The sequence below is a fragment of the Neoarius graeffei genome, chromosome 6, assembly GCF_027579695.1.
Source record: "Neoarius graeffei isolate fNeoGra1 chromosome 6, fNeoGra1.pri, whole genome shotgun sequence".
Lineage (NCBI taxonomy): Eukaryota > Metazoa > Chordata > Actinopteri > Siluriformes > Ariidae > Neoarius > Neoarius graeffei.
This window is the reverse complement of record NC_083574.1, coordinates 64,146,399-64,218,487: the sequence shown is the minus strand read 5'-3', so window position 1 is coordinate 64,218,487 and position 72,089 is coordinate 64,146,399. Positions and strand designations below refer to the sequence as shown.

General features: G+C 44.5%; 1 long non-coding RNA gene across 1 annotated transcript; it reads left to right on the top strand.

Annotated features, from left to right (window-relative positions):
• Positions 1 to 37,653: 37,653 nt before the first annotated feature.
• On the top strand, positions 37,654 to 38,045 carry LOC132887500 (uncharacterized). The gene is made up of 3 exons (XR_009654832.1): positions 37,654 to 37,687; positions 37,783 to 37,880; positions 38,020 to 38,045. It is a non-coding gene; the product is annotated as an uncharacterized LOC132887500 (long non-coding RNA).
• The last annotated feature ends 34,044 nt before the right edge of the window (positions 38,046 to 72,089 follow it).

Here is a 72,089-nt window from a genome sequence, read left to right as displayed (position 1 = left end):
CCACGGGGTTCTCCCCATTTGAATTATTATATGGGCATAAGCCGCGCGGCATCTTAGATGTACTGCGGGAAAATTGGGAGGAGGGACCTTCACAGAGCAAAAACGAAATTCAGTACGTTATGGATCTGCGCGCAAAACTCCACACGCTCACCCACCTAACTCAGGAGAATTTTCGGCAGGCCCAGGAACGGCAAGCCCGCCTGTACAACAAGGGCACGCGCCTTAGAGAGTTCACTCCGGGAGATAAGGTACTCGTCCTGTTGCCCACGTCGAGCTCCAAATTAATCGCCAAGTGGCAAGGACCCTTTGAGGTCACACGGCGAGTCGGGGACGTCGACTATGAGGTTAGGCAAACGGACAGGGAGGGGGCACTACAGATCTACCACCTCAATCTGCTGAAACTCTGGAACGAGGAGGTCCCCGTTGCATTGGTGTCGGTAGTTCCGGAGAAAGCGGAGCTGGGGCCGGAGGTCCCTAAAGGGTCATTGGCATCACGTACCTCTCCGGTCCCCTGTGGAGACCACCTCTCCCCGACCCAACTCACGGAGGTCGCCCAGTTGCAGGCCAAGTTTTCGGATGTGTTCTCGCCCCTGCCCGGTCGCACTAACCTCATAGAACACCACATAGAGATGCCCCCGGGGGTGGTAGTGTGTAGCCGTCCTTATAGATTACCCGAACACAAAAAAAAGGTGGTTCGGGAAGAACTTCAGGCCATGCTTGAAATGGGCATTGTCGAGGAGTCCCACAGTGACTGGAGCAGCCCGGTGGTCTTGGTTCCCAAGGCCGACGGGTCGGTCCGGTTCTGTGTGGACTATAGAAAAGTCAATGCGGTGTCTAAATTCGACGCGTACCCAATGCCTCGTATTGATGAGCTGCTCGATCGACTAGGCACGGCTCACTTTTACTCAACACTGGATTTGATGAAGGGATATTGGCAGATCCCCTTGACTCCATTATCCCATGAGAAAACGGCCTTTTCCACACCGTTCGGCTTACACCAGTTCGTCACACTTCCGTTTGGGCTGTTTGGGGCGCCCGCTACGTTTCAGCAGCTGATGGACCGGGTCCTCCGGCCGCACGCCACGTATGCGGCCGCGTACCTAGACGACATCATCATTTATAGTAATGACTGGCAGCGGCACCTGCAACACCTGAGGGCCGTCCTTAGGTCGCTGAGGCGGGCGGGACTCACTGCCAACCCGAAGAAGTGTGCGATTGGGCGGGTGGAAGTACGGTATCTGGGCTTCCACTTGGGCAACGGGCAGGTGCGTCCCCAAATTAATAAGACAGCAGCGATTGCGGCCTGCCCGAGGCCCAAGACCAAAAAGGGGGTGAGACAGTTCCTGGGGCTGGCTGGCTACTATCGTAGGTTTATACCTAATTATTCGGACGTCACCAGCCCGCTGACTGACCTCACTAAAAAGGGGGCGCCAGATCCGGTCCAGTGGATGGAGCAGTGCCAGCGGGCTTTCTCTGAGGTAAAGGCTGCACTGTGTGGGGGGCCACTCTTACACTCCCCTGACTTCTCTCTCCCTTTTTTGTTACAGACGGATGCGTCGGACAGAGGGCTGGGGGCCGTTTTGTCCCAGCAGGTGGAGGGGGAGGACCGCCCGGTCCTATACATCAGCCGCAAGCTGTCAGTGCGTGAGGGGCGCTACAGCACAATTGAGAAAGAGTGCCTGGCGATCAAGTGGGCGGTCCTCACCCTCCGTTACTACCTGCTGGGGTGCTCTTTCACCCTCTGTTCAGACCACGCGCCCCTCCAGTGGCTCCACCGCATGAAGGATGCCAACGCGCGGATCACCCGTTGGTATCTGGCACTCCAACCCTTCAACTTCAAGGTGGTCCACAGGCCGGGGGCGCAGATGGTCGTGGCGGACTTCCTCTCCCATCAAGGGGGGGGGAGTCGGCTGCGGGCCGGACGGGCGCCCGGCCTGAGTCGGGCGGTGGGGGTATGTGGCAGCGGGGGCGTGGTCAAGCACCGGTCTGTGACAGGAGGGTGGAGCCAGGGAAGGTGAGTGGCAGAATCGCTTCACCTGACAGTAATTAACCTGTGTTTTGTGTGTGTTTTCCCAGTAAACCGCTCCCTATTTAAGGAGGCTGAGAGAGAGCAGAGGGAGCGTGACCCGGGATTGGAGGCTGAGTGTGTGTTTGTGTGCATGCGTGCGAGCGTTAGACTGAAAAGTTGATTAATAAATACGCTGTCTCTACCTTCAAACGTTGTCCTGCCGTCCTCTGTGCTCCACCCACACATTGTCCACGCTACACAGAGTTATAGCAGTATTTCTCAAACTTCAGATGATTAAGTTTGTGATTAACTAACAGAAAAGGCTTTTTTTTCTGGCAGACCTTCAAAATAATCTGTTGACATGGAAGTGGCATTTGATGGTGGTTTTGGAAACTTGGAAACACCAAGATTTTTCTTTTCTATTGGAATTAGAGCCCTGCACTCCCGCGGGAGTCCCGCGGGACCCGCCGCAAAGCAGTGCAGCGTGGGACAAATTTTGAAAGCTCATTGCGGGTGCGGGCAGGACCGGAAGTGCACATATGTGCACGCAGGCAGGAGTGCACATATGCGGCACAGGCGGGAGCGGTGATAAGCTGCGGTCCCGCTAACTAAAAATGTGTTTGAAATAAAATTTATAAATTATTAATTTATGTTTATCATATATAATTTGTGCTGGATATTTTATTTGGCATTAATAAAAACACTTTAAGATGCCTAAATTTGCAGAGAGAGTCAGATTGCCAGATCGAGTGAGGAATGGCATCTTAAATTTACCATTGATCACTCTAATGACTCGCAGTTCACACCCAGTTAGCAAGAGAACCATGAGTGAAGTGATTTACTGCTTGCGTTAGTCTACAACTTTAATCAGAGAGACAGGTTACACAGTGACGGTAGGCTTGACTCAATGCTATCCCAGAAATCCTTTCTGTAATATGCAAATTTGGCTGTCCAATCAGAGGGGGCCAAATTTGCATATTACAGGAAGGATTTCTGGGATAGCATTGAGTCAAGCCTACCATCACTGTGTAACCTGTCTCTCTGATTAGAGTTGTAGACTAACTCAAGCAGTAAATCAATTCAGTTCTCTTACTAGCTCTGCTTTGCAATAAAAAAAAAACAACAACACACCATTGGTACAAAGCAAACCCATTCACTTTTTTATGCTGATCAGAGAATTACAATGGTTTCTCATGTGATAAAAATGTGCGATTCGTGATTAAATATTTTAATTGCTTGACAGCACTAATTATTATTATTAGAGACACTACATGCTGAATTCAGAAACAAGGTAAATAATAACAAATGTGAACGTGAGCTGTAGATATTTATGCTCAAATCCATTCAAAGTAGGGGGCAGGGCACCATCACGCTGTGTCAAGACAAGAACTTTCCTGAGAAATAACGCGAACGTCTGCATCATGCGGGATTTGCGGGCGGGAGCGGGACTGAAAATCATAATTTTTTTGTGGGCGCGGGTGGGAGCGGGACTGAAAATCATAATTCTTTGCGGGCCGGGCGGGAGCGGGACTGCACAATGCGGGCGCAGGCGGGACTGAAAAATCCGACCCGCGCAGACCTCTAATTGGAATTCTCCAACAGTGAGCCATGGAGATTATTATTATTAGCATCTCACCATATGTTGGGGCAAAATAAAATTAGGTCCATTTCCAGGCAAGTGTGTAAAAGTTTTGGTTAGTGTCCACTTTTTTTTATTATTGCTCAAACAGTAGAAATGTGCATTTTCAGGTGAGTATATTACCATTCCCTGACTTATGAAGGTCAACATATTTCTCCCTCATTTGCTTTGTGTGTTCTCTTATCTTTCTTTTGTTGATGGATGGGTAAGGGAATTTGGCCTCTGTGTCACCTCATATTTGTACCACAGTTTATCAGGAAGTCATGGATTACAGCTTGAAAGGTCCTACACACTCCAGACAACTAAAAAATATCACAGTGCAACCACTACACAGTGTTGTAGTGGTTATCACTGTCACCTTACAGCAAGAAAGTCCTGGGTTCGAGCCCAGTGGCCAATGATTGCCTTTCTGTGTGAAGTTTGCATGTTCTCCCTGTGTCTGTGTGGGTCCCCTCTGGGTGCTCTGGAAGAAGTTGTGTGAAAAAGAAAATAGCAGTACAAGATCAGTAATCTGATGAACCACTGCTCTTAGCAGTCGTGAGATTTCTGCATGCCAAATAATTTACTTGTAGATGTAGTTGTGTAATAGAAAAACAACAGACCCAACTGTCATGACATGCATGCTGCTTGTTCTGAGTAATTGACTCATTCATTGAAAGGGGTGTGTTCAAAATAATAGCAGTATGGAGTAGGGTTATGACTGTGAAAGTGTTTTCAAAATTTCTACTTTCCTGATGTTGCTTTTGGTGAACTTTTACTCATATATAACTTTTATATATATATATATATATATATATATATATATATATATATATATACACTCTGGGTGCGATTTGCTGGTGGGGATCATCCCCCCCCCTCTGGTTTTTATCTCTGCTGAAAAAAAATCCTCGGGGACAACCCCGTCAATAAAACAAACAAATCAAAAAAAAAGTTGACATGACAGGCATGTTGTGACACAGTTTTCTATGGTCTACATTGCACTCACTTTCAAAATGACCTGAAGTGGCAGCTTTGATGTTCACGAACGTCCCCAGCAAATAGATACATTGTAGATAATAACAATATCTTTGCGTTCTATACGGAAATTAGCATTGCATTTTTTGGGGGGGGCTTTTTCCAGCTTTATTGAATAGGACAGTGTAGAGACAGGAAATGAGCAGGAGAGAGACAGGGAGGGATCAGGAAATGACCTCAGGTCAGAATTGAACCCAGGTCCCCAGATTTACGGTATGGCGCCTTATCCACCAATCACATCCTTACTGATAAGCGCAAAAGAATGAATGTATCCACACTAAACAGCCTTCTTTTCCTCACTGTCAATGGGCCAGACGTGCGTTCCTTCCCTGCTGAGAAATTCGCAGAAATGTGGATTAAAGAAGGGCGAAACGCGGCGGATAGCGCACCGATGGGAAAGCAGAAAAGGCCACATGAACTGCGCCATCAGAGCAAACTGTTCATTTAGTCTTCATGTATTTTAGTGATTTTCGAGTCACTGTCCATTTAATCCGGAGGGAGAGAAACATCACAGCAACGTGACAAGCAATGCGAACTTTGTTGTGTGTTAGTATTCGTGTATTTAGTCAGAGAGATAGGAAGATGAATTTACTATCTCTGATTTAGTGTTCGTTTTCATTTGGTGTTATTCATTTGATATCATCGGATGTTATTGAGCTGTTAGCCTATTGTTACCTTAATTTTGTGACGTTTCATGATTAAAAAAAAACATCCCCCCTTCTGTTTTTTTGACAAATCGCACTCTGTATATACTTTGTTACAATTATAATTATTATTGCAATAATTGTTAAGCAATTTATTCTTATATAAAAGTACTTTACACATCTTTCAATGAATTTATTTTATAATCATGATTTATTTATTTAATATACATGTATTTATCAAAACTAAGGTGATGTTGGGTGCGGGAGGTTTTTGCATGACCCAATAAAAATAACTTCAAAAAGATAATATATGAGTAAAAGTTCACCAAATGCAACATCAGTAAAGTAGAAATTTTGAAAACACTTTCACAGTCATAACCCTAGTGTGGAGTTTATTGAGAGAATTAATTCATTCTGTGAGAAAACAAGTGTCATTAATTGTCCTTTATTCAGGAAGAAGGGAAACAAATGTTTCACACATTTGTTAATCGGCCATTCTGGATTCAAGCCCAGCAAGGGCCTTTCTATGTGGAGTTTGCATGTTTTCTCTGTGAGTTTTGTCCGGGTGCTCCGGTTTCTCCCAGAGACATGCAGGTTAGGTTAATTGGTGGCTCTAAATTGACCGTAGGTGTGATGTGTGAATGGTTGTTTGTCTCTGTGTCAGCCCTGTGATAACCTGGCTACCTGTCCAGGGTGTACCCCGCCTCTCATCCATAGTCAGCTGGGATAGGCTCCAGCTTGCCTGAGACACTGTAAAACAGGATAAGCGGCTACAGATAATGGATATATATATATATATATATATATATATATATATATATGAAAGATAGGCAGACCTAGGAAAGCCTTCACAGACGACCTGACATTGGTGACAGGAAAGATCATCATTGACCTGCTGCACTTGGCTGCTGATCGTAGTGCTTTCAGATTAGTGGTCGCCAACATCAGATGCTGACATGGCACTTTACGACGATATATTTTTTCCCCTGTATGGGAAGTCCAGAAGTCCAACCCAGAAGTGCTGCTCAAGATGCAATCCGGTGCTGACATGACACCCATTGACTGTGCACATTCTATGCATACATCTGCATCAGTGTTCAATTGCTTTGATTGTTCAGATTCTACAAGTGTTTGATGATTATAAGGAAATCATCTGAATGAATGCAAATGCACCAGGGCAATTTATTCCACTGTCACTGAAAGAACAGGGAAAACCATTTGGTAGGTAACTCAGGAGTGATAGCTTGGCAAAACTGTATACTTTGAAGGCTACACATCAATGACTTGAACTAGATGTGAAGTATATTGGAGAGGAAATGCACAGAAACATATTGGGTCAAAATCTTTGTCACCCAAGGGGTCTTTTACTAATGGCCCTTTTCCACTACCCTTTTTCAGCTCACTTCAGCTCGCTTCAGCCCGACACGGCTCGCATTTCGACTATCTAAGAATAGCACGACTCAGCTCGCTTCAGCCCTGCTCAGCCCCCAAAACTCGCACGGTTTTGGAGTAGGGCTGAAGCGAGCCAAACCGAGCTGAGTGGGGCTAGGGGCGTGAGCAGACACTCCCCTGTGCACTGATTGGTGAGGAGGAGTGTCCTCACATGCCCACACACACCCCGCGAGCACGCTGGGATCTGTAAACACCGTAAACCCGGAAGAAGGAGAATTACGAATTACGAGAATTATGAAGCCTTATGCGCCTCGCCTCATCTATATGCTCTTGCCAGTATCTGTTGGCGTTGTCGGTGACAACAAGCCACAGCACCAAGACCAGCAACACTAACGACTCCATGTCCTCCATGTTTATTGTTTACTCTCCGGGTTGTGAGACTACCACTTAAAAGTTCACTGATGTCACTGTTTGCGCTGCCTAACGACATCACCTGATGTCCACCCACTTTCACTAACTCCACCCAATGTGTCCACCCACTTCCAGCCAGCACGGTTCAGCGTGGTTGTAGTCGAAATGCAACCCCAACAGCCCCACTCAGCTCGACTCAGCCCAACTCAGCACGGCACGGCTCAGCCCAACTCAGCCGCGTTGGTAGTGGAAAAGCGGCATAAGTGAATTTACTTTCCAGCATAAGATGTCATTGTAGTCGTGAGTCAAGTGTGTTGGGCTTTTTTTATAATCATGAAGATATTTTCCACAACTGTTTTGAGAGTCTTTATTAGTTTGGGTTCTGATCCATCAGTAGAACTAATAAAGCTCCTTGGATAAGTGGTGAAACATCCAGCTTCAATAATTTAATAATGCTAGACATTCACAAGAACCTGGATGAAGGAAAACCCAAACAGACATAAGTAAACTTGCAATACATATAGATGTAAGACATCAAAAACAGTTGCATTAGTGCTGGGTATAAAAGCTGCACCACATGCCCCTTGGCTTAATATATCGATATAATATAAGCCATAAATGTCTCCTCCAGCAGATGGTGACTTTAAATGTTGACACACATAATGCTGCCTTAATAATCAGATAATAAACTTCTTTCTCATCAAGCCAAGAAAGACAAAATCATTAAGCCATGGAATGCAATTTACTTTCCCTGACCTCGTATTGATTACACAATGGCGGTTACACAAATATCAAAGTAAGTATTGATTGGCGAAAAGGGGGATGCAGTTAGATCTATTAGAGCTGAGTGTGGGAAACAGAAACAAAGTGTTAAAATAAGGAGTGAGGGGAAAAATATGATGTTCATGCTGTGGTCAAGCCATCACAATATTGGGAGTACATGTATATGATTAGATGTATTAATTACCAGAGCTGGCCCTGAAGTGTGTATGGAGTGGACACAGAGGTTCAGATGGAAAATGGCCAAAGGATAGTTAGTGGCAAAAACACCAGACACTAGAGATTCTGTTTGTCTTCTCATTCCCTCAATTGTTTTTCCCTTAGTGTCTCCACATGCTGCTCAATCCTGGGGCTCAGAGTCTTTCTGATAGGTCAGATAAAATTGTTTATCACTTCTTTTTTCCTGGAGTGGAAAAGGAAATATCCATTGTTTACAAGTACACAGTTTAAATTAATGTGCATAGAACCATGACCTCATGAAGAGCATTAGCAGCTGCTGTTCACCAGTCTATGATATCAAGGTCTCAATTCTCACAAGAATACTGAATATAACCGGTTCAAAACTGCAAATTGATAACTTCCAAACTGAACAAAATTAATAAAAAAGTAAAACAAAATTAATAATGGGTGGCATGGTGGTTAGCACTGTTGCCTCACAGCAAGATCATCCTGGGTTTGAGCCCAGTGGCCTTTCTGTGTGGAGTTTGCATGTTCTCTCCATGTCTGCATGGGTTTCCTCTGGGTGCTCCGGTTTCCCCCACAATCCAAAGACATTCAGGTTAGGCTAATTGGTGGCTCTAAATTGACTGTAGGCAAGAATGTGAATGGTTGCTTGTTTCTATGTGCCAGCCCTGCGATGACCTGGTGACTTGTCCAGGGTGTACCCTGTCTCTCGCCCATAGTCAGCTGGGACAGGCTCCAACTTGCCCATGACCCTGCACAGGATAAGTGGTTATGGATAATGGATTGAAAATGAATAATGCATTCCAATTAATTCTTCTCTATACTATGTAGTTTAAATCTCATTGCTTTGTGATGATTGGTGAGATGAAAGAAAGCAGTTTGCCAACTCTACCCTACACACTAGTAAGTTTATCTGGTTGTTAAATATTATTTTCATATGTTCTCAAATTTCTAAATGGTTCAAAGCAGGGTTTCTTTTAATTATTCAGAGTTTTACAGATAATGGTAATCACAGATATTTTAAATCACAATCCAGTCAGAGGTAAGGCCAGAGAAAGCTACATTGTGTGTTTGTAGACCTGGAGAAGGCATACAATACAGTGCCAAGAGATGAGTTATGGTATTGCATGACGAAGAGTGGAGTGAATGAGAAGTATATTAGAGTGGTGCAAGACATTTATGAGAACAGTGAAACAGCAGTGAGGTGTGCAGTTGGAGCAACTGAATGGTTCACTGTGAAGGAGGGACTCCATCAAGGATTTTCTTTGAGTCCTTTCTTGTTTGCCATAATGATGGATAGCTTGATGGACGAAGTGAGGCAAGCGTCACCATGGAACATGATGTTTGCGGATGATATTGTGATATGTGGTGAAAGTAGAAAGGAGGTTGAGGTGGGTTTGGAGAGATGGAGGTATGCATTGGAACAAAGAGGAATGAAGGTGAGCAGTAGCAAAACAGAATACATGTGCATCAATGTGAATGGGGATGAGAGAGTAGTGAAGATGCAAGGAGTAGACGTAAAGAAAGTTGGTGAATTCAAGTACCTGGGGTCAACTCTGCAGGAAAATGGGGGCTGCAATAGTGAGGTGAGAAAGAGAGTGCAGGCAGGGTAGAGCAGTTGGAAAAGGATTTCGGGAGTCATTTGTGATAGGAAAGTCCCAGCAAAAGTGAAAAGTAAGATGTCTAAGACAGTAGTGAGACCAGCTGTGATGTATGGATTGGAGACAGTATCCTTAACGAAGAGACAGGAGGCAAAGTTGGAGGTGGCGGAGTTGAGGATGTTAAGAATTGCGATGGGAGTGACAAGGTTGGACAGGATAAAGAATGAGCACATCAGAGGGACAGCACATGTGGAGAGCTTGGGAATTAAGCTAAGAGAGATGAGACTGAGATGGTATGGGCACATCCTGAGAAGAGATGCAGAGCATGTGGGAAGGAGAATGTTGAGGATGGAGCTGCCAGGCAAATGAAAATGAGGAAGGCCAAAGAGGAGATACATGGATGTGGTGAGAGAGGACATGAAAGTGGCAGATGTGGTAGAGAAGGATGCAGAAGACAGGGAGCAATGCAGAAGAAAAATCCGCTGTGGCGACCCCTAATCGGGAGCAGCCAGAAGAAGAAGACAGATATTTTAAATCATGATCAGTCATTGCACATCATGAAAATTTCACTTTATCAATGAAGAATGTACTGAAAATCTCTAAATCTGTTTAAATGTTAGTTATATATACACATATACAGTATATACGCATTGATTATATATATATACACACACACACACACACACACACACACACACTATATTATATATATATAAATAAATCACACAGGGTTCGTCAAAATTATGTTAACACAAATGAATTATTTTTCTCCTGCAGATAGATGTACTCCATGGGTGACAGATTAAATGGTACTGTTGCTCACTGGTTTTTGTGTGTTGGACACGATGTCGAACAGGTTAAGACCGTCCTGTAAATCATCTTGCACATATGATGTATGTTTTGTGAATAAATGTTTTCTACCATTTAAGTGTTAATATAATTTTGACTAACCCCCCCCCCCACACACACACACACACACACACACGCGGATCAGTCAAAAAGTTGTAAGACAAATGTTATAATTTCAAAAGGTGTGAAAGGCATCCCCCAGAATTATACAAAGAAGGAATTCTCTGATGGAAACACTGCTTGCAGAAGTGTTTAGACTTAAATGGAAGATATGTAGAGAAATAGCTTTATTATTTTCATAAATAAATATTTTTTTCAATTTGTCTTAGATCTTTTTGACTTACTCTTGTATATATGTCTATCATTCCACATTTGTTAATGAATGTCACAGAATAGTATCAGAGATCTTGGAAAGAAGTCATTTATTAAAAAGCTAGGGAAGATCAGGAAAATATCCTTGACTGAATGAGACAAAAAAGTAATATCAGGATCTGATAATTTTCTCTCAGTTTCCTTCCTTTGTTATGAAAGATCATTTAAATTTTCAGATTAGTGAGCAGGGTGGCACGGTGGTGTAGTGGTTAGCACTGTCGCCTCACAGCAAGAAGGTCCAGGTTTGAGTCCCGTGGCCGACGAGGGCCTTTCTGTGTGGAATTTGCATGTTCTCTGCGTGGGTTTCCTCCGGGTGCTCTGGTTTCCCCCACAGTCCAAAGACATGCAGGTTAGGTTAATTGGTGACTCTAAATTGACTGTAGGTGTGAATGGTTGTCCATGTGTTAGCCCTGTGATGACCTGATGACTTGTCCAGGGTGTACCCCGCCTTTTGCCCGTAGTCAGCTGGGATAGGCTCCAGCTTGCCTGCGACCCTGTAGAACAGGATAAAGCGGCTAGAGATCATGAGATTAGTGAGCAAGAGTACCATCTATTGTTGGTATTTAAATGTAGGTTTTTCAACTTTTTTTTCATAAGACCAGTGTATAATGTTCTCACATTTCTGAAAACTATGCAGCCATTAATGAACAAGTTAAAATGGATTCACAATATGTAAAAATATGTCTCTTGTGTATTATATTTTTGAAAAGGTCAGTCTTGATAGCTACACAACTTGCAACTACTGGCATTCCAGTTAACTCAATTATAAAACAGACATTTAGTGAGCAGATGGCTATAATTCAAGCTGGTGTAGCCTGTAAAGGAGCAACTATATAACATGAATGAGTAAGATTCAAAAAAGCAAGACAAAGAATGAACAGACCTCTCATTTCATGAGGCATTTTTCCAGCAGCTTGATTCACACCTGCATGCATGCTCTCTGTCAGGCCAGGGTCGTCTGTTGCACGGCAGGAGGATTGGGGGATGATTAATTGAGCTGTCTGCTGAATGGAGGTCTCGAAACAGCAGGATTCTCTGCATATATAAATACAAGCAGTCTCCACTCAGCACTGGGAACAGCTTTAACAAAATGACTCTGCTTCCTGATTCTGACCAATTCACCAATCTTTTCTATTAGCATTGACAACCTACACACATGGGGAAAATACAACAGCCCTTTCATCTTCCCAAATAAACAACACATTAAAATAATAGACAGCTCCCCAACATTCATGTCAACTGAGCCCAAGAAATCTAGGCCGAGAAATTAGCACCATTTTTAAAATGTTTCAGTCTTTGTTAATCTTGGCAGTAGCATTAGTTTGTTAAATGCTTTAGGCTGGTGTGCAAGACATGTAATACAAGTTTTGTTCTGCTGTATTCTAAATAGGTATTAATAAGCTTTAAATACTAAATGGATATTGAGATGTGTTTTTCATTTGCAATATACACAGTAAAATTAATTCAAGCTGCCACAACAACAAACCTGAGTACCAATTTCCACCAGCTTTTAAATCAATATTTTGTTATTGATTTATTTAATGAGTAGCTGTGTAATAAGAGGGATAATGTACAGCTAGTTAGCCATTATCACAGTTACACCGCTACTTACTAAAGAAATCAATAATTTGACAAAAATATTGATTTAAAAATGATTTTATTGAGTCCACTAATGATGTGGTCCACAGCAACAGTCTGTAATACTTAACAACAGTTTGTTATAAAGAAATAACAGACCACTCAGTGCCACAACTGATGAACTGGGTATTCAAATGAGCCATGGAATAATGCGAAATACACCCCGACAGGATGATGCAGTTTTGAATCACTGTGCAGGGGTTATTTTACATTATTCCATTGCTATGGACCATGTCATTAGTGGAAGCAACAACAAAATAACTTTTATTTCAATAAAATCATTTTAAATCACTATTTCCAGGGTAAAGTTTGATATTCCACATTCATTTGACATGAAAAATACAAACCTATTATTCACCTCAGCCATTTGAGTGGATGGCATCAACCCAACTGTGCAACATAGAAACTAATGTCTGTCACATGCCACAAGGCTTGTTTTTGAAATATACCTTTTATACAATTTTTATTTCAAAAATGTAAATCAGTCAATTATGCTTCCTAACCAAATTTTTTTTAAAGCTATTATACATGGCACTTGAGGGGTATTAGTCTTAATGTTGCACAGTTGGTTAAACATCCTGAGGTCAATTGTTCAGGGACCATAATTGCTTTAGGCTTAAAAAAAGGGGAGGAGGGCAAAAGGTATATTTAAAAAACAGACCTCGTAGCACGTGAGGGATATTGCTCAATTAATCATTGCACAGGTGGTTTGACATCATGAGGTCAACTGGTCAGGGAAGATAATTGATTTGCATTTTTTTAATTTCTAAAAAAAAATTTACAAAAGGTATCTTTAAAAAATACAATAGTTGCAGTATCAAAACATTATGACAAATTATTAATTTATTTAGTAAAAACCCATGTCATAAGTGGGATAATTTACAGCAAGCTGGTCATTATTGTGCTTCACATTGGGGTCCTGCATCACCCTGTTGGGGTTTATTTCATGATGATGACCAGTTCGCTGTAAATTATCCCTTACATAATGGCCGGCTTGCTGTACATTATCCCTTACATTGTTACAATTGGCCAAGGCTTAGACAAAATTGCTAGATAATTTTTAGCCTAAGGCCCCCATCACACTTATTCGGAATTAGCAGGAATCAAGCAGAACCAGCCGGAATGAAATTTTTTTCAAAATTCATGCCACATTCGGGCAGGAATTTCAAACTTACCAACATTCTTACAGCTTTGTAAGAATGCCGTTCGAATACTTAGAATGTTCTTCAAACCTGCCTTGAATGATTCTTGCACATTCTGGGTGTATTAGCTTTCGAATGCAGTTCAAATGTTGTTGGAACACAGTAGGAATACCTAGAATGCTGTTAGAATGCACTAAGAATATTAAGAATGCACTTCAAATGCTGTACGAGTGTGGTTCGATTGCTGCCCAAATACCACCCAAAGTCTGGTCGGAAGGTGCCTCGAATGCTGCACAAATTCACCTCAAATGCAGTCAAAACGATCCCAGAATAGCTGCCGAATATGTTTCGAATGTCTAAGAATTCAAAGAGTATGCAGCTCGAATACTTAGAATATACTTCGAATATCCCAGAATATATGAAGAATTTTCATTCCGACGGCATTCCGGCTCATTCAGGACATTCTGGCAGGATTTGAAGTGGCTTGCCATTTCGATTTTTCCCTCGAACGCAATCAGAATGTTTCAAATGCTGTTGGAATGCCATAAGACTATTTAGAATGCAGTCAGAATACACTTCGAATGCAGTTCGATATTTCTCCTCTTCGAATGCACCTTGAATGTTTTAAGCATGAGCAAAACATTCGGGCCGGCCCCAAGAATGGGCCCAAATGTTTGGAATGCACTCAGAATTTTTAGAATGCACTTCAAATATCCTCAAATATATGAAGAATTTTCATTCAGATGGCATTCTGGCTCATTCCGCCTCTTGTGTGACTACCCTATAAGTAAGTTAGCTAGCATGTTGGGGCAGCCATCTAGTTAGCCTGATTGCAATATAACAGAAGGAATTCACATAAACAATAACTTCAATGGTGCACTAGGGCCAGTGTAGAGATAGATAGATAGATAGATAGATAGATAGATAGATAGATAGATAGATAGATAGATAGATAGATAGATAGATAGATAATACAGAGCTAAGGGAGGGGGTAATATTCTAAGAAGAAATCTTAGAATTTCTGAGATTAAAGTTGTAAATTTTTGAGAAAAACTCAAATAGTCTCTGAGATTATAAAGTTATAAATTTGTGAGGAAAAAAAACCCCTCAAATTCTGAGAATAACAAGTCACAAATGTCTGTCTTTATCAAGATGGTGCCATGGACGGCTGCCTCGGTGTGTTGTGCATTGTTTTGTCTTTTTTTGTTTGTAAACTCAGTTCACTGCTGCGATACTCAAATCTCTTTCACCATAGAAGAGCTCATGAACATCAGGGGAACAACTCCAGTGGATTTATGACCAACTTTTCTGGTGTCTTCCATGGAAATATTGGACAATCTGGTCAAAGGTCCCCTCACCTTTGCTCACTCAGCGAGACACCAGAGGAGAGGAAAATGTGCCGGTGTGCTCACGCACCTCTGTCGGCACAGACTTCGCACTCCACTACCTGTGATATTTCTCTCCAATGTGTGCTCATTGTGTAACAAACTGGACGAACTCCAGCTGCTGATGGGGAGAAACAGGAACTTTCATTCATCTGCTGTTTTATGTTTCACAGAGACGTGGCTATGCAGACTCATTCCGGACTCTGCGCTGCAGCTGGCCAGCTTCCAACTTTTCAGAGCCAATGCAACACAGATCTCCCCAGTAAAACAAAGGGTGGTGGAATCTGTTTTTATGTCAATAGTGGATGGTGCAGTGATGTGTCAGTGATCCTGAAACACTATTCTCCCAACCTGGAATCATTTATCATTAATTGTAAACCCTTCTACTCCCTGAGCAAGTTTGCTTCATCCATTCTGGTTGGCGTTTACATTCCACTGCAGGCCAATGTGCAGAATGCACAGTGCATGCTGGCAGATCAGACACTGGGTGTGGAGCAGACTAACCCAGACTCCCCATCCCCATAGTTATTGTTCTCAGTGACTTTAACAAAGGTAACCTCAGCCACAAACTACCAAAATACAAGCAGTTTATCAAATACCCAACCAGAGAGGAGAATATTTTGGATTATTGCTACACTACAGTCAATAATGCCTATCACGCCATCCCCTGTGCTGCAGTGGGCCACTCTGACCATGTCATGGTACACCTGATTCTTGCATACAGGTAGAAATTAAAGCTGAGGAAAGCTGTAGTGAAGACATCAAAGATGTGGAGCAGTGAGGCTGCAGAGAACTTTCAGGCATTCTTTGGACTGTACAAACTGGGATGTGTTCAGGACTGCTACTAATAGTCTGGATGAATACACAGAGGCTGTGATATCCTACATCAGCTTCTGTGAGGACTGCTGTGTTCCATCATGAACCAGGGTTAGTTACAATAATGACAAACCCTGGTTCACAGATAAGCTCAGACAGCTAAGGTGGCAAAAGGAAGAAGCGTTCAGAAGTGGAGACAGGGAGAGGCTTAAAGACTCTCAGAAAAGGTTTTGCAAGGCAGTGAAAGAAGCTAAACATCTGTACTCTGAGAAACTCCAACACCAGTTCTCAGTCAATGACTTTATGTCTGTCTGGAAAGGGCTCAGACAGATCACTAATCACAAACCTTCAGCCCCCCACTCTATTAACAACTTGCACCTGGCCAACCAACTGAATGAGTTCTACTGTCACTTTGGAAGACAATGGGACTGTCCTGATAACATCACCTGTGACTCCACACTCCAGCTCCAGCCCATCCACCCTCCACCACAGCCTCAACTATCCATTCTGGAGAGAGACGTTAACAAGCTCTTTAAGAAGCCAAACCCCCACAAAGCAGCAGGTCCTGACTCAGTCTCACCATTTACCCTGAAGCACTGTGCTGATCAGCTGTCTCCGGTGTTCACAGACATTTTCAACACCTCACTGGAGACATGCCATGTGCCAGCCTGCTTCAAGGCCTCCACCATTATCACCATCCCCAAAAAGCCAAGGATCACAGGATTAAATGACTACAGATCCATCACCCTGCTTTCTGTGGTCATGAAATCCCTTGAGCACCTTGTGCTTTACCACCTCAAAGCCAATCACTGACCCACCCCTAGACCCTATGCAGTTCACCTACAGACTCAACAGATCTGCCGACAATGCTGTCAACATGGCTCTTCCATTCATCCTCCAGCAGCTGGACTCCCCAGAAACCTAAGCTAGGATCCTGCTTGTGGATTTCAGTTCTGCCTTCAACACCATCATCCTGGGTCTTCTGCATAACAAGCTCTCCCAGCTGAATGTGCCTGACTGCATCTGCAGGTGGATCACTGACTTCCTGTCTGACAAAAAGCAGTACAGGAAGCTGGGGAAACATGTCTCTGACTCTCAAAGCATCAGCATTGAATCCCCCAAGGCTGTGTCCTCTCTCCTCTACTCTTCTCCCTGTACATCAGCAGCTGCACCTCAAGTCATCAGTCTGTCAAGCTCCTGAAGTTTGCAGATGACACCACTCTCATTGGACTCATCTCTGATGAGGAGGAGTCTGCCTACAGGTGGGAGATTGACCATCTAGTGTCCTGGTGCAGGCAGATGAACTTAGAGCTCAATGCTTTCAAGACAGTGGAGGTGATTGTAGACTTCAAGAGGAGCTCTGCCACACCCTCCCCATCACCCTGTTTGACTCCCCAGTAACCTCTGTGGAGTATTTCTGCTTCCTGGGCACTATAATCACCCAGGACCTTAAGTGGGAGATGTATACCTGCGCCCTCACCAAGAAGAGGATGTACTTCCTGTGGCAGTTAAAGAAGTTTGATCTGCCAAACACAATGATGGTGCACTTCTACACTACCATCATTGAATCCATCCTCACCTCCTCCATCACCATCTGGTATGCTGCTGCCACTCCCAAGGACAAGGACAGACTGCAGCACATCATCTGCTCTGCTGAGAGGATGATTGGCTGCAACCTTCCATCTCTTCAGGACCTGTACAAGTCCAGGACCCTGAGAAGAGCAGAAAGGATTTTGGCTGACTCCTCTCACCCCAGACACATACCTTTTGAACCACTCCCCTCTGGTAGGAGGTTGCAGTCCATTAGAACCAAAACCTCATGCTATAAGGCCAGCTTTTTCCCCACTGCAGCTGGCCTCATCAATAAGGTCAGAGACCCCCATTGACTCCTGCACTTCCAATCTGTAACACTAATGCACTGTCTCTGAACTGCATTTTTGCACATTTCAAAGCCATGTCGTACATCTTCATTCTGTCAACTTTACTGCACGTTCTAGCTCACACTGTACAGCCTGGTTATTGACTTCCCCACTACACATATTCTCTTCCTTTCATGCACTCTTATCATGTCTCTTCTCCATCTTCATCATCACCATGTGACCCATTTAGCTTGTGCTGACAGATTGCTCTGGCCCATGATCTTTCTTGTCCAGACAATAGGCAAAACATATAGGCAATTTTGTGCTCACTCTGAGGGATATTGTGATGGTTGCGTCTCAAAAATGAGTGAACATTGCATTAGTACATTACATGACAATTAGCAGATGCTGTTATCCAGAGTGAAGTACAAGTGAAAAAGTCAGGTAGAAGAAGTGCTAAACTGCAGTTTCTAGGGCATTCTAGTAATATTTAGTGTAATATTCTGTTGAAATACCAATATTCAACAAACAGCCAAGGAAGCAAACCAACCATACAAATGAACTGAGAAAGAGAGAGAGAAAAAATAAAACTCCAAGGGTTAACCCCAGGTTAGACAGTACACAGCCTGGGTTGGTCTACACCTATACCCAGCCACACAGTGGGCAAGGAAGCAGGGGAGAGGGTCATCCTGAAGAGGTGAGTCTTCAGTCTGTGCTTGAAGGTGGTCAGGGAGTCAGCAGCTCTAATCTCAGAAGGAAGGTCATTCCACCAACAGGGTGTTGGGACAGACAGTAGTCTTGAGCAAGCTGGGCAGGAGCGAAGATCAGGAGAAGTCAGGTGACTAGTAGTAGCAGAGCATAGGGATCTGGTTAGCATGTAGGGGTGGATCAGATTCTAAAGGTATGCTGGCCCTAACCCTTTGACAGCCTGGTAAGCTAGCACCAATGTCTTAAATTTGATCCAAGCTGCAATAGAGATCTTGCAATCACGTGACCGGAAAGTACACAACCGCCATTTTGTCAGTAAAAAACACTGCTGAATACTACTGCACTCATGTACAAAATGGATAAATTTCAACCGACGGACTACACAGCTCATTTTTCTAATGAACAGATAATTAGATATATGTCTAAAATAAACAACCTACGGATTAGTGACCCTTATGGCTTACCGGACGTAGTTTTCACGACCGTGTCAGTGGATATGGAACTCTTCTTCCCTGAAAGACAGAAATATACTGACTAGTGGCAATTGAGCACGAGGAATTTATGATTTGATACTTATGAAGTTATCTATCTCTACTTGTGACCCCTAAAAGTGTAAAATAATTTTATATCTAGAGACTACATTGATTGTCACACCACTAAAGACCCAATCCACCCCCCCGCCCCAAGCCTTTTCTCAGGTTCCCACTTCCCGGAAATTTTATTAGAGCAAGTCATAAACTTATGTTGCAAATAACCACATGAATATACTGAAATAAATACATGGCGAACCTGAGATGAAATGGTCCCTGCACAGGCGCCAGTGATCGTTCTTTCCAGTCGGTTCCCATGCCTTGTTCTTGTTGTTTGCATCGGCCCGGCCGATAGCAGCAATCCACTTTGCACACTGTCAGGGTCCTGTGGCAGCCTATGAAACTTTCTTCCCGATTTCTGACCTCTCTTGTTGTGGCATTTATATGCCATACAACTCTCTGGCATTGTGGCACGGTAATATTTGAAGATTTGGGCGGAAAAAAAAGCAAAGTCAGTGTTGGAAAGATGGCAGAAATATGGCGTTTGACCGACAAAATGGCGACTGCTTACAATCTGGAGCGGATGTGACATCACATGCAAGATCTCTATAGGTAGCCAGTGCAGGTCAGCAAGCAGAGGGGTGACATGTGAAGAATGAAGGAGGTTGTAGACCAGCTGAGTAGCAGTGTTCAGGATGAGCTGCTGGGGTCTGATGGCAAATGCTGGAAGGCCAGCAAGGAGAGAGTTGCAGTAGTCCAAGTGAAAGAGGATCAGTGCTTGGACCAGGAGCTGAGTAGAGTAAGTGGTAAGGAAAGTGTGGATCCTTTAGATGTTGTAGAGAAGATATCTACACATCCAGGTTACTGCAGTGATGTTCGCTGAGGAGAAAAGTCTGCCATTGAACATGACCCCAAGAGGAAGGTGATGTAGATATGTCCCTCATGGAGATGATAGTGTCCAGGCATGGAGAGGATGGAGGAGGACTGTAGATCACCTTTGTCCTGCCTGGGTTGAGCTTCAGATGATGGTTGTCCATCCAGCTCTGGATATCATGCAAGCAAGCAGAGCTGAGAGTGGAGACCTGTGTGTCAAAAGGAGAAAAAGAGAGAAACAGTTGGGTGTCATCAGTGTAGCAGTGGTAGGATAGACCATTAGCAGTGATAATCAAGCCAAGAGACTGGATGTAGAGGGAGAAGAGAAGCAGACCAAAGACTGAACCTTGAGGGACACCAGTGGTAAATGAATGTTGTGTTGATACAGTAACAGACCATGTAACTTGGAAGGAGTGACTGGAGAGGTAGGACTTGAACCAGTCTAGGTCTGCCCTGCAGATTCCCAGAGCTGATAGGGATGACAGGAAAATGGGGTGATCAACAGTGTCAAATGCAGCAGAAAGGTCAAGGAGAATCAGGACCTAATAGAGGGAGGTGACATGTGCTGCATGAAGTACCTTGCTGATGGAGAGAAGTGCAGTCTTGGTTGAGTGTCCAGCTCAGAAGCCAGACTGGTAAGGATCCAGGAGGTTGTTCCATGAGAGAAAAGAGGAGAGTTGGTTAGCAATAGCATGTTCAAGCATCTTTGATAGGAAAGGGGAGAAGCAAAAAAAAGAGCAGTAGTTCTGGATGGCAGAGGGGTCTAGGGTGTTTTTTTTCAGCAGAGGAGTGAAGTGGGCACATTTAAAGCTGGATGCAAAGTTGTCCTCCAAAGTTGTCCTCCAGAAGACAAGGAGTTAACAAGGGAGATGATAAATGGGAGGATGTCACTTGTGATAATCAAGGATGCGTTATCCTAATGGGCTTCATGGGCAGCTGCCCAGGGCCTCAGCCACCAGGGGGCCTAGGAGGTAGTGAGATCAGAAAATATGAAATGATATTTTCAGAAGTTTTGATCATATTGATAACATTTTTGATGCATTTCGCCACCTGTAAGGAAGCCCACCTTGTCCCGTCAAGTAAATCACCCGTCATTGTCAATATGATCACTGTCCACCATGTCTTCACACGCTACGCCAGCTTGAGTTCAATGATTTAATTAATGACTTCGCTTTCCAGAAAAGTAGGAAAGTGCCCTTGTAAGTTGACCCATGGGTGTCAAACTGAATGCGCAAAGCTGTGTGCCACTGCTGTTTGGGACATTACGTGTGTGAAAGGATTAAATGTTTCACATAGCCTAACATTTTGAGATTTATTTCTGAGAAGCAAGATATTTTTTTCTCTTTGTAATCGCTCTTTGTTTTCACAAGTTAAAAGTTGCCTGGATTCCAAAATGAAAATGAATGGTTATATACCAAATGAATGTTCTTGTTCTGAATACTGAAGAAACTGTTGTAGGCCTAGGTTATGTTCTTGACATGATGTTCATTGACTCACTCATTCAAAGGCTTCTTGAGGCTAAACTTTAGTTAACCAGACTTGTTAACCGTGATGTCTGATGGATTTTTTCACCATGCAATTGCCTATTTCACCATTGCTTTTTCTCGATTAAATAGGTGTTGATGGATATAAAGTTTTATCGGTCAATAGTATTGCTAATTGTGCCACTGTCATTATTTAAGTTTCTGTGTTTAGTTAGACAGGCATGTCTGAGGGGGTGAATTTGCTGAGCGCAGTTGACAACAGGCAGGGGTGGGGCCTCGGGGGGGTGTCTGCCCAGGGCCTCGGCAAGGGTTAACATGGCCCTGGTGATAATTGGAAAGAGAGATGAGGGGGATAGGGTCAAGGGCACAGGTGGCAGGACAGTGAGAGAACAGGAGCTGGGAGACATCAGAAGTGGAAAGAGGGAAAAAAGCAGAGAGCAAGTGGAAAGAGACAAGGAGGTTGGGGAGGGGGTGGGATGGGGAAACAGGGGTGGTGAAGGAGTTGTGGATGGCCACAATTTTTCCCCTCAAAAAGACTGCAAAGTCCTCTGCAGTGATCGAGGACTGAGGTGCAGCTGGCGGAGAGTTGAAGAGAGAAGAGAAAACAATACAGTTGGTGAGGTTTGGAAATGGAGGTATGAATTTTGGAGTGATAAAATTTGATCTTAGCTCATTTGAGTGAAACTGTGAACTTGACAAGGAGGGACTGGTAGCAAGACAGGTTGGCTGAGGCCCTGGATTGTCTTCACTTCCTCTCTGCTGCATGTAGACTGTTTCCATTGGAGCGAAGTGTTTCAGACATCCAGGGACTAGAAGGGGAAGATCTTGCTGGTCTGGAGACAAAAGGAGATAATGTGTCAAGTGATGAGGAAGAGAGGAGAGCAGAGAAGATGCAGCAGATTCAGTGGGGAGATTGGAGAAGGATTCAGTGACAGAGGAGGCAAGAGAAGAGGGAGAGAGGAAGCAGAGGTTACACTGGACTGCAACAGTGGGGGTAGAAGGGGGAAGGATGGGTGGAGAGGAAGAGGGAGTGAGAATGGAATGAAGTGGTGGTCAGACAGATGGAGAGGAGTAACTGTGGGATCTGAGGCAGAGCATTTTCTGAGGAAGACCAGGTCGAGAAGGTTGCCAGCTTTATGGTTTGGAGGAGTGGAGTTGTGGAAGGAAGGCAGCAGAGTGGGAGGCTTCTAGGTGAAGGTTGAAGTCTTTCAGGAGCATCAGTGGGGTACCATCTTCTGGGAAGGAGCTGTGTAGGATGTCCAAAAATTGACTAAACATCCCACAGGGCCAGGAGGACGATAAATAACAATGACAAACAGGTTAACAAGAGAAGAGACAGAAACAGACTGAAATTCAAAGGAGGACATGGAGAGATAGGAGAGTGTAAGAGGTGAGAACTTCCATGACTGAGAGATCAACAAACCAGTGCCACCACCATGATGACCAGACAAGCAAGGGATGTGAAAGAAGGAAAAGGAGGTGGAGATGGCTGCAGGTGTTGTGGGGTTTTCAGGTGAAATCCAGGTCTCGGTCAGTCCAAGAACATGGAGGGACAGGAGGGAGGCATAGGCACACATGAAGTCAGCCTTCCATGTGGCAGACTGGCAGTTACATAATCCATCAGTGATCCAGAAGGTGTCAGTAGAGGTAGCTGAAGGGTAAATGAGATTGGAGATGCATTGTCCAGGCAGGGAGCCATGGTAATGGTAGTGCCTTTTGTGGGTGAGATCAAAAACAGGAATGGGGTAGAGACATAATGAACAGGTTATGGGAGTTTTAGTTGAGGAGGAGAGATTTTGGGAAGGAGCAATGCTCGAAACCACACTAAAAGCCCTGCTAATTAGCAAATAAACAAACAGCTGATTGCTCACACAATCAAAACTGACAGGTGAATCCCATCTAGTAGTTCAGCAGATGTAAACATAAGGTAATGGAGTAGCACACACCGACTAGATAAACTATGTGTACAACAGAGAAAAAAAAGAACTATGAAAGGATTACATCCCCCGAGCTGCCCTGCATATGGCCGTGGGGCAAGCAGCCAAGTCTTGTTCTGTATTGGGGGCTGAGATTTTATAGGAGGGGTTTCTTGAGCCTGCTCCCCAGAGGAAGGAATGGGTGAGGCCTGAAACAGGGATTGGATGCGAGTCGTATTCTCAGCTGCCCCTCACACTTTGGCAAAGGTGCCAATTCCTGTTCATGTTTGCCCAGAACAGTGGCTTGACCCATGACGATCTCCTCACTCAGCCACTCTAGACTTGCTCATTCCAATGACCAATCTTGGTCTGGACATTCTGTTGCAGGCAGGAGCTAAATAACCCCAGTGTGTGTGTGTGTAGATATATAAGCATGATGGGTGGTCAGATACTCTGACCACTAATCCACTCAGGTAAGTGTGTGTGTGTAAGGGTATTAATGCTTGTTAGATAATGGAATGTGGCTGCCTATCTGGCAGGGTGGATATATGAAAGGGAGAGAGGAAGCTCTGTTTCTCAGAGGAAGTCTCCCTCAGACTTTTATCCTCTTATATATTATATCCTCTCTGACATAAATTACTCTTTTATATACACAGTATATATATATATATATATATATATATATATATATATATATATATATATAAAAAATGCTGTCAAAAATGTCGCGTTATTAACGCGTTAACTTGACTCAATTTTAACGGCGATAATTTTTTTATCACGAGATTAACGCTCTGTGACATGATGTAGGTTTTTCATAAGCTTTTGAAACTGCCAGGAACTTGGAACAGAGACTTCGCCTAGAAAAACGATAGCAGCTAGACTGTAATGCCACACCCCGCACAGCCAGAGTCCTCTGCCCCAAGAACCAGCGCGGGCAGGGCGCGATAGTAGAGATGGGATTTATAGCTCTTTGATTGGATCCGCATCTTTGTGATCCCTTCTTTGAAAAGAGCCGTTCAAAAGACTGGCTCATTTGGCTCTTTTTAAATATTTATTCAGTTTTAAGAAGACAGCGTCTAAAGAAGCCAGATCCCTCTGCACTGTAAACTCAATGCTATCCCAGAAATCCTTCCTGTAATATGCAAATTTGGCCGCCTCTGATTGGACAGCATGACACATCAACAGGCAGAAAGTGTAAAAGTACAAAATGTGTTAAGTGAGCTGAAACAGTAAAGATCAGATTCAATGCAATATTTATCAACGACCAACTTAAACTTAATATAGTAGTGTACTTTATATTATAATCAAGCATGTCAAGCCTACTGTCACTGTGTAACCTGTCTCTCTGAGTTGTAGACTAACTCAAGCAGTAGATCACGTCACTCATGGTTCTCTTGCTAGCCCCGCGCCTCGGGACGAAGAGCCACGGTGCTCAGCTTAGGTTTCACTTTGCAGTGGCTGTGTCAAGACGTGTTATGCTTTGCAATAAAAAAAAACAAACAAAAAAAAAACACACAACATTGGTACAAAGCAAGCCCATTCACTTTTTTATGCTGATAAGAGAATTACAATGTTTTTTCATGTGACAAAAATATGCGATTAAATTGTGATTAATCGCGAGTTAACTATGATAGTCGCAACATTAATCGCGATTAAATATTTTAATCGCTTGACAGCACTAATATATATTTTTTTCTTTTTTGGAAATGTCCCCCTTCCTTCATTATGGAGAAGCCTACAGCATTACAGGATTACTTTGGCAAACACTTGTCAAGCACTACATTGTGGAGTTACATCACAAATGCCAGTTTAAGCTTTACTGTCCAAAAATGAAGCCTTGTACTGACTGTGTCCAGAAGCACTGTCAACTTCTCTGGGCTCAGCTGCATCTGGAATGGACCCAGATGGTTAGATGAATCAATGTTCCATGTCTTTTTTGGAAGAAATGGACACAATGTGTTCTGGAACAAAGACAAAAAGGTTAAAGCAGATTGTTGCCAGAAAAACATCCAAAAGACAGTGTCTGTCACAGTATATGGGGTTGTGTCTGTGCCCTTGGCAAAGACAACTTATACTTTTATGATGACAACATGAATGCATAAATGTAAATTGAGATTTGGGAGAAATGTACCTATGCTGCCTTCAAGACAACATCTTTTCCAGGGATACTTCAACAAGACAAAGCAAAACCACACTTTGCACACATTACAAAGGCATTGCTGCAGAAGAAAAGGTTGCCTGTCCCCTCTGTCTTCAAAAGAGAATGTATGGCAAATTTTCTCACTAAAAATATGACAACGACAACCATATACTGCTGCACAGTGTAAGACCTGTTTGCAGGAAGAGGGGACAAAATTACACCTGAAATAGTTCATCATTCGGGTGGCATGGTGGTGTAGTGGTTCAAGTCCAGTGGCCAATGAGGGCCATTCTGTGTGGAGTTTTCATGTTCTCCCCGTGCCTGCGTGGATTTCCTCCAGGTGCTCTGGTTTCCCCCACAGTTCAAAGACATGCAGGTTAGGCTAATTGGTGGCTCTAAATTGACCATAGGTGTGAGTGTGAATGGTTGTGTGTCTCTATGGTGTTAGCCCTGTGATGACCCGGTGACTTGTCCAGGGTGTACCCTGCCTCTCACCCATAGTCAGCTGGGATAGGTTCCAACATGCCTGCCACCCTGTATAGGATAAGCAGCTACAGATAATGGATGGATGGATGGTTAGTTCATCACTTGCTGTCTTCAGTCCATATACAGTGGTACTTGAAAGTTTGTGGGATCTATCAAAGTCTGATATTCACAACACATTTGTGGAAGTGTATCATGGCACAAACAAAGGAGATTTCTAAGGACCTCAGAAAAAGCATTGTTGATGCTCAACAGGCTGGAAAAGGTTACAAAACCATCTCTAAAGAGTTTGGACTCCACCAATCCACAGTCAAACAGATTATGTACAAATGGAGGAGATTCAAAACCATTGTTACTCTCCCCAGGAGTGGTCAACCAACAAAGATCACCCCAATAGCAAGGTGTGCAAAGGTCAGTGAGGTCACAAAGGACCCCAGGGTAACTTCTAAGCAACTGAAGGCCTCTCTCACATTGGCTAATGTTAATGTTCATGAGTCCACCATCAGGAGAACACTGAACAACAATGCTGTGCATGGCAGGGTTGCAAGGAGAAAACCACTGCTCTCCAAAAACAACATTGCTGCTCATCTGCAGTTTGCTAAAGATCACATGGACAACCCAGAAGGCTACTGGAAAAATGTTTTGAGGACGGATGAGACCAAAATAGAACTTTTTAGTTTAAATGAGAAGCATTATGTTTGGAGAAAGAAAAACACTGCATTCCAGCATAAGAACCTGATCCCATCTGTGAAAAATGGTGGTAGTATCATGGTTTGGGCCTGTTTTGCTGCATCTGGGCCAGGATGGCTTGCCATCATTGATGGAACAATGAATTTTGAATTATACCAGCGAATTCTAAAGGAAAACATCAGGACATCTGTCCGTGATCTGAATCTTAAGAGAAGGTGTGCCATGCAGTAAGACAACGACCCTAAGCACACAAGTCATTCTACCAATGGCAGCACAGTGGTGTAGTGGTTAGCACTGTCATCTCACAGCAAGAAGGTTCCGGGTTCGAACCCAGCGGCCGGCGAGGGCCTTTCTGTGTGGAGTTTGCATGTTCTCCCCATGTCTGCGTGGGTTTCCCCCACACTCCAAAGACATGCAGTTAGGTTGATGTTGGGTGGCCTTGGGCTGAGGTGCCCTTGAGCAAGGTACCGAACCTCTGACTGCTCCCTGGGCACTCTGGGCTGCCCACTGCTCTGGGTGTGTGTGCGCGTGTTCACTGTTTCAGATGGGTTAAATGCAGAGGATGAATTTCACTGTGTTTGAAGTGTGCATGTGACGAATAAAGGTTTCTTCAAAGAATGGTTAAAGAAGAGTAAAGTTAATGTTTTGGAATGGCCAAGTCAAAGTCCTGACCTTAATCCAATTGAAATGTTGTGGAAGGACCTGAAGTGAGTAGTTCATGTGAGGAAACCCACCAACATCCCAGAGTTGAAGCTGTTCTGTGTGGAGGAATGGGCTAAAATTCCTTCAAGCCAGTGTGCAGGACTGATCAACAGTTACCGAAAACATTTAGTTGCAGTTATTGCTGCACAAGGGGGTCACACCAGATACTGAAAGCAAAGGTTCACATACTTTTGCCACTCACATATGTAATATTGGATTGTTTTCCTCAAATAAATGACCAAGTATACAGTGCTCAGCATAAATATGAGTACACCCCCTTTGAAAAGTAACATTTTAAACAATATCTCAATGAACACAATTTCCAAAATGTTGACAAGACAAAGTTTAATATAACATCTGTAACTTATAACATGAAAGCAAGGTTAATAATATAACTTGAATTGCACATTTTTTTCAGTTTTACTCAAATTAGGGTGGTGCAAAAATGAGTACACCCAACAACAAAAACTACTACATCTAGTACTTTGTATAGCCTCCATGATTTTTAATGACAGCACCAAGTCTTCTAGGCATGGAATGAACAAGTTGGCGACATTTTGCAACATCAATCTTTTACCATTCTTCAACAATGACCTCTTTTAGTGACTGGATGCTGAATGGAGAGAGATGCTCAACTTGTCTCTTCAGAATTCCCCAAAGAAAATAATTTCTTTACACCACAAAGGTGAAGGCTACAAGATGATCAGCAAAGCTTTACTTATCAGTCAGAATACTGTCGCAAAAGTGGTACAAAAATTTAAGAAAGATGGATCTGCAACCATCTCACAGAGATGTCCAGGTCGTCCATAGAAGTTAACACCTCGAGAGGAGCGTCTTCTGATGAGAAGGGTTGAATAAAATTGGCATGCAAGTTCACTGCAGTTATCTAAAGAAGTAGAAAGCCAAACTCGGGTGACTATTTCCCGTGACACAATACGGCGTACACTGCAGAGGAATGGCATGCATGGATGCCGTCCATGAAAGAAGCCTCTCCTAAAGCCCAGGCACAAAAAAGCCCGCCTAGAGTTTGCCAGAGCCCATGCTGACAAAGATGAAGACTACTGGGACTCTATACTCTGGAGTGATGAGACCAAGATGGAGGTTTTTGGAACTGATGGCTTCAAAACTGTATGGTGTCGCAAAGGTGAGGAATACAAAGAAAAATGCATGGTGCCTACAGTGAAACATGGTGGTGGCAGTGTCCTTATGTGGGGCTGCATGAGTGCTGCTGGTGTTATGGAGCTGCATTTCATTGATGGCATCATGAATTCACAGATGTATTGCTCTATACTGAAAGAGAAGATGCTACCATCACTCTGTGCCCTTGGTCGTCGTGCACTTTTCCAACATAACTAAGCACACATCTAAGGCCACTGTTGGATTTCTGAAGAACAGGGTGAAAGTGATTCAGTGGCCAAGTATATGTCTCCTGATCTGAACCCAATCGAACACCTTTGGGGAATTATGAAGAGACAAGTTGAGCATCACTCTCCATCCAGCATCCAGTCACTAAAAGAGGTCATTGTTGAAGAATGGAAAAAGATTGATGTTGCAAAATGTCACCAACTTGTTCATTCCATGCCTAGAAGACTTGGTGCGGTCATTAAAAATCATGGAGGCCATACAAAGTACTAGATGTAGTAGTTTTTGTTGTGGGGTGTACTCATTTTTGCACCACCCTAATTTGAGTAAAACTAAAAAAATTGTGTAATCCAAGTTATATTATTCACCTTACTTTCACATTGTAAGTTAAACAGATATTATATTAAACTTTGTCTTGTCAACATTTTGGAAACTGTGTTAATTGAGATATTGTTTAAAATGTTGCTTTTCAAAGGGGCTGTACTCATTTACGCTGAGCACTAATATTTTTGTCTCATTTGTTTAACTGGGTTCTCTTTATCTACTTTGAGGACTTGTGTGAAAATCTGGTGACGTTTTAGGTCATATTTATGCAGAAATATAGAAAGTTCTAAAGGGTTCACAAATGTTCAAGCACCACTGTACATCTTTTAAGTGTTCTCAGAAGGAATGGCAACATTACAACATGGTCAATGTTTTACTGTCCCAACTTATTTGAAATGTTTTGCAAGAATCAAAATTGTAATGTATTTATTTAAAAAAAAATAACATTCATGGCACGGTGGTGTAGTGGTTAGCGCTGTCGCCTCACAGCAAGAAGGTCCTGGGTTCGAGCCCCGGGGCCGGCGAGGGCCTTTCTGTGTGGAGTTTGCATGTTCTCCCCGTGTCCGCGTGGGTTTCCTCCGCGTGCTCCGGTTTCCCCCACAGTCCAAAGACATGCAGGTTAGGTTAACTGATGACTCTAAATTGACCATAGGTGTGAATGTGAATGGTTGTCTGTGTCTATGTGTCAGCCCTGTGATGACCTGGCGACTTGTCCAGGGTGTACCCCGCCTTTCGCCCGTAGTCAGCTGGGATAGGCTCCAGCTTGCCTGCGACCCTGTAGAAGGATAAAGCGGCTAGAGATAATGAGATGAGATGAACATTCATGATGTAAAACATCAAATAATGTGCTATTGTATTGTCTTGAGCGCAAAACATGTCAAAGATTATTTACAAATCATTGTTTTCAGTTTTGGCAGCACAGTGGTGTAGTGATTAGCACTGTTGCCTGACAGCAAGAAATTTCTGCGTTCGAGCCCAGTGGCAGATGGGGGCCTTTCTGTGTGGAGTTTACACGTTCTCCCCATGTCTGTGTGGGTTTCCTCTGGGTGGTCTGGTTTGCCCCACAATCCATAGACTTGCAGGATAGGCCAATTGGTGGCTCTATTTTGACCATAGGTGTGAATGTGAATGGTTGTCACCATGTGTCAGCCCTGCAATGATCTGGCATCTTGTCCCAAGTGTACCTTACCTCTCACCCATAGCCAACTCAGATAGGCTCCAACTTGCCCATGACCCTGCACAGGATAAGCAGTTCCAGATGATCGATGGATGTTTTCAGTATTAGTTTCAATTTCAACAAACTGTCCCAGCTTTTTCTGATTTGAAGTTGTGTATATATTAAAAAAAAAAGATAGTATCTCATCTCATTATCTCTAGCCGCTTTATCCTTCTACAGGGTCGCAGGCAAGCTGGAGCCTATCCCAGCTGACTACGGGCGAAAGGCGGGGTACACCCTGGACAAGTCGCCAGGTCATCACAGGGCTGACACATAGACACAGACAACCATTCACATTCACACCTATGGTCAATTTAGAGTCACCAGTTAACCTAACCTGCATGTCTTTGGACTGTGGGGGGAAACCGGAGCACCCGGAGGAAACCCACGCGGACACGGGGAGAACATGCAAACTCCACACAGAAAGGCCCTCACTGGCCACGGGGCTCAAACCCAGACCTTCTTGCTGTGAGCCGACAGTGCTAACCACTACACCACCGTGCCACCCCAAAAATATAGTATTTAAGTAATAATAATTCATGCCAACAATACCACTGCCATATCCTGACATCAAGTAGATTACCATAAAACATTTTTATTTTCAGTGTTTTAAAAATTCTTTCATTGAATAGCCAGAAAGAGATAAATTTCATGAAATACAATAAAACATGAAATCACCCTAACAAATATGCTACAGTCAAAAAGTTAATTTATTTCAGGTATTTATTTAGGACAGAGATATACAAACCTTTCTCACTTGTTAGAGTGCAGGCACTCTATAGTAGATATGCACAGAGGAAGGCTGAGCACAGACTGTCAACAAAGCCAAATTGATAGTCAGAAATCAGAGTCGAGAAGGCAAGCATGGGTTGGGCGATCGGCGAACCACTTAGATGAGGAAAGGCAAAGAGTGAAACCTGGAAACAATCAGGAAAGATACAAGGCTTGGTATGTACTGGATTAGCAGGACAATACTTTGCAGGGAAGTGAGTGTTTGGGGAGCTTAAGGCCCGGTCCCACTGGCCGATGGACACAAAACGTATGCAAAAAGGACACAGCGGACGAGCAAAATTTCGGGGGTGGCTCTATCCGTTTTCATCCGCTCCAGAAATGGACAAAATTGGCGAAAATTTGCGAAAACAGAACGGAAAAGAACGGACGTGGGTAGTATATAGCGGGGATGTTAAACGCATGTTCATAGGAAGCCTAGCGGATGAAAGCGGATGGAAGTGGATGACAGCTCCAAAGGGGTTACCGGTGATAACTGAGAAGCGGACGCCTAGCAGAAAGAGCGGATGCATAGCAGATGAAGGGAATGCATCACGTACGCCTAACGGAAACAAAGGGGATGTTGCGCGGATGTATATCGGATGCAGACCGTTCACTGCGCATGCGGGGGGTATGAATTGCGTCTGCTCCGCGGAAATAAAGGGATGCAGCACGCACGCCGTCAGCATAAAGCGGAAAGACGTGCTGGCGGCTACATCGATACATCTCTACTACTAGATGATTTTCTCCCCCTTTTTATACAAAATATTGATTGTCCGCTAGGTGTCCTTCTACATACTCTAGACATACTCCAGACATCCTAAATATACGAGATACATCGCAGATATAAACGCTTTGTCCGTTTTGAATACTTTATATTCGAGATGCATACGCTTACATCCTTTCTATTTCTGTGCTACTAACGATGAATAGACGTTTCATGTACCTTATCTTTCCTCCCTCTTTCCATTTTCAGCTGCAGCGGATGTGAGTTGCGAGGATGCCCAGAGGATGCAGAGAGGATACAGCAGACGTTTAACGGATGATAACGGACATAGAACGTTTGCTGCTCGTATATGTCGAGGATTTACATCGTACACGGCGGAAAGTTCATCCGTTCTAAAAGTTTTGTGCAGCTCAAAACTTTTTGCACGGATGAAATCACAGTGGACGGATGCTTGATGGATAGAGCGTATGAAGCACGTATGCAATGAGTACACAACGGATGCATAGCGTTTTCCAACGGATGGCAAAGATTTTTTTACGTTTTACATCCTCTTTGCATCCGTAAGTGCAGTGGGACCGGGCCTTTAAGTAGGGAGACCGGTGATTGAGGAAATGGAAAACAGCTGAGATTCAGTAAGCCAGAGATAGAGGGCGCTGTGTGTCTTGGGAATTGTAGTTCCGGGTGTCCATGTTTGTAGTCTCCTCAGTGGGTTTACTGACAGAACTCCCCTTGAGGAGCTGCCTCTGGGAGCTACATTCTTTCTTGGACAACCCCTACCTCTGGGTGCTGGTTTGTTGGGCATGGAATTCCTACTTTAACAGGGGGGCCAGAATGTCTTTGTTCTTGACCCAACTTTGTTCCTCCAGTCCATATCCCTCCCAATCGATCTGGTACTCGATTTGTCCTTCTCTTCGCCTTGAGTCAAGGATTTTGTTAACCTGATAGATGGGTTCTCCCTCTAGATCAAGAGTCATGTGCTCCTGGGCTGGTGTGTTGCTGGCAAGAGGCCCCAGAATAGCAGGCTTTAGTTGGGATACGTGGAAGATTGGAGATACTCGGCTGTGAGGGGGTAATTCCAGGCAGTACAATACGTCATTGATATGGCGTAGCACTTTGAATAGCCCAATGTAGTGTAGTTGTAGCTTTCTGCATGTGTTGAGTGCTCTCAGGTTTTTTGTGGCCACCCATACTTGGTCACCCGGGGAAAAATTCAGAGTCTCACCTCTATGCTTGTCTGCATATTACTTGTACTTTGCACACACTGATTCAAGGCACTGGTGAACCTCTTCCCAGATGGTTTGGCTGCATGAAAACCAGTCGTTGATTGCTTGCACTTGACAGGGTGTGTCGTCCCAAGGGAACAGGGTGGCTGGTAGCTGAGTATGCACTGGAAAGGTGTTAACTGGGTAGCTGGAGTGTTTTAGCAAGTTCTGTGCATACTTGGCCCAAGGGAGAAAGCAAGCCCAGTCCCCCTGGTTATGCATGCAGTTGATACTCAGGAAGCAACTAATCTCCTGATTTGCTCTTTCTACTTGGGCATTTGACTGGGGATGATAACTGGAGGTGAAACTTACTGATACTCCCAATCTTTCCATGAAGTTAGACCAGAAGCGTGAGATGAACTGGGGACCCTGGTCACTTACTATGTCCTCAGGGATGCCATAGTACCTAAAGACTTGTTGAAACAGCAATTCCATGGTTTGAGCAGATGTGGGAATGCTTGGCAAGGGGATGAGCTTGAGAGCCTTGGAGAATCGGTCAATGGTCACCATGATGGTGGTATTGCCTTGAGAGGGAGGTAAATCTGTGATGAAGTCTATAGCTAAGTGTGACCAGGGCCTTTGAGGAACCAGGAGGGGGTATAACTTGCCAGTGGGGGGTGTGTGCCTAGGGACCTTTGCTTGAGCACATTCCGAACATGAAGCAATGAACTGGTTTATCTCCGTGAGCGTGTTTTCCCACCAATACTTGGTTCTTAGCATTTGGTCTGTGCGTTGACTGCCTGGGTGTCCTGTGGCTGGAGATGAGTGTGCCCAGGTGATGAGTCAGCTACAAAGATGCTTGGGTACATACAGAAGGCCTGGTGGGAGATGGATAGGATGGGACTTAAGCTGTGAATTCTTTATTTCCATGTCCAGTTCCCAGGTAATAGACCATACGAAGCACTGTGGAGGAAGGACAGGCTGAGCGGATGAATTGTGATGTGAAGGGCTGAACGTTCTGGATAGGGTGTCTGCCTTAGTGTTCTTGGAACCTGGGCAGAATGAAATACTGAAATTGAACCGTGTCAAGAATAGGGCCCATCTGGTTTTAATCATTTGGCTTTTTGGAGATATTCCAAGTTCTTATGGTCAGTGAGGATGACGAAAGGGTGATTAGCTCCCACTAGCCAATATCTCCACACCTCAAGGGCTAGCTTAATGGCGAGCAATTCTCTGTTTCCCACATCATACGGTAGTGACATACTCAGAATGCTCGCCTGTCTGCCGCAGAACGGTAGGGGCCCTCGCGGTAAGCTGCGGTAAGGGTGCAGTTACAACTTGCAGTCATGGGGGCAGCATAACACTGAAGTAGGCTTTGTCAGTGGCCGCCAAAACATGTGCGCCCGCCATCTCTCCCTCTCCTTTCGTTGATAATCGGCGATTTGGTGATAGCAAATTACCTCTATTGCTAACTAATAACAGAGACAATTGAACGCATACGAGTTGATAATTGCACGCCACAAACTTGAGCAGATGCGCCAATTTCTCCTCTCACCTCCTTTCCTCCATGCAGCTGTTAAAAAAAAAAATTGCAATTGCACAGTTTGTTTGGCATGCCCCGTCACTTAATTTTTTGTACAGACACTGCTGTTGTTTTGTAGGTGAAGACAGTTCGTCTGGTTATGTTAGTTATTAATAAATATCCCAACTTAATTTATAACATTAATATTCTAGCGCATGCCGATTCAGCTGATAACGAGATCATTAAACTGCACAGTATTCTCTAGCACACTTCCAGGATTTAAGTTAGAGAGGTGAAGTGGCTGTGCGTGATTTCGGTATTTAAAATAAATGTTGTTTGTATAAACGTAGTTCGGGAGGAAGCCTGCGGAGTGATTGACAGCTGTCATTACCTGCTCCCGCCTTCCCGGAGATTTAATCCCTCCTGCTCCTTTCACCTGTCATGCGCGAAGGCTTCTCGAATTGTCCCACCACCTCCCCCTTCTCCTCCATTTCACTAGAGCACCCAGCTGCAATTCCTCTATAGGGGGTGTGTGAAGCGGATTTCATCCTGTATGATCTCCGCTGAAAGCATCCAGGTACCGAGACCAGCTGACATGCCAAACATGCTTACTGTACACCAAGCACTCAAGGGCGAACTAGTGAAACTTGGTTTATAGTTTACGCTATTTTACGCATCTAATGACAAAAGTTAAGATAGGCTACTAAACTGTTGGGACGAAGGCTGAGCATTTTTGCACAAGTGGAATTTAAACACATAGCCTAGTTATCATGCAGTGACGTTTCATTTAATTTCTCAGCATTCCAGCTTAATGCGCGGCAGAAATGACACTGCATGAAAAGTGGGATTTACGGGAGCAAACGGGACTGTAGATTTCTGTGGAATTTCAGGTTTATGACAATTTACAGCAATTTGCAGGCAACACTGAAAACTGCCGTGAATTGTCGGAAATGGACGTGTAACTTGCTTTGGCAGTTGTCCCCCATGACCCCCCTTCCCCTAAGCCTAGGGAAGGCTATACAAATGCAAATCAGGATAGCAGGGGGAGTTCCCAGGTAACATTTTACTAAAAGGTATTAACTTAATTGTAAGAATTGTAGAATTGTAAGCTTTTTAAAACTGAGTTGCTGCACACAAGTCAAGTCAAGAAGGTTTATTGTCATTTAAGCCATACATAGTACACAGTGAGATGAAAAACGTTTACTAGTACTAAAAATAACAAAGACATGAATGCAACAATAATGTGTTTCAACAGTGTACTGTGAAAGTAGCAGCCAAGGGTATATGTCTATCAATAATAGCAACAGTACAAAACCTGTATATTGCTGGAATATTGATGGAAAAGGCAGTGAGGGAATTAACACAGAGAACATTTCCAAGTATCCACACAAACTGTTTGATGCACAGAAGAAGCGATGTGATGGCGTTATCAGAAATCTTGAAGGCTGATTGCCATGACAAAAGCATCATGGCCAGAAATTTCATCAAGTCTTCTGGTTTTTCACTTCTGGACTGATCACTTCCATGCCCCTCTCCATCTTGTATGTCTGGACAGGCTTCACTCTGCTCCTCAGCAAGGCTTTCCCCCTCTTCAGTCACATACTCATCCTATGCAAATGTAAAACACACATTTAAATTCATATCCATGCAATAAATTACAATGCATGCAAATGCCCACATTCGACACCTCAAACGACCATACTCAGTGCATGAATATGTCCATGTCAGAGTGAATAGGCCATCATTAGCATGGCCATTTTAGTATGAGACCAGTCAAATGACCACAGTCAGTGCATGAATATGTCCATGGCAGAGTGAATAGGCACCGTTCGAACTACGGGGGTACTCGGGGGATCCGAGATCCCCTGAAACAGACATGAGATCCTTTGAAAACATGATTTGGGAAATGTTGGGGGGGTCTCTAAAATATTGGCAAAATGATGTTTATTGACATAGCAATCGTGTGTAACGGGAAGCATTTGCATATCCGAAGTGTTGTGTTCACATCAAAGATAAAATAAACCGATATGACAACGACTGCTGCTGCCAGGTTGGGGACACAAACTAGTAGAAAGGAAGTGTGCCAACAGTGCCAACACACTTCCTTTCTACTAGTTTGTGTCCCCAGAATTTTCCCATTGTTACCATTGGTAATGTTCCCGTTGATATCATTGTTGATGCGAGGTTGTTTTTTGAACATGCCAATGCGGACATGATTTCCCCTGATGAGTTATGACTTCAGACGCGATGCGTGTGTGGAGGTGTGGAGTCCGCGTGATATGTGCGTAAGATAGGCTTCTCATGTGTTTGGAGAGCCGCACTCTGAGACAAGCGCAAGCACAAGCACCCCCCCCCCCCAAAGGGAAAAAAAGGGACCCCCCGAAAATATCGGCATAGTTTGAACACTGTGAATAGGCCATCGTTAACATGACCATTTGAGTATGAAAAGATTGTGAAAGTATAGTTTAAAAAAATCATATGCATCTCAAACTGCTGTTAAAAGAAGCCTAATCTGTGGCCTCTGTGTTTATTTCAGGGGAATCTTGAAATTACTTATAATTGAATTATTTAATTCAGTCAGTAAGCAGGAACTTCATACTTCTATATTCAAAAATATCCAAAATGGTTTATATCACAAACATGCGAGCATGTACCGTATAACAATAGCCTCGCATGTGATTGGACCAGGACCAGGCGGTCATGGGCATGGCTCATACAGTATAAACAGGTGTACCGTAGCTTACCAGGTACCATAGTTTTCATGTGCTCCGGAACTTTCTCTTGGTTTCTGGGATTTTTGCTGCTTGGTGATCTTCAATGGCTGGACGGCGCCTCGCGTTCTACTCTCCGTCGACTCCTGTGTCTGGACGCGATGGACCTGTGTCGGGAAGTCCGCAGATCGATGAGAGAAAACTGCTGTCTGCTCTCAGTGGGTTGTCTCGTCAGATTGCAGAGCTGACTACATTCGTAACCGACAGATTCAACTCTATGGACGACAGATTCAACACCGTGGAAGACAGATTGACTGCTTTGGAGGGATGTAACTTTGGGGAAAACGCAAACTCCAGGAAGAAAAGACGGGTGCAGAGTCCCATGATTGCGGTAAGAATTTGTCCGGTGTCTGCTAGCTAAGCTAAATAGCCTAAAAGTAAGCATAGCAGCTAGCCCAAGCTAAAAGTAGCCAGTAGCTAGCTATGAGGGACAAGTGACTTAAAAACGTTGTTTTGTTCTTTTCATAGGAAACAGTACGCCATCTTCACAACTCGGAGACAAACACTAGGCGATACGAGCCGGCGCAAGGGTAAGATTTAAAGAATATGCTTTCATTCTGTATGAGATACGTTAATAGATGCAGATCCTAGCCTGATCCTAACTGTAGCCATCTTGTTTTCACAGACTAACTTTGCCTCATAACGAAGCCGTGACAAGCTATTTAGTGCGGGCTTTGTCGACAAATCCAAATCTTCATGATGCTGACAAAGACAACATTGTGTGTAAGTAACAACTATTTCACTAAATATTATGGTAGCCTATACTGTCCTTTCTCTGCTGTCTACACTTCCCTTCTTCCTTTCCCTTATTAAGCTTAGCCTACTGCTACGTTGTTAATCGTACTCTCATTTGTTTTTCTAGCTGCCTGCAAGACGTATTACGAAACCTTATGCAGGAGCTACAGATACCAGCAGCCTGATCTTTCGTTGCAGGTGGAAGCAATGAAGTAGCCGGCTCGTAGTCGCTCCAGAAGAAAGAGGGTAAGATTTTTCAGTTTTGGTCAATGTGACTTTTTTTTTCAGTGTTTTTCATGTGTTGTGTCCATACGCAGTGCATTGCTCAGTACTTATTCTCTTTATCGATCGTTTTTACAGCTGTTTGACGCGAGACGAGGTGTCCTTGCTATGGACGAGATGGATGTATGGCAGTGTGCTACCATAGACCTGATGTCGGATGAGGAAAATGGGGTGGTGGATGGGGTGTCTGGGTGGATCGTTAAGCCTCCGCCGTCCCGTAACCCGGAGCTCAGCGAACTATTGCCGCTTTTCCACTACAAACGCGGCTGAGCCATGCCGTGCTGAGTTGGGCTGAGTCGAGCTGAGCGGGGCTGTTGGAGTTGCATTTCGACTACAACCGTGCTGAACCGTGCTGGCTGGAAGTGGGTGGACACATTGGGTGGAGTTAGCGAAAGTGAGTGGACGTCACGTGATGTCGTTAAGCGGCGCAAACAGTGACATCAGTGATCTTTTAAGCGGTAGTCTCACAGCCCGGATAGTAAACAATAAACATGGAGGACATGGTGTCGTTAGTGTTGCTGGTCTTGGTGCTGTGGCTTGTTGTCACCGACAACGCCAACAGATACTGGCAAGAGCGTATAGATGAGACGAGGCGCATAAGGCTTCAGAAATTCTCGTAATTCGTAATTCTCCTTCTTCCGGGTTTACAGATCTCAGCGTGCTCGCGGGGCATGTGAGGACACTCCTCCTTACCAATCAGTGCACAGGGGAGTGTCTGCTCACGCCCCCAGCCTCACTCAGCTCGGTTTGGCTCGCTTCAGCCCCACTCCAAAACCGTGCGAGTTTTGGGGGCTAAGCAGGGCTGAAGCGAGCTGAGTCGTGCTGTTTTAAGGTAGTCGAAACGCGAGCCGTGTCGGGCTGAAGTGAGCTGAAGCGAGCTGAAGTGAGCTGAAAAAGGGTAGTGGAAAAGGGCCATATGTGCTACCGGTATGCTGCAATCAAGGCTTGAGGCAGATCCAAAGTACAGGGCAACCCACCACAGACGACTGCATGTCGGTCCGATGCCGCCTGCTCCCCACAGCTCAGAGACCGCAAGCATGCACTTCATGGAGCTGTAGGACTAAAATATGGTGCTTATTTGCTTTTGTTTAGTTTTGTATCCTGCACATCTCTCTTGCACTAGAGAATGTATAGGCAACTACTGTTTGTCTTTGACTGAATGCTGCCATTTTGTTTATTTTTTAACGTCTTGTACTTACTCTGATTTTGAAAATAAAGCTCTTGTTTGATACAACGTTCCTTGCAAATTTTCCTTCCTCAATAAATGTGTGTCATTGATAGGATAACAATGACATGAATATACAGCATCATAGCTAATCATAACCACAACAGATATATATACCGTATATATATATATATATATATAGGTTGTGGTTATGATGACCCAGGGTAACCAATAGCCTAGGCCTAGTGGCATCTGCCAACCAATCATGAGTGATTTCTTTGGTTTAAAAGTAGTGTTTTCATCCAATACTGAGTGAGGAAATTCGAGGCAAGCCAGGCAATTCTTGGACCATGCGCGGTTTCGCTGCTATTCATATGCAAATAGGCTACCCATTGATGCAGCAGTTTCGCTGCTATTCATATGCAAATAGGCTACCCCGTGAGTAGAGGGGGGCCGGAGGATTTTGCTATCTGGGGCAAGTACTCCCAAGTGCTACCTGGTGGTCGTTTGGGTACATTGCAGCTCAGTTCAAAACAGATGCGGTACGTACCGCGTCGATACCGCGTGCTTGCCGCATCAATGCGGGCACATTGGCCTGCCCCCGACGGTAATTCCTCTCAGTTGATGACAATTTCTTCAAAAACAAAGCCACTGGATGCAACTTCCGTTTCTCCCCCAGGCATTGGGAGAGGATGGCCCCTACGCCCATGTCCGATGCATCCACTTCTATGACGAATGGCTTGGTGGGATCGGGATGTTGGAGTATTGGGGCTGAGGTGAAGGCTAACTTGAGCTTACTGAAGACTTCCTCTGCTGCCGAGTTCCAGCCTAGGTGCTTGGGGCCCTTCTTCAGTAAAACTGTCAGAGGTACTGCCAGAGAACTGAAACCTCGGATGAACCAGCAGTAGAAGTTGGTGAAGCCCAATAACCTTTGAAGCTCCTTAATAGATTTGGGGACAGGCCAGGACATGATGGTTAACACCTTGGATGAATCCATGCTTACACCTTCAGCATTAATGACATAGCTGAGGAACGAGATCTTGTTCTGATGAAATTCACACTTCTCTGCTTTTACATACAGGTGGTTCTCCAATAGATGCTGGAGAATGGTTCTGATGTGTACCAAGTGGCTTGTGATATCAGCAGAGTAAATCAAAATGTCATCAATGTAGGCAGTGGCATATTTCCTCAGCATGTCACGTAGCACATCATTGATCAGGCACTGGAACATGCTGGGAGCCGAAGAAAGTCTATATGGCATTACCCAGTATTTGAAGTGTCCCGTGGTCATGCTGAAGGCTGTCTTCCATTTGTCACCCTTACGGATCCGGATCAGGTTGTAAGTCCTGCGAAGGTCTAGCTTGGAAAAGATTCATGCAGCTCTGAGTTGCTCTAATGCCACTGGGACTAGGGGAAGAGGATAAGGATATTTTACCATGACCTGATTAAGACCTTGTAATCAATACAAGGCCTAAGTCCACCCCCTCGTTCCTCCATGAAAAAGAAACCAGCTGATGCAGGAGACTTGGAAGGGTGGATATACCCTTGCTTAAGGGCCTCCTGAACATACTCCTCCATGGCACTCTGTTCCTTCTGAGACAAGGGGTAGATACATCTGTGTGGAGGAGACATACCTGACAGCAAGTCGATTGCGTAGTCATATGGCCGATGTGGGGGTAGCCCACAGGCCTTCCCCTTGCTGAAGACCTCAGATAGGTCCCAATAACATTCAGGCACATTTTCTATAGAGTCTGGTTGTGGACGACACTAGGACTTGGGGATGAGAAATACAGCTCTTGAAACATGTGGGGGACCATTGTAAGATCTCCTTACTTTGCCAAGAGATCAGCGGGTCGCGCAGCTGTAGCCAGGGGTACCCAAGGACTATGTCATGGTTGAAGATGGTGGTAATATACAGGGAGATGTCCTCTTTGTGTAACACTCCCAACTGAAGCTGGATGGGTTGGATGCGTGTGGTGATGAGTCCATCGCCTATAGGTCCTCCGTTGATGGCCTTAATGCTGAGCAGGCTGTGCAGAGGAGTGGTTGGCAGGTTGAGCCTCTGTACAACAGCCTGGTTAATGAAGTTCCCTTCTGCCCCTGAGTCCATAAACGCAGAGAGAAAATAGGTGGTGGACACTATCCTTAGCATTACAGAAATCTCAAAGGACTTAGATTTAACTACTCTCACCAGGAACGTAGATTCTGCTGGTGTCTCTACTGGAGATTCATGGACAGGGTGGACTGGACAATGTCAGATGTTATGTTCAGCACTCCCACAGTAGAAGCACAAGCCCTCTCGATGCCACCTCACCTGCTTGGGATGGGTTAGCCTGGCATGGGATACTTCCATGGGAGCTCTGTCCATAGAGGGCTGCAATAACTTGGGGCAGTCGTGGAGAGAGGGTCAGTGCTTTAGTAGTTGGTCTATGTAGATGGCTAGATCAATGAGTACATCCAGGGTGAGATTCTCATCTCTGCAGGTTAGTTCATTGATCACTTCAGGGCACAGACCTTAATGAAATACTGCCTTGAGGGCTGGGTTGTTCCACCCACTAGCAGCTGCTAATGTCCGGAAGTCCAGAGCATACTTTGCCACACTTCTTGAGCCTTGGGAACTGGTGAGCAGACTTTCCCCGACCTCAATCCCCTCTGGTTCATGATCAAAGACTCGTTTGAACAAGGACAGGAAGTGCTTATATGAAGTGGTCAGCTCACCACCCTTGTTCCAAACAGCAGTAGCCCAGCAGAGTGCTTTGACAGAGAGAAAGGTTAGGAATTTAGCAATTTTATGCTCATCAGATAAAGTAGGTATGGTGGCAAAATACATTGAACATTGGAGTAGGAAACCTTTACAGGCAATGGTTTCTCCAGCAAACTTCTCTGGAGCAGGGAGTTGTAGTGCTGGGCTGGGAGGAGGCTCGGAGTGTGCCTGGAGGGCCTGGAACATCACAGTTGTGAGTTGTGTCATCCTGGTTTTGAGATCGGCAAGCATCTGTTGATGTTCTCCAAGCAAACGCCCCTGCACTTTTAAAGCAGTCTGCTTCATATCCTCTGCTACCTCCATGTAGACAAAGTATCCTGTTAGAGTGCAGGCACTTATGGAGATATGCATGGGGGAAGGGTGATCACAGACTGTCAACAAAGCCAAATCGATAGTCAGAAATCGGAATTGAGAAGGCAAGCACGGGTCGGGCGATCAGCGAACAACTTAGACAAGGAAAGGCCAAGAGCGAAAACTGGAAATAGAAAGCAAAAGGTCAGAAACACGAGAAACAGTCAGGAAAGATACAAGGTTTGGTATGCACTGGGTTAGCAGGATGATACTTTACAGGGAAGTGAGTGTTTGGGGAGTTTAAGTAGTGAGACTGGTGACTGAGGAAATGGATAACTGCTGAGATTCAGTAAGCTGGAGATAGAGGGCACTGCATGTCTTGGGAATTGTAGTTCCAGGTGTCCATGTTTGTAGTCTCCTTAGTAGGTTTACTGACAACACTGTTTTATTACTAGCTTATATCAGCTCCCAACCTCGAGTAATTTTAGCTAATGCTGCTGGCTAGGTAACAATGAAATAAAAAAAAAAATAATGTTTAGTGTTGAAGATACAAAGCAAGAAACATGAATAGCAGAATTGAAAAAGCAGACTAATATTAACTCCCTAATAGTGCCAACTAAGCTTACAGTATGCCTCTTTTTTATATGTTACATAATATTCAAAGGCAATTATCCATATATGTATTGAATATGTGGTTCAAAAAAGGATAAAGCAGCTAGAGATAATGAGATGAGATGTGGTTCAAAAACTGGGTGGCACGGTGGTGTAGTAGTTAGCACTGTCACCTCACAGCAAGAAGGTCCTGGTTTAGAGCCCAGTGGCCAGTGAGGGCCTTTTTCTAAGGAGTTTGCATGTTCTCCCCGTGTCTGTGTGGATTTCCTCTGGGTGCTCCAGTTTCCCCCACAGTCCAAAGACATGCAGGTTAGGTTAATTGGTGGCTCGAAATTGACTGTAGGTGTGAGTGTGAATGGTTGTTTGTCTCTGTGTCAGCCCTGCTATAACCTGGCGACTTGTCCAGGGTATACCCTCCCTCTCACCCATAGTCAGATGGGATAGGTTCCAGCTTGCCTACAACCCTGCAGAACAGGATAAGTGGCTAAAGATAATGGATGGATGGTTAAAAAAAACATGTAAAAAGTTATTGCCTTCACCTATTCTTCACTTTTCTATGGTGACTATGACTGAGACATTTTGGACTTAGTCTAACTGAGGCTTTGTGTTGTCTTCAGGGACGTTGCAGTAGCAAAATTACCTAAGTATTGGGTTATCATATTTTCTCAGGGAAAAAAAAAAAAACAACAACTTTGGTTTATATCAACAACCCAGACATTTTACTATACAGTAGTTGGGTTATCATCATATAAAATGACCCAACCTGCTAAAACCGGTAATTGGGATATATAATAACCCAGCAGTTTTAGAATGTGACGTGCCATGGAGTTTCATACCTGTCTTAAAATGATCTATTTTTATTGCAGATCATGAAATACCATGAGCAACTTCAGCTACATACAACCCCGATTCCAAAAAAGTTGGGACAAAGTACAAATTGTAAATAAAAATGGAATGCAATGATGTGGAAGTTTCAAAATTCCATATTTTATTCCGAATAGAACATAGATGACATATCAAATGTTTAAACTGAGAAAATGTATCATTTAAAGAGAAAAAATTAGGTGATTTTTAAATTTCATGACAACAACACATCTCAAAAAAGTTGGGACAAGGCCATGTTTACCACTGTGAGACATCCCCTTTTCTCTTTACAACAGTCTGTAAACGTTTGGGGACTGAGGAGACAAGTTGCTCAAGTTTAGGGATAGGAATGTTAACCCATTCTTGTCTAATGTAGGATTCTAGTTGCTCAACTGTCTTAGGTTTTTTTTGTCGTACCTTCCATTTTATGATGCACCAAATATTTTCTATGGGTGAAAGATTTGGACTGCAGGCTGGCCAGGTTAGTACCCGGACCCTTCTTCTACGCAGCCATGATGCTGTAATTGATGCAGTATGTGGTTTGGCATTGTCATGTTGGAAAATTCAAGGTCTTCCCTGAAAGAGACGTCGTCTGGATGGGAGCATATGTTGCTCTAGAACCTGGATATACCTTTCAGCATTGATGGTGTCTTTCCAGATGTGTAAACTGCCCATGCCACATGCACTAATGCAACCCCATACCATCAGAGATGCAGGCTTCTGAACTGAGCGCTGATAACAACTTGGGTCGTCCTTCTCCTCTTTAGTCCGAATGACACGGCGTCCCTGATTTCCATAAAGAACTTCAAATTTTGATTCGTCTGACCACAGAACAGTTTTCCACTTTGCGACAGTCCATTTTAAATGAGCCTTGACCCAGAGAAGACGTCTGCGCTTCTGGATCCTGTTTAGATATGGCTTCTTCTTTGAACTATAGAGTTTTAGCTGGCAACGACGGATGGCACGGTGAATTGTGTTCACAGATAACGTTCTCTGGAAATATTCCTGAGCCCATTTTGTGATTTCCAATACAGAAGCATGCCTGTCTGTGATGCAGTGCCGTCTAAGGGCCCGAAGATCATGGGCACCCAGTATGGTTTTCCGGCCTTGACCCTTACGCACAGAGATTCTTCCAGATTCTCTGAATCTTTTGATTATATTATGCACTGTAGATGATGATATGTTCAAACTCTTTGCAATTTTACACTGTCGAACTCCTTTCTGATATTGCTCCACTATTTGTCGGCACAGAATTAGGGGGATAGGTGATCCTCTTCCCATCTTTACTTCTGAGAGCCGCTACCACTCCAAGATGCTCTTTTTATACCCAGTCATGTTAATGACCTATTGCCAATTGACCTAATGAGTTGCAATTTGGTCCTCCAGCTGTTCCTTTTTTGTACCTTTAACTTTTCCAGCCTCTTATTGCCCCTGTCCCAACTTTTCTGAGATGTGTTGCTGTCATGAAATTTCAAACGGGCCAATATTTGGCATGAAATTTCAAAATGTCTCACTTTCGACATTTGATATGTTGTCTATGTTCTATTGTGAATACAATATCAGTTTTTGAGATTTGTAAATTATTGCATTCCATTTTTATTTACAATCTGTACTTTGTCCCAACTTTTTTGGAATCGGGGTTGTACAATATATAGCTCAAAACAAGTGTGAGTGCTTGCTTTGCCAGCAGGACAAACACAACACAGGAAACAGTGAGTTAATTCTTATGTATTTTTAATGAAAAAGGAGTGGAGTAGTGCAGGGGAGGTGAATAGTGTGATCAGTGTTGGTGACAGGGGGCCTGAGCTGGCTGGAAGCAGGGTCATGGGTGGATGCTGGCAGTGTCTGTGTCTTTCTTTGAAGCTCCAGAGGTCATGCAGGTGAGATGATCTGATGGTGAAGAATAAAAAAGTCTCTCTGACTTCTTCCTCATTGTCCTGAGCGTCATCGAGGTGTCCTGAGTGGAGGGGGGGTGAGAGAGATGCGCAGTATTGAGTGGGCTTCACTAACCTCTGAACTGAGTGGTGTCTTTGTAAACTCCCCTGGCTGTTCAAGGAGGACTGATTATGGCACTGATCATTCTGCTCCAGCTGTGTGTTGTGATCAGTGGGCTCTACCCCATAGCCATGCTGCTCTTGGCCATCCAAAACAGTGGTGCTGAATCACTGCTGTCCTTTCAGCACCATAGGACCAATAGAGTGAGGAGTGGTGTGCTGCTTTGGCAGCAGTTTCTACCAGCTGCCATCACATTAACCCCCCCCAAGCTCTGAGCCTACTGTTCTCCAAGGCCCAGCCCAGAGGCTGTAGCTCCTAGAGAGGCTATTGGCATTCCCATGCTGGGTCCCAGCACTATGCAGAACGTGGAAAAGAAGTCCTGCAACAACAAGAACCAGCGAGTAACATTGTGTAGGGACAGCCACAGTCCCCCGTCTAGAACTACAAATCCCATCAACTAACTTCCGCGATGACCTACGTCACGGCGGCCATGATCGCCTACGTCACGTCACGTGACCAACTCTATAAGTGACCCCGCCACATTCAACACTGTCTCTCTCGCTCTGTGGACTTCGTATCATACAGACATAAAGAGATACCTGCTCATCAGAACATCCAAAATCAAGACGTCTGCCTTGCAAGAAAAAGGACTCAGCGCGCTTTCGTATTTACCACTGGCCACGGTAAAGAGCACCTAAGTTGCGCCATCTAACTCAATTGAGTTACAACCAGTTTTATTTGTTTATTATAAGTAACATTACGACTGCAGCCCAAGCAGTTAATTAAAAGTTAGAAGCGACCGGATTCCTTCTGACTTAATCGCTGTGCACATTATCGTCAGAGACTTTTCCTCACGAACGACGAAGCTTCGGATCAAGAATTCTCTGTCCTTTTACAGAAGCCTCCATGAGCTTTCTGTGAAACTCCGCGAAACTTCGGGACAGCTCTGCATATCCTGCATAGAGACATCGATACTGGAAGTAAGGCTGGCATGTGGGCAAACAAGTCTTAGGAATTAGCTTTATGAAGTAGTGTGAATTTAAACTCAGAAACTGTTTAATTGTGCACACTGGAGACACTTAGAGTGTCAAGTTGATAATTGTGGTTCTGCATTGTTCTCTCCATTGTTTAATAGCTAGGCTGTTGCATGCTCTTTGCTAGCTTCTCTAACATCCTTTAATTTCATTATTACACACATTTTGATCTCATCAAGATTTCAGTGGATTTGGTAATGTTATAGGGAGTGGATTAGCAACCACAACAAATTCCTTTGTCTCAAGAAACCACGAGGTGATTTTCACTTCCCCCCAACACCTAAGATAACATTCCAACATCTGATTTACATACCGCGCATCTCCTGCAAGCACATTCAAACTCTCTTTGTCCCCTCCCTCTCTCTCTCTCTCTCTCTCTTGCTCCCCTCGCTCACACACACACACACACACACACACACACACACACACACACACACACACACACACACACACACACAACCTCACTGTTTGGCTGCTGACCATATTGAATGTATTCAACTGCTATTACCCATTTAGTATAATTGTTATAATAAATTCAATTATTCTGTTAAACTGTGCCTGTCTGTTTTTGCTACTGTATACTTGAAGTCACACAATCTCAAAGAACTCCAAATTGCCTTGACCCAAGTGTATATGAGTGCTATTGGCTGTAGTGTCTATGTAATATGGTAAGTAATACATTATTGCTGCATCAGTAGTGATCATAATAATTTGGAATATGTGACCCCTCACTGAATCCAGAGACACATGTCGGCCGAAACGAATCCGAGATAATCGCAAAAGAAGCATTTTTTTTTTCGAAATTTGTGATTTTCGTTTTTTTCCATCATGTGCAAGTTGAGATCTTGAAGAATGCAATCAGTATTTCAGATAATAGATTGTTTTGTTGGAAAAGCATACATTTTTTGTTGCAAATTGTCTCATTTTTGTCAGGACTGTAGCCTGCTGGGGGGTGTGGGTAAATTACCATATGGGCCATTCACATGATGATTTAAGTCTTTTTTTTTCCCGAATCAGCTGTATGATACGAGCTGAGCTCATGGCTACTTAGCTGCATACAGGCATGTAATTTCACTATGGAATGAGGAAGTTAAACAGAGCGCAGAGGAGCTGAAACACCGTGAAGCAAACAGACACTCGGTATTTACATCGGAGATAACCATTTCTAGCAAAAAAAACACAACCTCATTTTCCAGATTGAATGGAATACTTGAATGATCGGATGATACACGGACCGTTCTAGGATTACATTCCATCAGAGGCATTGGTGTGTGCAAGGCGCCGTTTCTCTTTCTGATGGGGTAAGTTTATTAATCTAAGGCTGTGTGGTTATTTTTGCATGTAACGGAGAGTGTTGTGGTTTGGTTAAGCCTAGGTCACAACCGGACGTATGATTTTTTGGCTGTGTGATTTTTGGCGTTTCCCAAATTGCCGCGTTTTTTTTTTTTGTTCACAGAGAAAGACGCGCGTTGGCCGTAAGTTTGTCTTGCAACCTGAAAAAAAACATAAGCGCCCGTAGAATTTGTTTGACATGACAAAGAACCTCTGCGGCTCGAAAATCAGCACGTCACACGCGCGCTCTCGTGCGTTTCACGCGCGCTCTCGTGTGTTTCTTGCATTTTTTGCATGTAGACTGGCCGTAGGAGCACGGTACGGCTGGTTGTGACCGAGGCTTTACATGAAACTAGTGTTGTGTTAGTTGTGTCATCATTGTGCTATCTTTCTTTCTTACAGTGTAATTTTTCAACCACAAAACATTAAAGTATACTTTAGGACTTATTTTTGTACTTCATAATTGTCTTGGGCATACTTTGCATGGAAGGAAAATTGACATGGTGATCTTTGTTTACATGAAAGTAGCATCGTGCTAGCTAGTAGGGGGTAGAGCTTTCCTTAATATCATGCAAATGAGCACCATTATGTGCCCGCCCTACACCCAGAGTAGCTGAGATGGAAAACTTTGAGGGCGATTTTCTCCCTTTTCTGTTTTAAGAGGTATACACTTTCAAAAGGCCACACATTCTTCAAATATTGTCAGATCTCCACATGGAAGGCATCATTGGAAAGCTTAGAAACTGTACTTTCTGAATCTGTCAATAACTCAAAATGCCCCCAGGCAGACATGTGTCCCTGGATTCTGTTTTCTGACACATTTACCATAATTTAGCTGTTTGGTAATTTATTATTAAACACCAAAATTAATGGTATTATTAATGAGACTGATTTAATGAGACTGATCACTTAAGACCAATTGCACCCACAATTGGTATCTTTGGTAGCCATGATCCACTGGAGTGGTGCATGGTCGGTGATTAAGGTGAAATGACGACCTGTCAGGTAATACCTTAGCTTGCTTACAGCCCACTTGATGGCAAGGGGTTCTCTCTCCACAGCTGCATAGTTCTTCTCCTCTGGCAGCAGTTTGCAGCTGATGTACAGCATGGGATACTCCTCATCCTCTATGACCTGCAAAGGCATGGCACCCAGTCCTGTCTCTGAGGTTTCTATCTGGATGACAAAGGTGATGTCGAAGTCCAGGTGTCAGAGGACAGGGGCAGTGGTGAGGGCTTTCTTCAGGGCCTGGAATGCCTGTGCTGCTTTCTTGGTCCAGTGCACTTTGTCCGGCTCACCCTTTTTGATGAGATATGAGAGGGGAGAGGCTCAGAGGAGAAGTTCGGCACAAATCTGTGGTAGTACCCAGGCAGCCCCAGAAAAGCACATACCTGCCACTTGGTGGTGGGCTGGGGGTACTTCTGCACAGAAACCTGGGGTTTCAGCAACCCTTGGCTGATGTGGTAGCCCAGGTACTGTGCTTCAGTCAGCCCCAGAAGGCACTTCCAGGGATTTTCAATGAACCCAGCCTGCCTCAGCTCCCCTAGGATGGATTTTAGCTGTAACAGGTGGTTGAACCAGGTGGACGAGTGGATGATATCATCCAAGTATTTGGTGGCAAACTCCTAGTTTGGGCACAGCTTCATGTCCATGACCCTCTGGAATGTTGCTGGCACCCCATGAAGGCCAAAGGGGAGGACTGCTGGTGACCTGATGTGGTGGTGAAGCCAGTTTTCAGGTGGGCCTGGTGCATCAGAGCCACTTGCCAGTAGCCCTTTGTGAGGTCATCTCATCTCATCTCATTATCTCTAGCCGCTTTATCCTGTTCTACAGGGTCACAGGCAAGCTGGAGCCTATCCTCGCTGACTACGGGTGAAAGGCAGGGTACACTCTGGACAAGTCGCCACATTCTTTGTATGGTCAAAGGTGAAAATGAAGTGGGCCCTCCCAAGTTGGTCAATAAAGTCATCCACTCTGGGCAGGGGATAGTTGTTGAAGTCTGAGACCATGTTGAGTTTCCAGAAGTCATTGCAGACTCTTATACTTCTGTCAGGCTTGGGTACTGCCATGATGGGGCTGGACCAGGGGCTGGTGGACTCCTTGATGATCGCCTCCCACAGCATTTGTGCCACTTCTTCCTCAGTTGCATGACAGCAGGCCTCTGGGATGTGATAGGGGCGCTGGTGGATCACTACAGTGGGGGAAGTTCTTGATGTCATACTGGATTAGGTGGGTCCCACCTGGTTCTGCTGCTAACATGTCCGCACTGGTCCACCAGTTCTTCCAGCTCCTGGCATTGTCAGCTGGAGAGTTCTTCTTCCAGTTGGACCAGTGCACACCCTGAAGGCTCTGGGGACAGAAGGGCATGGGCTGAGAGCAGAGGAAGGGGCTCAATCTAGTGTTTCAGTAAGTTAACATGGTATAAGTGGGTGTCTTTGTGCTTACCCAGCTGTTCACTGGCCCAACATGCTCAACCACCTTGAAGGGACCCTGCCACAGTGCGAAGAACTTGCAGTTTATGGTGGGGATGAGTAACAGGACTCAGTCACTGGGCTGGAACATCTGGGACTGTGCAGAGTAGTTGTAGTGGTGACTCTGCTTGGCCTATATGTTGAACATATGTTGGCACATGGTGGAGGCCACATTGTCTATGCACTCCTGCATTTCCTGGATGTGCTTGATGGTGGTTCTGAATAGAGAGGGCTGTTCCTCCCAGGCCTACTTTGCTACATCCAGAAGGCCTTGGGGTTTCCTTCCTGACAACAGTTCAAACTGGGTGAATCCCATGGATGCCTGGGGTGTTTCCCTGATGACAAATAAGATGTAGGGAAGAAGTAGGCCCCAGTTCCAGTTGTCTTTTTCCACTACTCACTGCAGCACTTGCTTCAGGGTCTGGTTGAACCTCTCAACCAGCCCTTTTGTCTGGGGGTGGTACACTGATGTGTGAATCTACCAAACCTGCAACATCTAACACACATCCACCATTAGTTTGGAGACAAAGGGTGTACCCTAGTCAGTGAGGATGTCCTTGGGAAGCCCACTCAAGAAAACAGTAGAACCAGCTCCTGGGCAATGTACTTGGAGGTGGCCTTCTACAGGGGCATCACCTTGGGGTACCAGGTGGCATAATCCATTATTACATTACATGGCATTTAGCAGACACTCTTATCCAGAGTGACATATAACAAGTGCAAAAGTCAGGTACATGAAGTGCTGAACTTCTTGACCAGAAAATTTAAGTGCCAACTGAAAAAGTGACAGTACAATACTTAGTGTAATATTCTGCTGAAGTACCAAGATTTTACAAACAGCCAAGGAAACAAACCAACCATACAAAGTACAACTAAGTAGAGAAAAATAAAACTAAAATGGCTAACCCCAGGCTAGACAGTACACAGCCTGGGTTGGTCTAGACTGATACAGTTACACAGTGGACAGGAAAGCAGGGTGTCAGGGTGCAGGCACCTACAGATGCAAGTGCAGGGGAGAGCAGGTGCATCGCACACTGGTAACCAAATCCAATACAGCAATCTGAAAATATAGTCAGGGATGGGCAAGGGTTGGTCAATTCACAAACAGAATGTCAAAGGGTAGGCGAGAAATTGTATTCTGAAATAAACATAAAGTCAAAAGCACTAGAAGTCAGGCAGAAAGTCAGAAGGCTCAGTATGATCAGGCACAGGGACACAGACTGATACTTTGTGGTGAGCATTTGTGAATCTGGGTTGATATAGGGAAGTAATTATGGGGAAATGGGAAACAGGTGTACTTCCTAGAATTCCAGAGATGTGGGGGGCTGTGGTGCTTGGGAAGTTTAGTCTGGAGCGGCCATGTTTGCAGGCTGCTCTAAACTTAGGTCTCATCTCATCTCATTATCTCTAGCTGCTTTATCCTGTTCTACAGGGTCGCAGGCAAGCTGAAGCCTATCCCAGCTGAATACGGGCGAAAGGCGGGGTACACCCTGGACAAGTCATCAGGTCATCACAGGGCTGACACATAGACACAGACAACCATTCACATTCACACCTACGGTCAATTTAGAGTCACTAGTTAACCTAACCTGCATGTCTTTGGACTGTGGGGGAAACCGGAGCACCTGGAGGAAACCCACGCAGACATGGGGAGAACATGCACACTCTGCACAGAAAGTCCCTCGCCGGCCATGGGGCTCGAACTTGGACCTTCTTGCTGTGAGGCGACAGCGCTAACCACTACACCACCGTGCCGCCCACTAAACTTAGGTTTTCAGTGCTATTACTGACACAGGGGAGAGGTGCAGCCTGAAGAGGTGAGTCTTCAGTCTGCACTTGAAGTCCATGATGACCAGGATGTGTTCGTGGCTCTGGGATTTTTATAAGAAAAATCTCATTGTGGCAGTGGGGGCATGGTTAAGCATCAGTCTGTGACCGGAGGGCGGAGTCAGTGAAGGTAAGTGGCAGAATCACTGCACCTGACATTAATTAATGTGTTTGTGTGTCTTCCTTAGTGACAGCGCCCTATTTAAGGAGAGAGAGTGAGAGCAGAGGGAGCTCTCTCCCCAACCAGACGACTGATGTGTGTGTGTGTGTCTGAGTGTGTGTGAGAGTGAAATAGAAGCTGAAAAGCTAAATAAAAGAGTTTTTGTGAACTCAGTTCTGGCCTGCCGTCCTTCTGTGCTCCACCTACCTACACGAACTGTCACAGTGGTGCTGAAACCCGGGCATGAGCACAGAAGAGAACAGCCCCATGGAGTCCTCCCCCTTTGCAGACCTGATCCACGCCCTCACCACGGCCCAACAGAGCCAGCACCAGGGGCTGCTTGCCCTCCGAAAGGAGCAAGAACAACGGTTCGAGGCCCTGGTGCTGGCGCAACAGGAAGATCGTCGGGCGTTCCGGCACCTCCTTGCATCGGCGGGGTCCACCAACTCCACCGGTGTGGGCCCGTCCCCCCTCACCATCACGAAGATGGGCCCGCAGGACGACCCCGAGGCCTTCCTCACGCTCTTTGAGCAGGTAGCCGAGACCTTGGGGTGGCCGGTGGAACAGCGTGCGGCGCACCTCCTCCCCCTGCTAACGGGAGAGGTGCAGCTGGCCACACTACAGCTCCATGCCAACCGCTGGCTGGCCTACACGGACCTTCGCCGGGCCGTCCTCCAGCGGGTGGGGTGCACCCCCGAGCAACAACGTCAGCACTTCCGCGCTTTGCGCTTGGAGGAAGTCGGCCGGCCATTCGCGTTTGGCCAGCAACTCCAGGACGCCTGCTGGCAGTGGTTGAGGGCCGACAACCGCAATGCCAAAGGACTCATCGACCAGGTGGTACTGGAGCAGTTCATCGCACGTTTACCAGCAGGAACCGCAGAGTGGGTCCAGTGCCACTGCCAGGCGTCACTGGATCAGTCAATCGAGCTGGCGGAGGACCATTTGGTGGCTGTCCCGACAGCAAGACAGCAGACAACCTCTTCTCTCCTCTCCTCTCTCTCTCTCTCTCTCTCTCTCTCTCTCCTACTGTGTCTCCTCCTAGCCCCATTCCCCCACCACGGAGGCGGGGGCCGGCGCCACCCCAGCCGGCCTGCCGCACCCGCGGTGCCCTCCCGTTTCTCCCTTCTGTGGCTGTCTCTCCCCCCCCTCAGGTGAGTGAGTCCCTGAGCACTAGTGCAGAGAAGAAGCCCGGGCCAGTTTGCTGGTGCTGCAGGGAGCCGGGCCACCTCCAATAGCAGTGCTCGGTAATGGAGGTGGGCACGGTGGTTCGGATCCCCGACGCGCCAGGAGCCGCCCTCGATCAGGCCGGAGCATATCGCATACCGGTGAGTATCCAAGGGGATACATATCAGGCATTGGTGGATTCTGGTTGTAATCAGACCTCAATCCACCAAAGCCTGGTGAAAGACGAGGCATATGGGGGAGCACAATTGGTAAAGGTGTTGTGTGTGCACGGGGATGTTCACAACTACCCTCTAGTGTCAGTCCATATTCTTTTTCGAGGGGAAAAATTTATAGTGAAGGCGGCGGTTAATCCTCGCCTTACCCACTCGATAATTTTGGGGACTGATTGGCTGGGATTTCGGGATTTAATGACACACTTAGTGAAGAGTGAGTCCTGCCATAGTTTAACAGGGGGAGGTCCTGGTGTCGCCTTGGCGGGAGCAGCTGTCTCAGAGCCATCTATGTCAGCTCCGCGTCAGAGTGAGGAGCAGCAGGCTCCTCCTCTCTCTATTGGGGAATCCCTCGCAGATTTCCCGTTAGAGCAGTCGTGAGATGAGACTCTGCAGCATGTGTTTGACCAAGTGAGAGTAATCAATGGTCAAATGCTCCAGCTAAACGCCACCCTGTCCTTCCCCTACTTCGCGATTATGAAGGATAGATTATACCGAGTGATGCAGGACACTCAGACTAAAGAGCGAGTCACACAGCTTTTGATTCCGAAGAGCCGCTGGGAATTGGTATTCCAGGCGGCTCACTTTAATCCCATGGCTGGACACTTAGGGCAGGATAAAACACTAGCTCAAATAATGGCCCGATTCTATTGGCCAGGGATTCGCGGCAATGTCCATAGGTGGTGTATGGCGTGCCGCGAATGCCAGTTAGTAAATCCAGTGCCCATTCCAAAAGCGCCTTTGCGCCCTCTACCATTAATCGAGACCCCGTTCGAAAGAATTGGGATGGATCTCGTCGGGCCATTGGATTGGTCAGCACGACGGTACCGCTTTATATTAGTTCTGGTGGACTATGCAACGCGATACCCGGAAGCAGTGCCTCTTCGCAATATCTCAGCACGCAGTATTGCAGAGGCCCTCTTCCACGTCATCTCCCGGGTTGGAATCCCGAAAGAGATTCTGACTGACCAAGGCACCTCATTTATGTCACGAACACTGAGCGAACTGTATGGGCTACTGGGTATTAAATCGATCCGCACCAGCGTTTATCACCCACAGACGGACGGTTTAGTTGAACGGTTCAATCGCACCCTCAAGAATATTATTAAAAAATTCGTAAGTGAGGACGCACGTAACTGGGATAAGTGGCTCGAACCCTTGTTGTTTGCAGTGCGAGAGGTCCCCCAAGCCTCCACGGGGTTCTCCCCGTTTGAATTATTATATGGGCGTAAGCCGCACGGCATCTTAGATGTACTGCGGGAAAATTGGGAGGAGGGACCTTCACAGAGCAAAAACGAAATTCAGTACGTTATGGATCTGCGCGCAAAACTCCACACACTCATGCACCTAACTCAGGAGAATTTGCGGCAGGCCCAAGAACGACAAACCAGCCTGTACAACAAGGGTAAGCGCCTTAGGGAGTTCACACCGGGAGATAAAGTACTCGTACTATTGCCCACATCGAGCTCCAAATTGGTCGCCAAGTGGCAAGGACCCTTTGAGGTCACACGGTGAGTCGGAGATGTTGACTATGAGGTGAGGCGAACGGATAGGGGTGGGGCGCTACAGATTTACCACCTTAACCTACTCAAACTCTGGAATGAGGAGGTCCCCGTGGCATTGGTGTCGGTGGTTCCGGAGAAGGCGGAGCAGGGTCCAGAGGTTCAAAAGGGAACATTGGCATCACGTACCTCTCTGGTCCCCTGTGGAAACCACCTCTCCCCGACCCAACTCACGGAGGTTGCCCAGTTGCAGACCGAGTTTTCGGACGTATTCTCGCCCCTGCCTGGCCACACCAACCTCATAGAGCACCACATTGAGACACCCCCAGGGGTGGTAGTGCGTAGCCGCCCTTACAGGTTACCCGAGCACAAGAAAAAAGTGGTTCGGGAAGAACTCGAGGCCATGCTTGAAATGGGCATCATCGAGGAGTCCCACAGTGACTGGAGCAGCCCGGTGGTCTTGGTACCCAAGGCCGACGGGTCGGTCCGGTTCTGTGTAGACTATAGAAAAGTCAACACGGTGTCTAAATTCGACGCATACCCAATGCCTCGTATTGATGAGTTGCTCGATCGGCTAGGCATGGCTCATTTTTACTCAACACTGGATTTAACAAAGGGTTATTGGCAGATCCCCTTGACTCCATTATCCCGAGAAAAAACGACCTTTTCCACACCATTCGGCTTACACCAATTTGTCACACTTCCTTTTGGGCTGTTTGGGGTGCCCGCTACATTTCAGCGGCTGATGGATAGGGTCCTCTGCCCCCACGCCACCTATGCGGCTGCCTACCTCGACGACATTATTATCTATAGTAATGACTGGCCGAGGCACCTCGAACATCTGAGGGCCGTCCTTAGGTCGCTGAGGCGAGCGGGTCTCACAGCCAACCCAAAGAAGTGTGCGATTGGGCGGGTGGAAGTATGGTATCTGGGCTTCCACTTGGGCAATGGGCAGGTGCGTCCCCAAATTAACAAGACAGCAGCAATTGTGGCCTGCCTGAGGCCCAAGACCAAAAAGGGGGTGAGACAGTTCCTGGGGCTGGCTGGCTATTATTGTAGGTTTAAACCTAATTATTCGGACGTCACCAGCCCGCTGACTGATCTGACTAAAAAGGGGGCACCAGATCAGGTCCAGTGGATGGAGCAATGCCAGCGGGCTTTTTCTGAGGTAAAGGCTGCACTGTGTGGGGGGCCACTTTTACACTCCCCTGACTTTTCTCTCCCCTTTATGTTACAGATGGATGCGTCGGACAGAGGGCTGGGGGCTGTTTTGTCCCAGGAGGTGGAGGGGGAGGATCGCCCAGTGCTGTATATCAGTCGGAAGCTGTCGGTGTGTGAGGGGCACTACAGCACCATTGAGAAGAGTGCCTAGCAATCAAGTGGGTGGTCATCGCCCTCCATTCCTACCTGCTGGGATGCCCTTTCACCCTCTGTTCGGACCACGCGCCCCTTCAGTGGATCCACCACATGAAGGATGCCAACGTGCAGATCACCCGTTGGTATCTGGCACTCCAACCCTTTAACTTCAAGGTGATCCACAGGCTGGGGGTGCAGATGGTCGTGGCGGACTTCCTCTCCCGTCAAGGGGGGGGGGGGAGTCGGCTGCAGGCCGGACAGCTGCCCGGCCTGATTCGGGCGGTGGGGGTATGTGGCAGAGGGGGCGTGGTCAAGCATCGGTCTGTGACCAGAGGGCGGAGTCAGGGAAGGTATGTGGCAGAATCACTGCACCTGACGTTAATTAATGTGTTTGTGTGTCTTCCCTAGTGACCGCGCCCTATTTAAGGAGAGAGAGCGAGAGCAGAGGGAGCTCTCTCCCCAACCAGATGACTGATGTGTGTGCGTGTGTCTGAGTGTGTGTGAGAGTGAAATAGAAGCTGAAAAGCTAAATAAAAGAGTTTTTGTGAACTCAGTTCTGGCCTGCCGTCCTTCTGTGCTCCACCCACCTACACAAACTGCCACACTCATATAGTCTGTGAGATGATCAAGTCATTTTTAAGAAAAAAACCCTCAGAAATTCAGAGACTAACAAGGCACAAATTAATGAGAATAAAAATTAGAAAAACTTAGTTTTGTCAAGGAAAAGGATCGCTTCACTTTGCAAAGTAATAACATCACACCTATCACATGTTAGGACTGGGACTGTTTTGGCCTCTAGAGGCCACTGTTATTTCCTTTTCTGGTAATGTTTGTTTTGGGCCTCTAGAGGTCACCACTGTGTTCTGTGTTTTGTTTTTGTCTTATTGCCTGTTTCCTGCCCCACCCTGTCCTTAATTAGTTTGTGTATTTATACCCCTGAGTTCAGTCCTCTTGTCACGGAGTCTTTGTGCTGTTATGTTTAGCTCCAGTTACCTCTGTTCTGTGGTCCTTGCCTTTGTCTTTTTGGTTTTGCACTTTGCTTTTCTTTTTGGACTTTGTATTTACTGTTTTTTGGATCTTCTGAGCGTTGGTATTTTTGCCTTTTCTTTTCTAGTTTTTTGGCTTTTGTATTTGACTTTGAACTTTTGGATATTTTATTTTTCCCTTCATCTTCTGAGCATTTTTTGGATTATATATTTTTTGGGACTGTAAATATTGTAAATAAACTTTTTGATACTTTTCTACTTCTGCCTCACGCCTCTGCACTTGAGTCATTCCCCTGGTGGCCTAGTGGGGGTTTGCTGGATTATCACACCAGCGAACCAGGTTTGAATCCCAGCAAAACCCTTACATCACAGCTAAGCAAAATGTGTAGGAAATGCAGCCTCTCCTCCTTGATCTTGCAATATAAAAGAATAAAGCACAGAGATTTTTGACTATATTTCCCAGAATGCATTGCAGCCAGTAAGGCAGTACCACGTGGTTGTCGCAGTTCCTGCAATGATAGATGAATGTATAAAACAGAGGTTTGTTAATCCATGTCCTTTTTTGTTTTAGCTGTTTATAAATGGGCAAGAGCAGCTGCTCATTACTTTCAGCGCATGGATTCTTCTCATTTTCCCAAATTTCTGCTACTCTGAAATGGCTGAGCCAAGATTTATAGGAAATGCAGTCTTTCCTCCTCAATAACTCAATATAAAAGAATAATGTGCAAATAGATTTTCAACTACATTTCCCGGAAAGCACTGCAGCCGAGAAGCAATGTGATTGTTGTCACAAATAATAGAGTTTATTTTTTTCTCATCAGAATCAAGTTTATTGGCAAGGACGTTCTCACATGGAAGGAATTTGCTTTGGTGATTGAACAGTTATGATAGAAGAATTTAGCAAAGACAAAAAAGTAAAAAGTAGCTATATACATAGAATAAGAAACAGAAGAATCTGAAATTTACAAATTGAAAAGTGGACATATTTAAGGGGAATGTGCATGAGTTATTGTCCAAGCTGTACAGTATGTCTGGAATGTGCAAAAAATAGGTCACATGGTGATGATGGAGAAGAGACATGATAAGAGTGCATGAAAGGAAGAGAATATGTGTAGTGGGCAAGTCAATAACCAAGCTGTACAGTGTGAGCTAAAATGTGCAATAACGTTCACAGAATGAAGATGTATGACATGGCCTTGAAATGTGCAAAAATGCAGTTCAGAGACAAAGTGCATTAGTGTTACAGATTGGAAGTGTGAGGTTGGAGTCAGTGGGGGTCTCTGACCTTATTGATGAGGCCAGCTGCAGTGGGGAAAAAGCTGGCCTTATGGCATGAGGTTTTGTTTCTAATGGATTGCAACCTCCTACCAGACGGGAGTGGTTCACAAAAAGTTTGTGTATGGGGTGAGAGGAGTCAGCCACGATCCTTTCTGCTCTCTTCAGGGTCCTGGACTCATACAGGTCCTGAAGAGATGGAAGGTTGCAGTCCTCTCAGCAGAGTGGATGATGAGCTGCAGTCTGCCCTTGTACCTGGCAGTGGCAGCAGTGTACCTGATGGTGATGGAGGTGAGGATGGACTCAATGATGGTGGTGCAGAAGTGCACCATCATTGTGTTTGGCAGATTGAACTTCTTTAACTGCCACAGGAAGTATATGCTCTGCTGTGCTTTCTTGGTGAGAGAGCAGTCATACATCTCCCACTTAAAGCAGATACAGAGAACCATGGCCTCACTTTCATTTATAAATGCCTTAAGACCTCAAGAATGGCACAGGAATAGTTTTAGCTTTAACAATAAATCTATCCATCCATCCATCCATCCATCCATCCATCCATCATCTGTAGCCGCTTATCCTGTCCTACAGGGTCGTAGGCAAGCTGGAGCCTATCCCAGCTGACTGTGGGTGAGAGGTGGGGTACACTCTGGACAAGTCGCCAGGTACAATAAATCTAATATAGTAATTTTTATGATTAAAGTCATTCATATAGGTACCGGTCTGAGTGAATGACCTTGACATCCATAACGTCACAGCAGGAAGTCTATCGGTCTCATCACCATTTCTGCTATACTAAAATGCAGAGTTGACTGCAACTCTAATCCTCCATTTTGAGCTAATTTATTGCCATGCCATGTAGATGTGTTGCTGGCGGGTGTGGCAACACAACAGAAGGTGGATTTATGTTGCATTCATGGCCGAAGAATGTTCAAACTGTAAAGATTTGGATGCGTTTTGCAAGAAGTTCATGGACATGTTGGGTGCCTACAAAGTGGTTTCTCCTCTGCTCTGCACATTTTACTGAAGACTTGTATGAGACCTCTGATCTATTGAGGAGCATTGGCTATAAGCCTGTATTAAAAGAGGGTGCAGTATCAACAATTAAATAAAACTACAAGAAAAGGAAAGTATTTATTTATTTATTTATTTATTATTTTTAAAAAGGAAAGTAAGTTCAGTTGCACCAATTCTCCCAGAGTGTGAGCCAAGGGTTGTTAGTAAAACCCGGGACAGAACGGGATGTGACATATCACTCAGGCAGTGACCTCCCAATGGTTGTTGCTAAAACCAGTGATGTCTTGTCCAGTCCCGGGTTTTAGTAATTGCCTGAGCTGAGCAGTAATGGCAGACTACTCAGTATGGAGAAAATGGAGAATGAGTGGAGCAGCTATCTGATTTCTCTGCTGGATATTGTTGCCATCTTGCCCTTATGTGGAAGAAGTGAATGAATGGAGACCTGAACAAGTAACTGAAAGTCAGATTGTTTCAAAACAATTAGCCACAAGATTGGCCTTCAAGAAGTGAGAACACAGACGGGTAAGCTCTGACACTCATTTGGATTAAAAAAAAATGTTTACCTGCATTTAGATTAATACACTTAACTTGAACTAACTTCCAAACCTTTATTCATCATATGCACACTTCAAGCACAGTGAAATTCATCCTCTGCATTTAACCCATCTGAAGCAGTGAACACATGCACACACTCAGAACAGTGGGCAGCCACACCAGATCATCCAGGGAGCAGTCAGATACCTTGCTCAAGGGCACCCCACATCAACCTAACTGCATGTCTTTGGATTGTGGGGGAAACCAAAGCACCCAGAGGAAACCCACACAGACATGGGGAGAACATGCAAACTCCACACAGAAAGGCCCTCACCGGCCGCTGGGCTCGAACCCGGAACCTTCTTGCTGTGAGGCAACCGTGCTAACCACTACACCACCGTGCCGCCGCTTGTATTGTGTGTTTAAGTTACTGGTATAAGATTATTTAATTTGCTTCAGAATGTGATTGTCTCAGTTCATCTGATTATTTAATTATCCTTTGACATTTTATCAGTGAAAATGCATGCATGTACATGTATGTTGCATAAGTTATAACACTATCCTGTTTTAATGAGAGTCAACCCACAATCAATGAAGTCAAGTCAGTCTTAGTTGAGCAAGTTGGTAACAGTATTTCTTATGTTCACCATAAATTTCTATTTATATGACTTTGGTCTATAGCTGTCAAAAGCCTCAGCCTTAAAACCAGTTACCGTTGTGACGTCACACATTCAGGGCTGGCTGGCTCAGCAGGGCAGCTGGAATGCCAACTTTGCGGTTGATTTTAACTCTCAGTTATATATATTTTTTATTCCCATTTATACAGCATACAAGAGTCAAGGATGGAGATACTATCCACTCAGAAATTTATTTAAAAATAAAGGTTCTGCATATCTGCTTTAAGGTCCTAGTTGATTATAGTGCCCAGGAAGCAGAAATACTCCACAGAGGTTACTGGGGAGTCAAACAGGGTGATGGGGAGGGTGTGGCAGAGCTCCTCTTCAAGTCTACAATCATCTCCACTCTCTTGAGAGCATTGAGCTCTAAGTTTTGCCTGCACCAAGACATCAGATGGTCAATCTCCCACCTGTAGGCAGACTCCTCCTCATCAGAGATGAGTCCAATGAGGGTGGTGTTTATGCAATCCAGTGGCTCAGTTTATAATTGATGGATGTTGGTGTTGGGGCTGTCCTCTCCCAACATGCACAATATTTGGCACCCCTTAGAAAGATTAGTAAAAAGGGTGAGGGGGAAAAAACAGATCTTGAGGTGCAGTAGCTTCATCTCACACTAAAAAAAAACAAAAGAAAAAAGTCCAACTTTAATTGAAATAAATTTATTCAGAGAAAAACAAATCCCTCATCAAGAAATAATTATTTTCAACAAATAAGATGTTACAATTACTGGTCCCCCTGCATTTGATATTTTGTAAAATATCCCTTTGCTAATAAAACAGCAATGAGTCTTCAATAATATTTTATATGTTTGGAGAATACAGAGCAGGGCATCTGAGATTATTCCTCTTTACACTCTCTCCAGATCATCCAGGGTCCTCAGCCCTCTCTTTTGCACTCTCCTCTCCAAATCACGCCAGAGGTTTTTAATAGGTTGTATTCAGTCCCATGACTTTTGCTTGCAAGGTTACTTCCAGTCAATGAAATGGTGGTCAGGCAAACCAATTTGGCTGCCATTATGCAAAGAGCTTGTGAAACTGTCTGTGAATATTTTTGCAGTGTAGAGGCCAATGCATGGGAAGATACCTTCAGAAAGTTGCTCTTTGAATTGCGATAGATCCTTACATGTTAGCAAAGAAAGATATTTCTTATGAGTTGGAAAATTATCCATCTGTTCAGTTCTCTGACATCTCAAACTACCTGGAGATGTAGACGTCATTTGACATGGACAAGCCGATGAATGCCTGGGAGAGAATGGAGGTGTACAACTTTTTTTTTTTTATATAGCTGGGTTAAAGATCTGGGGAACAAAACACTACAATATAAATTCTGTATCATTTATGCCTAAGTAAGTAGGCATTTCGGGGCTTTTTGTACACATCTTTGTAATGGTTGGTAGGACGCTACAACTTTTAGTATCCGGTGTGAACAAACCACACCCACTTGATTCTCACTTCTCCCTGCTCTTGTTTTCCAGGTCAATCATTCACAAAGATCCACAGAAACACCTTTAAAGACCTGGGTATTGGTGAAGCAGGATGGGGAAGTTATCATGGCTCACTTTCACTGCATGGCCGGGTAAGCAGTTTCATGCTGTTAAGCTGCAAGCTCTGCTTTGGTGTTTATGTGGATCATCTTGATTATCCTATCTATCTAATTCAGTATAGGAACCCAATCTACATCATTGTCCTTGTAAAGATTGCTTGGACATCCTTATAAATAAAGTAAAAACATACACCTTAGTTTACAATATGACAACCACAAACAGTAAACAAAAGCACATTTGAGGACTTAATCATGTCCTGAACTTCAAAACATCACAAAATAACAGAAAATGTGAGAAGTCATTTGCAAATCCAAACAAAATAAATCAGAGGAATTTACCAACCTTTCCCAAAATGATCACTGCAAACTTGAGCTTTCTTTGACTCAGCTCCCTTCCATCACAGCAAAAGGTTCAAGAGTCACCTTTCTCATCATCTTTTGGTAAAATCCTTTGATCTTTCACCCTTTATCACTTCATGGAGACCCCAGAAGAAAGTTTTATAAGTTTCACAGGCTTGTTTGATTTGAAGAGCCCAAAAGCATGCAAGCATAGGGCATTTAAATGACTAGCAAAGTGCCCCAGCAATAGTAATGCTTTATGAACAGTGAGCTTAGCTGACTGCCACTTCATATCTTGCATATCTAATGAGGCGGATGTGACGTTGGGTGCAACCCACCTATGGGGTTTCATGTTAGGGAGATGGCCATGGCAGAAGCTTGATTTTGTGATCAATGAACCATTTTTATAAAAGAAAAAGATAGATAGATAGATAGATGATAGATAGATAGATAGATAGATAATAAGAAAGAAAGAAGACTATAGATAGATACAAGAGCATACATTTTTAATTAAAATCATTTTGGAAAAAGTCTGTATCTGAGTAGCAAAAGAGGCCACTTTTCAGATTAAAGAAGAAAACATAATGAAGGCTACTGGGTTTTGCTGCAAAATTAAGAAGCAAGTGTGACAGTCAAAGTGTTCAGAAGACCTGTGGCTGGTTCTGCAAGATGCTCAGTAAAACCTCCAGCTCATTTCCTTATAAAACTACACTAATTGTTACTGAGACTAATATTTTTTGAAACAAAGTGTCGTCTCACACCAAATATTGACTTTGTTTCATTTATTATGGCTCACTACTACTTATTTTTTAATGTTGAAACATTGAATTTCATTATTTTTAAGTCATTTTTGGTCCACAGCATTTCTTTCCATGTGTTTAAGACTTCTGCAGAGTTGTTATTTATATATATATATATATATATATATATATATATATATATATATGTCATGCTTAATATTACTTGCCAAGTGACAAGAGCCATATGAGGTTACACAGTGAATTGGGAAAGTCAATTTTATAGGTGGCACGGTGGTGTAGTGGTTAGCGCTGTTGCCTCACAGCAAGAAGGTCCTGGGTTTGAGCCCCGGGGCCGGCGAGGGCCTTTCTGTGTGGAGTTTGCATGTTCTCCCCGTGTCTGTGTGGGTTTCCTCTGGGTGCTTTGGTTTCCCCCACAGTCCAAAGACATGCAGGTTAGGTTAACTGGTGACTCTAAATTGACCGTAGGTGTGAATGGTTGTCTGTGTCTATGTGTCAGCCCTGTGATGACCTGGCGACTTGTCCAGGGTGTACCCCGCCTTTTGCCCGAAGTCAGCTGAGATAGGCTCCAGCTTGCCTGCGACCCTGTAGAAGGATAAAGCGGCTAGAGATAATTATATATATATATATATATATATATATAAAATTGACTTTCCCAATTCACTGTGTAACCTCATTTGTCACTTGGCAAGCAATATTAAGCATGACATGGATAGTAAAATGAATACTTTATCTCCTGGTGCAAATTCCCTTCGCTGTGCTCCCCCGTTGTACAGGTGGGATTAGCGTTCTTGTGTCTGTAGCAAATTCTCCTGGGTTATGTGAGTTGGTGCATGGAGTTTTGCTCTCAGGTCAAGAATGTACTGAATTTCATTTTTGCTTTGTGAAGGTCCCTCCTCCCAGTTTTCTCTTATGACATACAATATGCCACGGGGCTTGCACCCATATAACAATTCAAATGGGGAAACCTCAGTGGAGGCTTGTGTGACCTCACGCACTGTGAACAGCAGAGGGTCTAGTCACTTATCCCAGTTTTTAGCATCCCTATGAACAAACTTATCATATTTTTAAGCATTTGATTAAATTGTTCAACCAGTCTGTCTGCCTGCAGATAGTAAACCCCGAAAATTTAATCCCTAATAATTTGTACAGTTCACACAGTGTTCGTGACATGAACATAATGCCTTGATCAGTTAGGATTTTTTTCAGAATCCTGACTCGGGAGATAATGCAAAATGTTGCCTCCATAACACTACATGTAGAGATATTGTGAAGAGGCACTGATTCCGGGTATTGCATTGCATAATCCACTATGACTAATACAAAGCGATACCCTTGTGCATATCAATCAAATGGCCTGAGAGATCCATCCCAATACTTTTGAAGGGGATCTTGATTAATGGTAATTGGTGCAACAGCACCTTTGGTGTGGCTGCTGGGTTTACCTGCTGGCATTTGCAACAAGCTGCACATCACCTGAAGACATTGGCGCGATTCCCTGGCCAATAGAAGTGGGCCATGAGATGATTTCATGTTTTGTCCTGACCTAAATGCCCAGCCATAGGATTATGATGAGCCACATGGAATAAAAGTTCCCTACAGCTCTTTGGGACCAACAACTGGTTGTTGCTTCCTTAGTCTGAGTGTCCTGTCACTCAATTTAACCTATCCTTAATAGTAGAAAAATACAGAAAGGAAAGTGCAACATTAGGCTGGAGGTTTTGGCCATCAATTACTCTCACTTGGTCAAAAATGTGCCTCAGAGTCTCATCTCACATTTGCTCTTGTGGGAAATTTATGGGATTCCCCAAACAGAGAGGAAGGGTGGTGCTCCCCCCTCTCTGTGTCCTCATGATACGGAGCTGATGCAGGTGGCCCTGGGACTGCCTCCCCAGCCAACATTGCCATGGGATTCCCTTGTTGCGTGTTAATGCAGGACCCATCCACTACTAACTGTTATATTCCTGTACTAAACCCTGGCCAACCTGTCCCCAGGATAAGTGGATGGGTGAGGCTCAGGCTAGACACCGTCTCCACACTTTGCTTTTTATCCTGGAAATGAATAGTCAGTCCATTTACATGCAGAGTTAAGTCAAGCTATGGTTATGGTTATATGGTTATGATTATGGTTAAAGCTTGACTAGGCCATTTAATTGGACTACCCTCTTTGTCCCAGTATACAAGCATGAGAGGGGAATCAATTTAATGACTAAAGTATGCCAGACTCCACCATGATGGGTGGTGATACTGCCTCTGTCAGTTTGTTAGTATTGGGCTTTTTCCAGTTGACCTATTATGTCACAGACCAAAACAACTCACAACCAATCTAGCTGGTGGCAACTTGGTACCATGTTGAGCAGTGAATTGGACAGCTTGACAGCTCTGTACCTTTTGTACTGGCTGTATGCTTTACTTTTTTTAACAAATGAGATGCACCCTATCCATTGTGGTTATGGTGTTATCTGAAGGCAGATGACACTGTTGTATGGTCTTGGAGTGTATCAGCAACACAACCTCTGCTTTGCTTCACTTTGTGCCCTCTCTACTACCCAGGGCTCCCTGTCCATGTTGGAGGTGGGTCAGAAGTAAAGATTGGTGGGAGAGAGTGGTTTAGAAAGAATTTGATGGCGAGCAGAGGAAGAATTTTCAGATGATGCACAGGTAATTCGATAAATTATCTGGATTAATTGAATGAGTTTTGAGCCCCCAGGACATGACTGTTTGAGCACCAATATCACTGCAAATGAGGGTTGATTTTGTGTACAAACTTACTAGTTGTGTAGAATACAGAGTTGTTGCCAATCAGTTTGGTGTTCATAAGTCCACCTTGACAAAGATTGTGTACTCCTTCTGCAAGATAATGGTGTCCTCTGTTGTATACAGCCTCATTAAGGTGCCTACAGCAGAGGAAGCTTGTGCTATCGCACACCAATTTGAAGAGAAGTTCAACATTCCTCAGATCACTGAATGCATCAACGGAACTAGTATTCCAGTTTTGCCACCAAGTGACAGGTATTAAGTATTTGTTAATTGCAAAGGATGGCCTTCCTATGTATTTCAAGCCATTGTGGGTAGTATGCATCAGTGAGTTGGTAAAATACATTTTTGTGGGTGTGTGTTTGTGATGTGGCAAAGTTTGTACAGCCTCATGAATGTTTACACTGTGGTTATATGATTATTTTTTTGGTTTACGTAGGAATATCAACTGCAAATTCCCAGGATGTATTCATGAGGCAAACATCCTCAGACAATTGGCATTATTTGGCCAGGCACATCTGTTACCAAAGGCTCGTCCATCCTCCCCACAAATGTTAAGAAAATGACATTTCAACTGCAATACTATTTCTTTCTTGGGCATTCAAGAGAAACATGAAGTGGTGCCACAGTACACATATATACAGTGTCCAGGACATTTATTGTACAAGCAAACTAGTTAGTATTCAGTAGAACACACACCCACACAGGTCTCTCTCAGTCAAACACACACACACCCCTCATTCTTGGACAAAGTCATAATGTTAATACATTGCACAGACTCCCACCAGATATTGCATATTCTCAAACTAAAACCAAATATTATAATCGCACAGATGACACACACACACAAACACTTTATTTGTACTTCTAGTAGTTTGGGTGAAAGCACACTATGCTATTGCCTTCTTCCTGTCTCTTTACTCTTGGGAACCCATAGAAATTTATCAACCTTTTCCTACTAGGAGATCCAGCTTACCCACTTATGGACTGACTTATTAAAGGCTACATTCATTGCCCATATAACTCCTGAGCAGGAATCATTTGTCTATTTAAGTTCTGCGAGGACGACAGTCAAGATAGCTTTTGGTAGGTTTAAGTCATGCTGGAGAGTGTTGCTCAAGAGAAGTGATTTCCACGACACATTTTACATCCCTTGTAATAGCCACCTGTTGTGCATTGCACAATTTCTGTGAAAGTGATCAAGTTCATCAATCCTGCCTGGACAGAGGAAGCAGCAGTTTTGGAATGGCACCTACCACAGCCAGGTGTCCATTCATACAATGCATCCGAGTGTTCCGATGGTCAGAAAATCAGGCTTGCTTGAACTGAGTTTTTGAAAACAAATTTTCCTGTGTAGACCACTGTTTTAAATGCATGCATTGGCTAGATCTCTTTGCATATACAGCTATTTAGAGAATGTTAATCAAAATCTTAACATTACACTCTCCACTTGTTACATATTTATCATGCAATTGTCATGGATAAACACAAAGTTAATTTTTTTAGTGTGTTTTTATTTCACATTTCTTGCAACAAACAGATTGCAAATAGATGTTAATGTAAAATTAAGTAGCTTTTTAAATAACTTTTGAAATATAACTTAAGACAATGGTCACATACACATTATATATTGCCTCAAATTTTAAAAGTAAAATAAATGTTAAAACAGAATAACTTTCAGGACAATTAAAAGTGTCACAAAAACTTGAGAACTCACAGATGTAGAGAGACAGTATTTAACTTTTAGTGTCTCTTTGTAGAAGTGTGGTTCCTTCCTGTGTAGCCAGGCCCTTAAGAAACAGTATGCTGCCTGAGCAGTCCCTACATGTGGTGGTACACTAAGCAATGTTTATCTGTTGCTGAGTACTCATACCCTGTATACATGTCTGTGTATGGCACCTGTGATGGGTTTGGGGACTGTCCTGGAAAAATGACAAACACCAACACCAGTATCATCCTTTTGCAGGAGAAAGGAGGTTTCTTGCAGAAATGGACAAGTGATGAGGGTTCGGCACACCACTTATACCATCCCTTTGTTCTCAAATCTACATATACTCTTTACTAGATAAAAAGGAGACATCTATTGCATTACATCTATTGCAATTGCATGCCCTGATCACACTCCGGGAGTGTGATCAGCTCTAAAGCTGATTGGACCTTCTCTAATCACTGGCTGGTATGCACATCTGTGATGCACGTCTGCTACACATGTAATGAGCATGATGAGATGAATATGTTTCTGTGCAGAATGTTTGAAGTCGTTAGTCCTTGAAGAGGCAACACTCAGAGAAAAGGAAAATTACAAAATAGTATGACAAAATTTACTCTACAATTCCCCCTTTTATCATGTAAATGATAACATTAAATCTATAATCCTGTCAGACAGAGTTCACCTACTGGTTACTGTCCAGTCTGTGGCAATAGTCAGTCAACGAACTATGTGGTGTTTTCTATAGCAGTCTATACGCCTAAGGAACTTGGTCCCATCACCTAAATCAGCTACTGTAGGTATTGTACGCTAGAGATAGAGAGAAACCTTTATTCGTCACATGCACACTTCAAGCACCATAAAATTCATCCTCTGCATTTAACCCATCTGAAGCAGTGACCACATGCACACACTCAAAGCAATGGGCAGCCACACCAGAGAGCCCAAGAAGCAGTCAGGGGTCAGGTACTTGCTCAAGGGCACCTCAGCCCAAGGCTGCCCCACGTCAACCTAACTGCATGTCTTTGGATTGTGGGGGAAACCCACGCAGACATGGGGAGAACATGCAAACTCCACACTCACTGGCCCTCGCCAGCTGCTGGGTTCGAACCTGGAACCTTCTTGCCGTGAGGCGACCGTGCTAACCACTACACCACTGTGCCCCCCTCCATACTAGCGTATGTGTAGTCAGAATATATTCTTTCAGCTACCACCATGGGATTTGTATTATCAGTCAATATGTCATGAACCCAGTTAACAGTTTGATCTCTTTCTATCTTATCTTTCCAGCTGAGAAGTCTGCCACCCAGAGTACCTGTGGTGTCAGACACTGCTCTTGTAATACGTGTATTAATCTCGGTCACTGGACAAACTACCAAATACTGCTTATACCATGTATGAGGTTCACAATTACTGTAGATACAGAATGAAGAATGTGATGGAATGCACAGTCTGTCATGTGGCTGTGTATGTCAATGTGTTGTTGCTCGTGTTCGTTGGTCCCCCCAAGGGCCTCTTGATAGCAGAGTGTCCACTCACGGTGTGACGAGGCCCCCTGAGGGCTTCTTGAATGCTGTCTTAAACTCCTTCCTGTACCAGGCCCTCCTTGTACAGCTTATCCTTTGGTTCAGGTACTCTTCTGCAGTGGCTGGTGTTTACCCACGTGGCTCTGTTGTCCACCTTTACAGCTGACTGTGTGGTGAGCAGCACTTGGGTTGGTCCCGTCCACCTGGGCATGTTCCACTTTGTCCTTCTGAAGTCCTTTATCACAACCCAGTCACCAGGTTTCAGATATGCAGTGGTCCCAGCCCCAGGACCGGTAAAGCTGATCTCACCTGTTTGTGAAAATTATTCAGAGCAGAAGAGAGGGTTGCACAGTAATTCAACATCACATCATCACATAAGGACATGTCAGGGCATCCTGGTGTAATGGGACCTATTCCTGTGTTTGGGGGTCTTCCAAACAATATCTCAAAGGAGCTCAAACCATGCTTTGGTCTTTCTTTCATTCTCATCTGCATTAATACTATGGGTAGGACCTTTGTCCACCCTTGTCCTGTTTCAGCACAGCATTTGCTCAGTTTATTCTTCAATGCCCCATTCTTCCTTTCTACCACTCCTCCACTAGCAGGATGGTATGCCCAATGTTGTCTTAAGTCTATTCCCAGAGACTTACTCAGCTGTCTTAACACCTGGCTTATAAATGGTGTGCCATTATCACTGGAAATCTTCCTTGGAATGCCCCTTCAGGGAATTATATTTCTTACATAGGAGGGCATTGGCCACCGTATCAGAGTCCTGTTTTGCTGTAGGGAAAACTTCTATCCATTTGGAGAACATATCAACCATCACCAAGCAATACCTTTTCTCCTCACTAGGTGAGAGTTCAATGAAGTCTATTTGTAGATGGTCAAAGGGGCTATTTGGGGTTGGATGTGCAGCCTGCTCTAATTTTAGCCCTCGTCCTACATTGTGTTGCACACATCCAAGACATTTTTGACAAAAATTTTGAGAATAATTAGGAGGTTACTGCTGCCATCATTCCCCCTTTTGACACATGGTTTTTCCCATGTGTCAACTTAGTGTAATATGGAAACATGTATTTGGGAAGACAAGGTCGACCATCTGGGTTTGCCCAGACCCCATCTTTAATACTACATCCTTCTTTCCACCATGCAACCTTCTCCTCTGCTGTGGCCTGCTGCTGGAGCTCAGAAACCTGTAAGGGAGGTGTAGAAGGGTTAGTTGAAAGCAATAATGAAGTTGGGGTTCTTGTGGCTGCCTGTTTTGCCTCTGCATCAGTTCATGCATTACCTAGAGAGACTGGATCAGATTTGTTAGTATGTGCATCACAATTGCATATAGCAAGAGCAGATGGGAGTAGGACAGCATTCAGCAGATCAGAAACAAGCTTGTGGTGGGCCATGTATGTGCCTGAGCTGGTCAGGAAATTTCTATGTTTCCAGATTGTGCCAAAGTCATGTACTACACCAAAGGCATATCTGTGGTCTATGTAGATAGTGGCCAATTTACCTGTTGCATGTTTACATGCTTCTGTCAAGGCATATAGCTCTGCTACTTGAGCTGACAAATGACTAGGTAATGCTCCCGCTGTGATTAATTATTTGTCTGAAACTACAGCATAGCCCACTTGATTTTTACCTGTTTCTGGGTGTCGTGATGCTGACCCATCCACATACAGAATCATGTCTGGATTCGTGAGTGGTTCATCCTTAAGGTCCAACCTAGGGGAACATAATTGGTTAGCCAGTGCCATGCAGTAATGTGGTTCACTGTCCTCTGTAGGGAGCAAAATAGTGGGCTTAAGGACAGTACAACATTTTACTGTTGTGCTTGGCATGTCAAGCAGGACCATGTTATATCTTTGCCACCGATATGTGTGAAGTGTGAAGTTTTCTGTTCTAGTAGAAGCATGGAGACTGCATGTGGGACCAAAAGGGTTGATTTAGAGTACCCTACCAGATCTTGGGAGGCCACTATAGCCTTTTCAGCTGCTGCTACAGCTCTGAGACAGAGGGGAAGACCTGCTGCCATGAG